Source organism: Parambassis ranga, chromosome 2 (genome assembly GCF_900634625.1).
Source record: "Parambassis ranga chromosome 2, fParRan2.1, whole genome shotgun sequence".
Taxonomy (NCBI): domain Eukaryota; kingdom Metazoa; phylum Chordata; class Actinopteri; family Ambassidae; genus Parambassis; species Parambassis ranga.
In genome coordinates, this window is record NC_041023.1 from 31967330 (window position 1) to 32038480 (window position 71151).

At 41.8% G+C, this 71151-nt stretch overlaps 4 protein-coding genes and 2 non-coding genes across 8 annotated transcripts; 3 read left to right on the forward strand and 3 right to left on the reverse strand.

Moving 5' to 3' along the window:
- Nucleotides 1-15840: 15840 nt before the first annotated feature.
- creld2 (CRELD disulfide isomerase 2) lies at nucleotides 15841-19210 on the reverse strand. Its single transcript, XM_028399146.1, has 10 exons — nucleotides 18835-19210; nucleotides 18596-18678; nucleotides 18125-18235; nucleotides 17868-17959; nucleotides 17579-17755; nucleotides 17374-17472; nucleotides 17178-17261; nucleotides 16919-17014; nucleotides 16295-16435; nucleotides 15841-16198 (listed from the first exon to the last, which is right to left on the reverse strand). Exons 1-10 carry the CDS (start codon nucleotides 18976-18978, stop codon nucleotides 16149-16151), a joined length of 1077 nt encoding a protein of 358 aa, XP_028254947.1. The 5' UTR covers nucleotides 18979-19210; the 3' UTR covers nucleotides 15841-16148.
- Nucleotides 19211-19494: 284 nt separating this feature from the next.
- alg12 (ALG12 alpha-1,6-mannosyltransferase) lies at nucleotides 19495-22814 on the forward strand. The gene is made up of 9 exons (XM_028393818.1): nucleotides 19495-19668; nucleotides 20416-20548; nucleotides 20630-20803; nucleotides 20881-21075; nucleotides 21161-21264; nucleotides 21350-21573; nucleotides 21674-21843; nucleotides 22098-22173; nucleotides 22257-22814. Exons 1-9 carry the CDS (start codon nucleotides 19510-19512, stop codon nucleotides 22477-22479), a joined length of 1458 nt encoding a protein of 485 aa, XP_028249619.1. The 5' UTR covers nucleotides 19495-19509; the 3' UTR covers nucleotides 22480-22814.
- On the reverse strand, nucleotides 19902-19973 carry trnaw-cca (transfer RNA tryptophan (anticodon CCA)). Its single transcript has one exon. It is a non-coding gene; the product is annotated as a tRNA-Trp (tRNA).
- zbed4 (zinc finger, BED-type containing 4) lies at nucleotides 22764-30667 on the reverse strand. 2 transcript variants are annotated; one of them, XM_028393798.1, is made up of 2 exons: nucleotides 30497-30667; nucleotides 22764-27614 (listed from the first exon to the last, which is right to left on the reverse strand). In XM_028393798.1, the coding sequence occupies exon 2, from the start codon at nucleotides 27419-27421 to the stop codon at nucleotides 23657-23659; it is 3765 nt and encodes a 1254-aa protein (XP_028249599.1). In that variant the 5' UTR covers nucleotides 27422-27614; nucleotides 30497-30667; the 3' UTR covers nucleotides 22764-23656. The 2 variants fall into 2 exon arrangements, with proteins under 2 accessions (XP_028249599.1, XP_028249607.1); XM_028393806.1 differs by having other exon boundaries at nucleotides 30437-30667.
- A 551-nt stretch (nucleotides 30668-31218) lies between these two features.
- brd1a (bromodomain containing 1a) lies at nucleotides 31219-44257 on the forward strand. 2 transcript variants are annotated; one of them, XM_028433817.1, is made up of 13 exons: nucleotides 31219-31879; nucleotides 33066-34473; nucleotides 34593-34761; nucleotides 34924-35055; nucleotides 35181-35309; nucleotides 36325-36637; nucleotides 36722-37030; nucleotides 37905-38489; nucleotides 38904-39045; nucleotides 39225-39358; nucleotides 40688-40797; nucleotides 41143-41297; nucleotides 42656-44257. In XM_028433817.1, the coding sequence occupies exons 2-13, from the start codon at nucleotides 33083-33085 to the stop codon at nucleotides 42837-42839; spliced, it is 3753 nt and encodes a 1250-aa protein (XP_028289618.1). In that variant the 5' UTR covers nucleotides 31219-31879; nucleotides 33066-33082; the 3' UTR covers nucleotides 42840-44257. The 2 variants fall into 2 exon arrangements, with proteins under 2 accessions (XP_028289618.1, XP_028289627.1); XM_028433826.1 differs by having other exon boundaries at nucleotides 34593-34749.
- Nucleotides 35805-35877, forward strand: trnak-cuu (transfer RNA lysine (anticodon CUU)). Its single transcript has one exon. It is a non-coding gene; the product is annotated as a tRNA-Lys (tRNA).
- Nucleotides 44258-71151: the final 26894 nt, after the last annotated feature.

Below are 71151 nucleotides of genomic sequence, written 5' to 3' on the forward strand. Positions count from 1 at the left end.
GTATTTTCCTGGGTTTCCTGTTTTATTTTGAAAGTGGTGTTTCCTTGTGTCTCTCTGCGTGTTGTACTTCCCCCTGTGTTTCCCGCCACTATGATTGCAGTAACATTGTGCATTAACACCGTCCTGCCCTTTGAGTCCACAAACAGCATCACATACCAGCCTCACGATTGTTCATCAGTGTCACAGTTGTGTTGGCGGCGCTCGATGTGCGCACCTGTGCGTCATGTCCACCCCCACAGAAAACACCCTTTATTCCCTGGCATGTAAGTCAAAGTTATTTTTTTCCACCTCTGGTGGGTGGTAAAGTGGCTGGTGCACTGAGTTTGTGATGGAGAACAGAGAGAGGGAAGGGTTGGTGGGTGGGGAAGGTGGGGCAGAGCAGGGAAAGAGTTCAGCTTCCTGACAGCCTCAGGCAGCTGGTCCTGGCCTGGAGGCTTCACAGTCTCTTTCCTGAAGAAGCGGTGTGAAGGGTGGGTGGGGTCTCCTGTGATGCGGAGGGCCTTTCAAGTAAGATGGTTGTTGTCGAGGTCTTGGAGGGAGGCGAGAGGGACGCTGATGATCCTGTCAGCTGCTCTTCTCACTATGCGATTAAGCGTCTTTCTGCAGGTGGTAGTGCAGGCTGATGCTGAAGCAGCATACACATTAATGTAGCTCTTAGCGTAAGTTCAATCAGGAAGACTCTGTTTCCCATCATTCACCATTTATCCCTATCCGCTTCCTAATCTTTCTCCCTCCATCCCTGACTCCTCTGCTCCCCCTCCCTTCCGCTCTCTTAGTCAGGTGCTTAATAGAAAGCACCTCCCTCACCAATCAGCTGTCAATTTCCATCCCTCTCCTGACCAATCACAGCTTAGCACGAAATTTAAAAGTCTTCATCTCCTCTCCAGCTTTCTTCTGATCGAAGATCAGGAGCAACCCTCCTCCACCCCAAGCACCACCAGATCCACGCCAGTTCAGGCCTCCTATCTCCTGCCCTCCAGCTCTCCACCACCACCAGGTCTAGACCCCGGGGTATCTTCTGATCCATCGGCCTATCCTCTTGCGTTTTCCCCCCTTTTCGGATGTGGTCTTCACAACGGGGTCTAGGACGCCAATACACATTCAAACTTTGTACTTAATAAATCTTTTTCATTCAGTTCGCTGAGTCTCTCATGATTGAAATAAGAGTAGCTGCATTGACATTTAAAGTGAGTGTTGACGAAGAACAAATACATACATCAACCCATAAACCAGGCCATGTACAGCTACAGGGCACCTTTTGTCAGACCAGTTCTGCCACTAGCAAGAGTGTGAGAAGCTGTCAAGTGATCCAACAGATGCACTTTGAAGCATGAACACAATGCATTCCCTTCCTCCATTTTGCTCAACCAATCTCAGGATTCTCTATAGACACTGTACAGTCAAAGAGTTCACCCAGGACATTCGCTGGCAGCGTCCAAACAGCCTGTTTGCCCCCAGTCACACACAAACGCATGAACCCCCCTGAACCCCCTGAACCCCCCTGAACCCCATAGCCATATAAACAGGCAGGCATGTCAGGAATGCTCACGTGCATTTACAGACATGTTTTGTGCCACCGGTGGCATTTGTTTGGTTAATCGGTCGGAGCAGGCAGCGGGGTCTTTTGTTATTGGCTGGGGCGCAGGGCGGAGCCTGCTGGCTGAAAGAACCTATAAGCATCAGCAACATCCTGCTTCTTTCATCAGGGAATACAGGATGCATTCTTGTAGCATGGAAGCATTGTGGTCTAATATAATACCAGAGAGAGCAGAGAGGAGAAGGAAGAGAGGGCTGTCATCTTTCACTGTCACTAAGCAGGCCTCTGTGCTCCATCAGAGAGGGAATGTAAGAAAAAAAATCACATTATTATCTGGACATAAATTTAGATTTACAAGGCCAGGAGAAAAGACAAAGGACATCATATGTGTGTGAACAGTAAGTTACTGTCAAAAAATATATTTATATATATATATATACATGAACATGTAATAGGAAAGCACACAATATATACACACACAATTGTGTGCTTTCCTATTACATGTTCAAAATAAATAAATAAACATACTAAATAAAAAAGGCATCTTCAAAATCAAAATCGTAAATGATTGATTTATTTTTTTCAACATTTGTATTCCACATTTTGTAAGAAAAAAAAAACATCGACTTGAAATAAATAACCTGGATCTGACTGTGTGTCCAGCCTGTGTTACCTGATTGGCATCAGCTGTTTCATTCATGCTTCACAATCAGTGACTCATTCACGGCTGTGCTGGATGACTGCTAGCATCCAATCATGTTCACACAGGTGGGCCGCACGGCTGTTATAAATGTGACATTGGAAACCTGTGCTGTTTTGCTGCAGCTCCTTCTGTCACTCAAGCCTCCTATTTTATATTTATTTTGATAGAAATACACTAATAAATACCCAATATCCACTACAATTGCTAGCTAGTGCAGAGGTGCATTGTGCCACAGGCAGTGTCATCATCATAACATAGTCTATGTTGCGTTAAAAAAAAGTGTTCATACGTAGGAATACGCTTGTGTTGACAAAGTTTGTGTAATTACCCTCACTGCCAGAAGGGGGAGACAAAAGCTCTGCAATCTACCTTTAATTTTGTGGCTATAATAAATGGAAACAAAAGATTACTGAGTATAAATCTGCATTGGAAATCTAGCTGAGCGACATGCACGCACACTTTTACTCTCACTTTTTGCACAAATGACAGTTTTCCTAATCCCATTATAATCCCTCTTTATTGGCATCTCCTCATTCTGGATTACCATACATTTAAAGGAAATCATTAGGGGATAGTGGCAGGACTTGCACTTTTGTCCCTCGTGTTTCCGGCACCAACTGTAACAAAATCTCAGGCATTTTAACCTCTGTGGGTCATCAACACTTTGATGTCACATGAGAGCCATTGAGGTCAGATGGCACTCATGTGAGATTCATCAGGGTGGGCAAATTATCATGAAAAACAGCCAAACACAGAGCTCTGAAGACTTAATGTTATCAAACTTACGCATGGTATGAGAGGAGGTTGATGTCTTAAATTTCAGCTGACTTGACATGCAACGCTAAGATGCATAAAGGAAGGACTGTTCAGACTGCAGTTGATTGTAAAACATTCACAGACAAGGTGTGGGGGAGGGAACAACAACAACAACCTTGTATTCCCCCTTCTGAGCAATAGTGCCAGCACAATAAGGCTATTGTTTGTGTGGTGTGGCCAGGTGATGGGGGGTTGTGGAGGGGAGGAGACGGGACAAGCAGGGAAAATCCACTTCAAACAACACCTTACAGTGTCACGGCTTCAACATCATGCACGTTGCTGCAGACAGGTGTTTGAGTGAAGAAGAGTAGTAAGAGGAAGACAGGCTAAGCTCGCATTGGGCCACCCAGGTCATGGTGATGCTGGGTGAGAGGAGAGTCGCCCTCCCCCCTTTTTTGGCCCTCCTGCACAGAGTGCCCTGTGTGTCCAGTGGAGGAGCAAGGTGACGCCAGCGGGCCACACTGACCCTGTTGTTGGAACCTGCACATGGAGAGCAGGGGGGAGGGGGGGGGAGCTAAAAGTGAAAGGAATGTTTAAGTGCTAAAGAATAAAGGACGAAAATGGGGAGATGATATGTACAACATGATCTGTGGGGAGGACACGAGTCAGGATTAAGAAGCGAGGTGTGCTGTGTGTGTGTGTAGTACGTGGCAGAAGTTACATCTGTTCCCAGTTATTACCCCCCCCCCTCCCTTTTTCCCCACAGCTTGTAAATGGTAGCATTCTGCCAGCCATGTGGGGCCGTGAGGGACTGGGGGCTTCGCTGCTTGGCGGGAGATGAGACGAGATGCACGCCATTAACAGTCAGATCTTGTTCACTCACAGTGTCTCATTATGTAACCACCTCCCTGACAGGAGGAAAGTTCACTTGAAAATGAAGACAGATTTTAACATTTGAAATGATGCGGTATGGCTTCACCTTGTGAAGCAGCTGGATTCTCATATGATTCATATTGCCAGGCTTCAGTCAGTGTGTGGTTTGGACCAATCATCCTGCTAAGGTAGTACTTATAGGTCAATAATAGACAATTGGTGATTTAATTAGCATTAGCTTAGCTTAGCTTAGCTTTGTGCACACTTTACAATACTCAAGTGTTGACTGTATATAATAAAGGATGATGTGACAGCTCCCCTACAGTTTGGCCAAAACATCTGGATTGCCCCCTGGTGGCTGAGTGCAGAATGGGTCACAAGCTCCATTTCCTCCATGTTAATGGCAGAACACCAACTAAAAACTAGTACTCTTTAAATGTTTTTATTTTTTGATGCATTTTGATATGTTTATTTGGTTATTGACTAAAAAAGGAGGACATATTAAGCGACTGGCTCTACACAAGAGTGGGTGGGTGTATGGGCAGAATAGTGATTCATGGTTCCAAGATGGTGTTTTTTCCAATATGGCAGCACCTGTAAATTACATATTTTGCCTCAATGTGTGTAATAGATGGAGACAGAAAATCAGGTTGTGTACTAATGGAAGTATCTGAACTGAGACTCAGTCCTGTGCTCGTCTTACACCTCAATGATCCTTTATGGCTCCATGCTATAACATACACTGGATGTTATAAACAGTTTCCGCTCTCTGCTGCACTCTTTAAGTTTCAAGTTAATAGTTTGAAACAGGTCTTTGTTACATAATTCCTGCTCTGGTAGTAGTCCATCTGGGAGTACAGTATTGGCACATACAAACGTGTGTGAGAGTGTGTCAGTGTGTGGGCGAGAGCAAGATGGAAAGAGTCAAGTGAGTGAGTGAGTGTGTGTTTGAGTGTCGTGGGCGTGTGTATCATCCTTTTCTGCTTTTAGCCCAATCCATTAAATCTGATTCATTCCAGAATTTTATTTTGTAATATCAAATTTTTACACCTGAAGATTTGAATGACTATGAAACGTGTTTAGTGCCAATATGTAAACGCTGCTTTATAATGTGAATGTATTTATGCGTGTGTGTGTGTGCGTCTGTGTGCGGGGGCAGCGGCAGTCTGGTGAGTGGGCTGTTCCCCTGCCTTCCATTCTATCTGCAGTCAGAGACACTTCCTTGCAGTTTGCTACAACAGCCATTCACAGCCATCACTAAATAGCCCCAGAAACAGGATGTAGGCCAAGCCGGAGCTGCTATTGCTTGGCCACAGGAACCTGACTAGCTTCCAGCGTTATGTAAACCTGCCAGATCAAGCTGTGTAGTCATTTGGTCACACACTTAATTTACATTTTTCAGTGATGGCATGAAGCACCGGAAGCTCTTCTGTTCCTTTATCTACTCTCAACTTTAACAGTTATCAGTGTATGATGCCATCATTGAAACCTGAAATCCACATGCACAGATGTAATTGAAGCTCCTTATTCTGAACAAACAAGGCTTATCTGACTCAACATCATCAGCCCGAGGGCCTGTTCTAGCACCAGAGAACATAATAGGAAGTCATGGTGTTGTTTACGTAACCGCAGTAAGGATCAATGTCTTTTTACCGACCCCCTCGTAAACTAAAAGATGCAGGTCCCCCAGGCAAAGACGGCCACGCAAGGCACCGACTGGGAACAGTAAAACAGGAGAGAGGCTGCCTGAAGGCGAACACTCTGCTGGATGATTCCTGTCTACAGCTGTGTCCAGCCTTTGAATCGCACATGTCAAGATGTTTCTGGCTATTAACTCGTGTTGGCCACAGTGGGACAACTGACGCATCACCGCTCACACCCAGGATGCCACCTAGTGGACAGGAAGGAGTATAACCTGGCCTTTAAAGGGCCATTCCACCAATTTTAGACATGAAATTTAGTATAGTAAATATTTACATTTAGAGGCAAATGGATAGATGAAGGAACAAGCAAAATGGTGGATTAATACATATTTTTGAAAACATTTTTTGCTAATATTACACAATTTTTGCACCAATATACAAGATTTATTTACAGATTAAAAAAAGTAAAAAATCAATAAGAATATAAAAAGTAAAGTGATCAAAATTATAAAATAGATTAATAAAAAGAAAGTTAGAAAACACTATATGAAATGGTTAAATAAAATGTAATACTGGTAAAATAAATTAAATATAACAATATGTGATGAATAATTAATCATATCAGTTAAAAGTAATATTTAATAATTATTAGGGTATTTAAAAGCAGTTTAGGATACATTAATAATTGTATTAAATAAAAGTACATTACAGCTATTCATCATGGCATACCTTTATTTTGAAGTGAATAATACACCCTTTCACAATATTAACCACAGAAAGCAGCATTTTTTTGGGTTGCCATGGTTACAAGTCCCATCTCCCCCCTAAAATGTCAGCATTTATTGTGAATAGGGATGTGACTATATTAAAATCCCAGGCAGTAAGTTTAATTACTGGGATATTTTTTAATGAGAATAAATAAGAATATTCTACATGGATGTGTCATGTGGTCATGTTTCGAAATAAAAGTTGTTGGGCATGTATGTTTGTGACTGAAATGTGGATGAATGGATGTAAGAGGTTTAACAGAGCAGGCTTTAGTGGGGAATGATTGGCATGTCACTGGACCAGCAGCTCTTCATGGCAGATATATGTCCAAAAGTGCTGAGCTGACAGAGGGGTGACAGGCAAGGCTTAGCTGACCCAGCAGTGCTTCTCTCTCTCTGTCTGTCTCTCTCTCTCTTTCTCCCCCACTCACTCTGTCTGACTGCAGACTCATCAGCATCAATACTAAATGCTCCCTCTTTCCTGGAAACCTGACTGTCTGAGCTGCACTAAAAAGAAAACAAAAAACAAAAGCAGGTGCAATTTTCAAACTCGGCCTTTCTGAGAGCTGCGATCAGGATGCAGGGATTTTGTTTTTACCCTGAGGTTGTTGAACTGAACGTGAATCAACCCTTTGTGCTGACCGAAAGTAGCCCTGTCAGTTGCATAACTGCCATCAGTGGGGTGGTCAGCATGGCTAAGCTGCTGAACCCTCCTGTGATTGCAGCTTTCTCTTTTCTAGGGTCCCCGTCCAGAAAAAACAAAGCCATATGAAGCGATAACAGCCAGGAAATGAGTTCCACACAGAGTGACACAGAAGCACAGGCCTGTTTCATATCCAGTCCATTATAATAAGGGGAGGAAAAAAGGAATTGATGCCTGTTGTTGTTGCTGCGATAGGCTGCTCTTTGCTTTCATGTGGGCCATGTGGCTTTGAAGGTTCATAAGAGACTCATGTCCTCTCTTATTATGTTGCAATGAAACACATCCACCAAACTACACCAATAAAATGTGGATCAGACCCAGTCACGTTTCGGAAGCTGGACAGAGATGTGACAGTGTTTCGGTGACCCAGCAGTAGTATAGGCTGACTGTGCAGCTTGACTGTCTTTTAAAGCTAGCAAATTGAGCTCATTTAAAACAACAAAACAAATACCACAAATTAGACATGGAGAGTGAAGTTATATACGCATATGTAGTTATTTAGCAACCCATTCATCAGCCAGGAGACAGGCTTCTACTTCTGCCTCCACAACAGCATGCAAGTCTGTCACAGTCTGCAACTAAGAGACAGGGTTGCTGTCTCTTCGAATGCACTCGACACTTTGCACACACAGCCTTCCACTTTGGACAAGATTCATTTTGTAGGTGGTCACACATTTTTGTATTTTATCACTTAAAAGGCTATATTATGTGATGACCTTACTACACTTGCCCCTTTTTTCCCCCAAAAATCCCCAAATCTTCTATTCTTTTGTCCAGATTTGAACTATAATGTTTTGTGACACAAAATCAACAGAATCATGTGTTAAGCTGTACCTCTGTGCAAATGTTTCAAACTATCTACGTACAAGACATATTGATAAACCTGTGAGGGCTACAGCTACAGTGTTTTTGCAGTATTATAGCCTATTTCAGCTTTTTGTTTTAAAAAATGTCAGCGTTAGTTGTGGATGTTGAAATCTCAGGTACCATAATTATTCATTATTATGCTTATTATTAGTATTTAAAAGCTGGAAATGGTTAAAATCTTCATATCTCTTTCTAATATGAACATGCTCTGCTCTTTCTCTTTTCCTTCAGTTTCTGGTGTATTGATGTAGAATCTACCTGCATTAGGTGATTGGTGGGTGTTGATTTTGGACTACGTCCCTAGTGCATCCCTAATTTCATTTTGTACTGTGGATCAGTGCAGTAATATGCATAGTTCTTGTGAGGCTGAAAAGGTTAAACTAGCATTTAGCAACTAAACATACAGATATTTCCCTAAGTAGCATGGTGGTGTTGTAAAAGTTGGACTTTTGGTCATTTGTCACATTTGGTCATGTGACTAGAAACATGACTCCAAATGGGTGCCAACGCTGGAAAATAACTGAACATTATGAACTCTTATGTGCAAAATCACCATAGAGTAATGTTTGGAATGCTCAAGCTCAGATGGAGACAGTGTTAATCCTTATTCTGTGGAGTTTGGAGTTAGGTGTCTGTGCAAAGAGTTTGAGGCTTTATTTATTTATTTTTTTTATTTGAGTTTGAATTTAGCTTTGTACACTGAGGGAATCGAACCTGTGACCTTCCACTCTCGCCCCGGTCTGTACTGTCAGTTTGAGCCTGTGTGTGACCTCCTCACTGTACCCCCTGTACACATTGACACCTTGTTCCTTCTCCTCCTGTTTACACCCTGCAGTGTCAACACCGCCTGAGTGCCATGGCAACACACACTCTGCTACGAGGAGCAACCAGCAGCGGCCTCCACCTCCATCGGGGGTTTTACAGCTGTTTTTTTTTGGAGGAAAAGGTTTAGAAAATACTTTGAAGTTGGATCCGACTGTGAGAGAGAAATATGCCTTTGATGTGGGAAAGCTGCAAGTGCTTTATGTTACTGCAGGTGTTGAAATAGGTTAACAATACAAAATACTGCCTATTCATAGCAAAAAAGTTTTACAACCCCAGTGTGAGGTGTGAAGTAGGTCATTCTGACACCTACACACCAACCTATTTTAGGTGTTGGTGGTTAGGGTTAAATTTCTAATTGAGATAAAACTGAAAGTGGACCATAAAAAAAACTTAAAAAAATTACTGACACAGTACCGCACTTTCAGCCATGAGTGGACGCCTGACTTTGTCTAACCAGGTGCTGAACATCTGCTGGGAGCTGTCAGGGTCGCTCTGTGAGGTGCTGTGGAGATCATTGTCAGCATCTGTTCAAAATATATAAAAGCTTTATTGCTTTAAATCATATTATCTTTTGAGCATATATATCAGATTAGTTATTATGTGACAGGCTCCAGTTGATACTATAACAGATAGATGTAGAAATTGTCCTTTAGGTCTTCAACAAAGTAGTAGGTTCATACAGAAAAATATATGCAAAAGGTATGGCAGCCAAAAGAAACCAAAATTCACCAGATGCAACATGGTCATAAAATAATACTGCTAGGATTCCAGTAGTCTCCTGGCTTTTATTTTGAAGGTTTGGCCATTTCCTGTTTTATTTTGTAGTTCCCTTCCTGGCTTCCTGGTTTCTTGTAGTTCTGCTTCCTTGTCCCTTGTCTGTCCCTTTTCCAAGCGGCAACCTTCGGTGCTCAAAGTGGAAGCCCATGCGGAAGTGTCAAAACTTGTAATTCACGCTGCAACAGCTGGGGGTTGGCTCCAAAAGCGAGTAATTTCCCATAGACTCCCATGTTAAAATGGCCAATTTCACAGCAGAAAAGAACATGTTTACAGCCTGGTACAAAAAATCGCCAACATGGCGGCGGTCATCACGTCCCGGAACCTCCCACTGAGACTCAAAACGGCTCTTCAGAAACAAACGGGTGATGTCACGGAAGCTCTGTCCATAGTTTTTACTGTCAATGCCCTTTTCCCCCTTTTACCTGATTACCCTCATGTGTCTCACCTGTGTCCAATGGTCTCCTCCCTACTGAGTATTTAGCTGTGCGCCTCCTTCTCCTCTCTGCCAATTTGTCTTGTGTTCTTTTTATCTGAGTGTTCCAGCCTTCTGATTTGTTTGATCAGTTCGTGCATGACTTAGATTCGCCTGTGCTTCTGGTCTGGATTGCTTTCTGTTTATTGATCACTCGGACTGTTTTTTTTAACCACTACCTTTGCCTGATTCCTGTGATCTTTGTCTGAGAGTCTCTCCCTCAGTCAGTCTTAACATTGTTGTGTTCCATTTAACAGTGCTTAATTTACGCCATGAAAGCTAACACATCACATGGTGCACTTCCTACTTTTGTTGACTTACTTACTTTGTCCAACTGATTTAAATTGGTTTGTTTTGCAGCTTTAGCTCACCTTGAGCTAACTGTTGGTTAGATTTAGGCATAAAAAACACTAGTTTAGGTGATTATAAATTGTGTTTTAGTTACCACGGTAACTAATTTTACCCAGATGCTGTAGTGGAGTGACATTATCTATGTTTAAAATAAAGCGATTCATCATGATTTTAAGCAAACTTCTCTTAAGCCAGACCTACACTGTTCGTTTTTGGTCCTATTTTGACCCGAATTTTGAGTCGTACATTTTTTTGGGGGGTCAGGCCGAATTTCGGCTTTGTCATGCGTCTTTGATCGCGCAGTGTACATAAGCTCATGAGAGGCGATAATCGGTTGAATTTCTGACATGTGTGATATTTTTGCTTCCTCGTGAGAGTATCCCACAGTTTAAGTAGAGATATGGCCCGAAGTCTGCGTTTTCACTGTGCATGCGTTTGCAGATGACGATGAGCTGAGGCAGCACAGTGTATTGGAGGCTTTATCTCCAATCACCTTCTTCACCATTGTTGTGGTTACCATGGTGACAAACTATGGTGGGATTTGCCCATGCACTACATTCACACAACCACAGGAGGGCGCATAGCTACATTAACAATGTTTCAATTGCCTTTAAAGTAAATAAGATGCAGGACGTATGCAGAGATGCACCGATTCAGCTTTTTAGTCCTGGCCTTCTGTCAGTTCTGTGTTGTAAACAAACCAACTAGTTTGTGAGGCTGGTGTGGATAGATAGGTGTTCAAAAGAAAGAAAAGAGCACACATTTCAGGAAGCGGCGTAAATATCACCATGACAACCTTTTCCAGAAGGTGGTTGGAGGAATGAAAGAGAGAGGTTGTGTTTGAAACAAGTCAGCCACAGTTGGAAAAGAACAGCTGAATGTAAACAGGAATATTAGCGGAGTTCATTTTCATTAGCCATGTAAACATGGTAGTATGCATGTTCAATTGTCTTTGTTGTTATTTGGAATTTTTTTATGATGACTCTGCTATAAAAAAATGTTTTTACCTGCATCTGAAAAGCAAAAATTTTAGGAAGGAGTGCTGCAGCGTCTCCTCCCTGTCTGATCAAAGTAGCCTTTCTGTCTCCTCTCATTCCTGATGTGTGTAAGAGATCAGAGGCCAGACGGCGCAGTCACACTGTAGTGTGGCACACACACACACACACACACACACAAGACAAATCTCATCATACTGTTATGCAGGCACACACACAGATGCCTGCACGTGCAGACAGACACACACACAGGCAGACATGGGCGCTGGCTTTAAGATCAAACAAAGGTGGCTAACATCAATCCATCCTACCTGTCTGAGAAATCTCTGCACAGCACAGAGCGTGCCAGCTAGCGCCGCACCACTCCCTGTCTCCTACCGCCCTCCTCCTCCTATTCCTCTTCTTCTTCTTCCACCTGCTTCTCCTCCTACTGCTGCTCCCCTGAGAAATACACCTCTGAATTACTGTTTGGTCATTGTTTCATGGAAGGCAGTGAAAAAGTATGGGGAGACTTGTAGCAAAGGGATTATTTTCCTTCCAACTTTTCATTACCAGCACAATGAACCAACCTGGCAACATAACATGCTGAATAATTAAAGGTGTTTGGATTGGTTCTCCCCTTCTTATTGGGCAGAATACTCCCAGCAGGTAGAATATCATTTTTACACATGAAGGGGAAACCACTGGTGTTATTGAATGTTTTGCTGATCCATTATTTCTCTGCTGCTCCGGGCACAGCCGCCGCATGTTGTTGAGCAGCCTCCTGATGTAAATAATTCAGTTTTACATTATGTTTTCCTGTTTGTTCCCATCAAAAGTCAAGTGAATATACCACAGACAAACATGTGCATCAATCCCAAACACGTGGAGTCTGCACTGATGCCTGGTTCGGGCAAATTTACAACCCCAGCTGACCAAATAAAAGCACAGTCAACTTGTGGTTTATTGAATTTAACACTGTTGTAGAGGGGATTATTATATTGGCTTAAATGAGTTTGCAGTGTGTCTTTCAGTGTGTTGTTTTGGTTTTAGAGACCACACACTAAGTTCACACTGGAGAAAGTAATCCTGCTAGAGTGGGATTGAATCCGGATCGCCTTTATGCTGGAAACGTTCAGACCTATTTTCAAATCTGGCTATCACACACGTGTTGTTTGTTGTCCGCCAAACCATTAGGTGGCACCTCATAAAATACAGAATCTGTTCAGACCGCAGTAGGGCCGTTAGGAAGCAGTTTATTCTTTTGTGGCCCTGTCGAAAATAAACTCAGGGCAAAGCTGTCATAGTTTGGCGGTTGTCTATACGCGGCGTTTGTACGCTTTTGAACCGGAAGTATCATGTTGCTAGTGGGATTGGATGGCTGCATTTGCAGACCTGAGCCACATTTAAGCCAAACCACCACCTCAATCCACTGATACACCTCCGAGAGGTGGATTGAAATCAATCCAGATATATCTGGATTGATTTAAATCCAGATATATCTGGATTCACGTTGTTCAAACTCAGATAAAAACTATCCGGATATAACCAGATACGACGTGAATCCCGCTCTATCCAGATTGATTTCCCCAGTGTGAAAGGGGCAATCCTCGCAGTTCTCAAGATGTTTTTATGCTAACAGCTAAGCTAAGCAAAAAGAATTTAGAAAGATGGTGGAGACCAGAAATTAAGGTTCTTTTTAACATGCTCAAATGTCACATTTAAAGTCCTCAGTACTGTTTTTTGTTTCACATCTTTATGACAAACTGTCTTCCTTCCTGACAAACATTGAACATTTTTCAAACTAAGATCCTGTGTGGTCCCTCCAAACAGCCCTTAGGACTTCGCCTCCATATTGCTCAGATATACCAGCTGGTCATATATACATATCATATAACTATCCTGCCACTCTGGATGATGATAAGTCTTTATTCAAGTGCATATGACCCTGTGTTTTGTATCCTCACATACAAGTAGCATTCTGACTCTGATGAAATCTTGTGTTTGGGGTCATTTGTGTTCCCGAGGTCACGTACGCTGCAGGTCTCTGTGGTATATCTTTTTTGCACACAGCACAAATTTTCCAATTTCCCCTTCTTAACCTCAGGCAAAGCAGCTCCAGCTCCTGCCCCAGCTGCTCCTCTGTCCTCCATCTAATGCTTTCACTTCCCGCCAAAAGTCTGTGTTTTATAAAGCATCTCAGAGTAGCAGCAGCACCAGTGTCAGTGAGGCATTTTTTTTTCTGCAGTGCTCCGAGAGGGAGGATTCCCAAACAGAACCAAAAGATCTGCAGCTGGGTCTGCCCTCTGCAGTTTCCAATTTGTCTGGTGGTTGTGCGTCCAGCTGGTGGTGGAAGGGGGGGGGGGGGCAGCAAGTTTAAGGAGTGCCTGACATCAGAGGCAGTGCAGACCACTGACAGACAACAAAAGCACATGGTGCCACATCTGGCTTCTACTTTAGCATGCAGTTTCCCTCAGTGTACCTCAGCACTGTGATTATCTCTGTCCCACTGTCTTACAATGGAACAATAAGGATTGTTGTCTAAGGACAGCTTTGGGAAACTGCGGCCCTGAGATTTAACCGCTGATGAATGAGGAGGAAGAGGAAGGATCAGAGCCACAATGTGATGCCAGGGAAGAGAAGAGAGGGCAGGGTGTCTTGGCCAGCGAAAATCAAAGAAAGATTTTCTCAATGGAGGAGATTATGGTGCTATCAGCTCACTGTTGGTGCATTCTCTCGTGCTGCGTGTGATGCTAGGCTTTCTCAGTGTCCTCGCAGTCACCCCGCTACAGCTGGACCATGTGCTTCACAGCCGGGCTTTACTGGCAGAAGAAAACCACCACAAAGTTGAGGAAAGAGAAAAAAAAAAAGAAAGAAAGAGCGGGGTGCCCCTGCGACTGCAGAGCATTCGTGCATGTGCAGACACACACAAACACGGACAGGGATTCACTACGCTGCACGAAAAGAGAGGCCCGGCATCCGGGATAAACAAAACTCTAATTTGACAGTGGTCAGGGGAGCTGGCTTAGAAAGGTCACAAGTTCAAAACACCGAGAAGTATAAGCAAGGTCAGAAAGACACCTGACCACTCGATGAGTGTATCCACATCCCATATTTGAGAATAAACTGCTGAAATGCTTGAAAAGACTCAAAAATCGTAAAAGTGGTTAATGTTTGTAAAGATTGAAATAGACATGTAGGTATCATAAACCTTTTTTTCTCCCACAGAGCTTATTTTCTACATTAATCCAATGGAAATAGCTCATTATTATGACATGCTAACCGATATGCTAGCCTAAAACAAAGTTTAAACCACCTGAATTAGCAGTAAAACAAGGCTAACTTGCTACATTTGCTCTTTCCCTTTGAACACTGTATACTAGGCTAAGCTAAAAACATAGGAACCTGTGGCAACATTAGCAGAAATTCTAACAAATGCTAACAAACACAAAGACACAAAAACAAACAAACAGAGTGGATGTGCATAACCATTTCCTGCAGCATGCACTTTGTGTGTCAGTCTGATAAGATGGGTGTTGTAAAATGCCTCCAGATTGAATCACACACTCTCTGCTGCTGCTGCACCGCCTCAATGTTCAACCAATAAGACAAGCCAGGTGAATCTATAGTCATTAGTCATGATGTATCCAGTCACTCAGCATCAGATCCATAATCCTTCCTGCACGTGCTGCTGCTGTGAGGTGGTGGGAGCAGAGGGTATCTTGTTTCCAAGGGTTGAGGCCTCATAACATTTATATATATCTAATAAAGGCTGAATTCACCTAGGTGGGGTGTTGCAGCATCAATACACTGACTCATGCATTAGTCAGTGTGCTGACTCATGCTGATGCTCTCTCGTGTGTTCTCTGATATGGGCCTCACCTTGCCTAACCCTCCTGAAGAAAAACACTTTCTCCCTCGAGCCTCTGATAAGATTACTGATCTGTCAGTTATCATCCTGTTACTTTAGTTCCTCTAATAAAAGTCCAAACTTGGTTAAGATCTGTTGCAGCAATTGTTTTATCAGTTGACCGCTTTTTGGGAAAGCGTCTTCTTAAAGTGGTGCTGGGTGGAAAGTGGTGGTGGGGGCGGGGGTCTGACTGTGGTGTTATTGCATCTCTGCTGCCTCATGACCAGCTCAGGCAGGTCTCGACTGGTCGTTCTTTCCACCTTAAGCAGGCCTGTCAAGTCAAAACAGCTGACATCATCCCACAGGAAGCCTGATTGCAAGGTGAGAGCTGGGTCAGAAAAATATGCTTTGATCCACACGGGGCCGGGAGGAAGGTCTTTTCCCAAACAGCAACCAAACTGTGGAGGTGCACAGTAAAAGCAGGACTTACAGTAAAATCTGTGTGCAGAAGGATTGTAGATTTATGAGATGTAGAATTTACTCTTATAAACACATGCAGGCTGTGCATCAAAGCACAGATAAAAGGTGGGAAAGCAGTGAGACACATACAATCCCTCCCAGCTGATCATCATCATCAGACTGTTTCTCAAGGCAACAGTGCCATCTTGTGGTCATACGTGATCACTGCAACACAACCTCTACCTGCTTCATTGTACAAGAAAATATCCACATTTACACAGTATAGTTTTCTGATAAATGTGACATCATCTTTATTGAAACATTTTGAATTTTTTTTTAAAACCTTACGACACATAAAGAGTGGTGCACACCAGAGAAAAGCAACAACAAGCAGCACACAGCACAGAATGTCTCTTTTTTTCTGTCCTGTAATCCATTATAATCCACTGCAGGAACACTGTCATGGTGTCTTTTTGTTGGTTCTAAGTGCAGCTTGTATATTAAGTGCATGGAGTCAACGATTTTAAAACCAGGAGGTTTCCGGCGTGCCGAGTCTTCAGCAGTTTGCTCCTACTGGTCCCAGTTTTGTGGTCAAAGCTCGCCGTGTGCAGATGTGGTCATTTCAGACGCTTCAGTTTTATCTAACAGAGATGGAAGAACATTATATATAATATGAATATTAATGTGTTACAAAGTTTTCTTTCAATTCTTGCTAAAAACGTCAGAGCGATCCTCACCTTTTTGTGGTGTTTTGATACACTGGCCATCTTGCTCCTCATAGCCACTGGAGCAGACGCACATGTAGCTGCCTTTATTATTGACACACTCCTGGTGCTCCTTCGTGCAAACTGACTCTGACTGAGAACACTCATCGATATCTGGAAAACACAACACGGATAAACAAATCAATGTAAGTGTATTGATCTGAGGTATCAGAGGTGGTGTTTTCTTTATGCTCTTAAATAACATAACTCTCTTTATGATAGCTTTTATCAAAGTTACAGCATCCTGCACCACCTGCATCTCTTTTCACATCACCATCTGCATACACTATCTGTGAACCCTCCCCTCATATTCCCTCTGCTCCTGGATGCAGGTCCATGTATGCCAAAAACCTGTGCAGGGAATCTGCTGTGTTCTCATGCCTGCCTATAATTTAATGTGACTGATTAGACATAAAACAGCAGGAAATGAGCGGAAATGAGAGGAAAAGAGTGTCTCCATATATATATATATATATATATATATATATATATATATATATATAGTGTCAAAATGTCTGTGTTTCCCCACAGAGCTCATTTTAGCTTGTTTACATGTAAACATCCGACTCAGCCTGTAGGGAATGACTTCAGCTGTACCTGTGCAGGCGCCCTCTGTGTCCTGGTACCCGCTGGCACAGGCTTTGCATTTATCAGGGCCGGATCCAGTGCAGCTAGAACACACTTTGTCACAGGCTGTACACAAAAACACACGTAATTCTATCAGATAAATATCACAGCTAAATGTCACCTCTGTTTACATTTCAGGATACTTCACAAGACTCAAAACATATTAAATACACATATATTTTTACAACACTAAAGCTGAACAGGTTAAAATGCACAACCATTTTCTTACTTCTGCAGGAGAAGGATCCCTCTGTGTTCAGGCAGTATTGATCTTCTTTACACGGAGAAGGGTCTTTGGAGCACTCATTCACATCTGCAACATATTGGATAGACCGGGCTAATGTGCAATGCATTCTGGTACATGGAGGCATTGCGCCAATACAGCACAAGCAGAGGAACTTAATGCTTCATACTGCTGCCCTCACCGACACAAGCCTCTTGGTCGTCTTCCTCCCAGCCTTCCTTGCACTCATTGCAGTCCTGATTGGTTGCCCCTGTGCAGGTCTCGCAAGATGAGTGACATTCTACAAGAGGATGTGCAGCCCAAATTCAGACAAGTCACTTCTCTCTTTTTGTTTTGCAGAAACGTTGGTGACATGTCTGTGGTGCAAGAGCGGCCCTTTGTTTTACCTGTGCACAGGGAGAAGGTGTCGTTCCTCACTTCACTGAAGTAGCCATCAGTGCAGTCGAGACAGAACTCCCCGCTGTAACCAGTGTCACAGCTGCACTTCCCGTTCCCGCCACGGGTCCCGTCACCGTCACACACTCCATTTCCGTGACAAGGTCTTTCCGAGCCCCCCACACAGGCTATGCGACACAATGACAGAGAAGCACAGCTCAAGACTCACTCTACGTATCACTTGGGTTCACAGATTCTATCCACATATAGTCTGTCTACAAACATAGAGGCTTTTTTTACCATTGCAGTCCAGTCCAAATGTCCCTTTTGGACAGCACACCTTGATCGTTTCAATGCAGAACCATTTATGCAGATCAGGATGTTTTGTTTTCCTGCATTGCAACAGGAAAAAAACAGACAGGAAGCCATGAGGTTTACCACATTTTAGTACCTAAGTGAAAATAAATTTTCTACTTGTTCTGTGCAAATTATGGTACAAAACATGCAGCCTAAATCCAACCAATCACTAGATGTGTCACATATTTGCATTGTCCAACCTCTTAAACCACCATGTTTCAAAATGCTCTTCATGTTCTTCTACCATGCGGTTGCACTCAAAGCTGCTGCTCTCACACAGCCCCTCCAGGATCTCCATCAGACGGATCTCACTGTAAGAGACAGACAGACGCTCATAAACAGGACTGAAAGGGAACTAACCGTCACAAAAGAAGGAAGCAATGGAGTCTAAAATTGAGCATGTGTAAATATTCTACTACATTAATGCTAAACTTTGAATATTAATGTGAACACACTAACACCCTCACAACTTTACTATTTAGATTCAGGCACTTGACACATCCCCATTATTCTTATATTTCTTGTAAATACTTATATGTATATATCTACACCAAGTGCTAGGACAAATTCTTTCTATGTGAAACAAGGGTGGCAACAAATCTGTTTGTGATTCTAAATACAAACACCAGCTGTGATGACCTGTGACAGGCTGACCTGCAGTTTGGACTCACCTCGTCTCATATTTAGACAGTTTCCTCTCCTCCCAGGCTGTGTTGCCGCCTCCAAAGTTCTGCTTTGCTGTTCTGTCAAATCCCTAAAAAACAGAACCAGTTATATTTATAAAGAAAAGCAGACATGTAGATGTACTGGTGACATTAAAGGAAGCAGAAGGCAAAGAGTTTAAGGCTAAGGAGTTCATGCTTCTTAGTGAAATTATAAAAACAAAGGAGAGGTTTTAAAGCTCTCTGACCTTGTTGAAGTTATCAGTGATTTGCCGACAAGTGCTACAAGCGCCTTTTAAGTCCCTCTTAGAGTCGTTGACTTGAAAAAGTAAAACAAGAGTTACACAAGACAATAGCCGCAGCAGTCGCAGCTCTGGACCGGTGGACAGCATCTCAGCCGATCAGTTCAGACACAGTTTCATATCAGGACACACGCCTCAGCCACTAACGAGCAGGCTTTCTGCTAATATCAAAGTGCCACACGGGTCGGGTACATCTAAGTGATGTGTACTTAACATTAAATGAAAGCTAGCGTTATCTATGCAAAGCGCGACAAAATACTATTTACATGCCGGGTTGTAGAAAAAAACAGTGCCGTTCTAGTTTTCCGCGTCAGCCTCCTGCCCGACTTGTGGCTTGTAGTAATTGGCTGCGCTGGCCTGTCAATCAAACGTACAACCAATCATAGGCCGCCACGCGCGGGACAATAAAACCCATCCCCACGTGGAAAATTCACGAAGCCTTGCAGTTGTATAATAAATAATTTTATTTTTATCTTTAGGATGAAGTATATGATAACATTCTAACCCACATATCTATCTGATTATTGGTAAAAAATAATCTTACCAAAACAGCCGTATGAAAACAAAACGTGTAGTTCACTTCCGGTGTTGACCGGAAGTGAAAATGAGCTTTCAGCTGTCATGGCTGAAAAAAGGACTGTTTTAGGGCTGCCACTGTTGTTTCTCTTAATTTCTGTGGCTCTGTTACATTTATTTATTTGTCCATTCACAAAAGTTGAAGAGAGCTTCAATTTACAAGCGACACACGACATTCTGTATCACAGACTTGACTTTGACAAGGTAAGCAGCCATTTATTGTGCTAAGAAGCTAACTGGACATAGCACAAGTGAATTTAATCAAACATTTGGAAAAGTGCGAATGTTTACTTGTCTACTTGCAGCAATAATGGCTAAAGAGAATGTAAGTTAGATAATGTAAAAATGCGTATTGCCCTAAGGAGAATATTAGAAAAATGTTACATTTAGAATAGAAATACTTTATTTATGCCAAGCTGGGAAATTTGGCTAAATACTGACCCTGACGTGATTTGAACACGCAACCTTCTGATCTGGAGTCAGACGCGCTACCGTTGCGCCACAGAGTCACCTAAATGAGTATTGAGCCTTGGAAAGTAAGGCAACTATTTAAGGCAGGATTTTGGCTGTCACAAAGCTCAAAACTGAAAGATTTCAGTATTAGTTTGTTGTGTTGTTGTGGACTTTAAAAAATACAATGCAAGCAAAAACGGTTTAATAAAAAGCAAAATAATAATATTTTATATATGTAAGCTGTATTTGTACAAAGTTAGACTGTAGTTATGTCCATAATGTCGAAAGAATTTAAACAGCACATATATTTATTAGTGATTTTAGGGATCATTCATTGTTTGGAGATTTGTGAGGAGAGTAGAAGATTTGCTTTAAAGCAGCTAAATAGGATAATTTTAGATTAGATTTTTTAAAACTTGTATACACGTCTTTAAAATCTATGTGAAAAAAATGATGATCAATGAAAGAATGATCAATGCTGCTGCTCCTGTCTTTTAGTATGACCATCATGAATTTCCAGGTGTGGTGCCACGCACTTTCCTTGGCCCCCTCTTCCTCTCCATGCTCTCCTCCCCTTTTGTTTTTTTCTCCTCTCTCCTGGAAGTACCAAAATTCTACACACAGCTTATAGGTAAAATGACTAGCATGATATTTTTTTGCAAAATTTTCTCTGCTGTAAACAGTCGTTAAATGTGATGTGTGGTCTGTGCAGTGCGGGCTTCCCTGGGAGTCTGTGTCATCAGTGCACTGTGGCACATGCAGAGAGAGGTGAGGAGGCAGTTTGGCTCCACAGTTGCAGGCCTTTTCTCTCTGACCTGTGCTTCACAGTTTCATCTCATGTTCTACAGCACAAGGACACTCCCAAATGTATTTGCACTGCCAATAGGTGAAAGATAAATTTTCTTAAATGTTATTTTTGGCTGCTAAAAAAGTGTCATTTTAACAGCAAAATTCTCCTCCAAGTTCTCATAGCATTCACATCTTGGATGGCTCAGAAATTTGGCCGGTTCATCAGCCTTTCTGCTTTGGTCATCATCATATTCCGATCGGAGCTCTGTATCTTCATGGGCCTCATGTTGCTGATGTCACTACTGACCAAGAAGCTAGGACTGCTGCGGATGCTTTACTACGCTGCTCCAGCCGGGATCTTGTCACTGGGTTAGTGGGAAATGTATTGCCATGCTGACATGACTGACCAACAGATCTGTGTAATATAGTGGTTTTAATTTCCTGTCTGCTGCAGCTCTGACGGTGGCTGTCGACACCTTCTTTTGGAGGAAGATTCTGTGGCCTGAAGGCCAGGTGTTGTGGTACAACACTATTCTTAACAAAAGTTCTAACTGGGGAATATCCTTTACTTTACTTGAGTACACTTGCTTTTGATTGAAATGTATCTGCTTGTAAAGTTCACCTTAACTCCTCTCCCCAGTAAACCTCACCCTTTCTCTGGTACTTTTACTCTGCCATACCTCGTGCACTGGGCTGCACGCTGCTCTTTGTCCCCCTCGGCCTCTTTGACAGGCGGATGAGGCTGTTGTTGCTGCCTACTGTGGGCTTCATTCTCCTCTACTCCCTGCTGCCACACAAGGAGCTGCGCTTCATCATATACACCTTCCCTGTTCTCAGTTTGGTGGCTGCTCGTGGCTGTTCATTTATGTAAGTTAAAACATAAATACATTTTTTAAGTAGCTGTCACTTATGTCACCAACATGCACTAGAAGATGAAAGTTTCTCTTTTTTTATCTGTGTGATTTAGTTTGTGCAACTACCAGAAATCTTGGATATATAAAGTGGGCTCTGCAGTGGTGGTTGGCCAGCTGTTGACCAACACAGCATACACTGGCATTTGCCTCTATGTTTCTCACTACAACTACCCTGGAGGCAGAGGGATGCAGGAACTACACAGACTGTTGCCAGCTACAGCAGGTTGGAATCATTTCTATTTCATTTGCACTGGTAGTAAGTCAGAATCTCACCTATAAATCATTCAATTCATGATTCATGATTGAGAATGCAGCTGAAAACACTTTTATTTTGAATAGCTTTTATTGTGTTTACTCTTGTTTTTATTTCATTTTAATATGTTCTTTCAGTTATTGCACATTGTAAAGCTACATAACTATTAAAAAACATGTGTAAGATGCTCCGAGTACATGTCACATGCTTTGTTTTTGCTTCAGATGTCTTTGTTCACATCGACACCTATGTTGCTGAAACAGGAGTGTCACGCTTCTTAGAGGAAAACAGAAACTGGAGGTTGGTGTAGTTTACATTTGTTATAACCCAAAGTGTGCACAGTCATATCCTTTAAGATTTTGTAATGTTTTATTTTCCTACAGGTATGACAAAAGAGAAGACTTGACCCCCACAGATCCTGAGATAAAAATGTACTCACACCTTCTGATGGAGGCTAATGTTACCAAGATACAGCTACTCCAGGATACCCATCAGCCACTGGCCTTCATAGAAGGTTACAGCAACCTCGCCTTCAACACGTTTGAGTTTCCTCTCATCAGTGTGCGATTAGCAAGAAAAACTGTGCTCATGCAGAGAAAGACCTGAGCAGGAATATTGGACGTCCCAAACTATAAGACCAAAGGTGACACTGTTATGCGTTTTCAGATGTGATAATAATGGCATTCCACAAAAAAAGATCCAAATACTGTATTAACACATTTGTGGCACTTGATTGTTCCAAAAAAGATATTCTTTTCAGTAGTAGTTGATTTCATCCTTTGAAAACACCTTTGCATTTTTTACCTCAGAATATTAGATGTTCATAGGAACAAAGTCGACTTATGCAGTGGGGTATATACTTATATTTGAGTGGAAACATCTGGATATCTGGAATAACTCAATGTTTTGTACAATAAAATACATATTGTGTAACAAAACAACCTCTGCAATATTCTATAAGGAAAACCTTTATTTACAGATGACCACAAAATTTGCATGTTTCCAGTCTCAATGCTAAAACATTTATGAAATTAGGTTCAGAAGTCATTTAATATAAAAATGTACAGTACATTGTTTTTACTCAATAATAAACCCATAATTTAATCCCCTGGACATAAACTTAAATTGTGCTTAAGAGACAAATTGTATATTCCAAACAACCCCCTTATTCTGAAAATACAGCAATATTATACAAGATCTTATTAAAAACATTTCAGCAAGTAAAAAAAAAGGTCTATTTCTAAATGACAGTACCATGAGCCACAAATTCACAATGAAAATTAAATAACATTAACTTAAAATATCTTTCAGTCACAGCATTTATTTTTGGGCCTCGCTTTCATTCTGAAAACGACTGCATCTATCTTTAAATCAATAGGAATAAAAAAAAGCATCCTGAAGTGATCTGCGCAAATTTAACAATATTTACAGCATTTTGACCTGAAGTAGTTTTGGATAAGGCACAAGGAGAGAGTAGACAGAACAAAAAGAACATCAATTTTACAAGCAAACACATATCATCAACCCCTACAGCTAGAAAAAAACCCTCCCTCCCTGATACACTTCTGACTGAGACTTTTCATCACAACAACTCCAAGCTCCAGAGTGTTAAACAGTAGTACACAGAATACAATAAAACCTCGATCTGGCCTTTGCATTGAGAATCAATCAGTGTATAAATTGATATATTTTACATTTTTGCCCAACAGAACCCATCCCCCCATTTCACAGCTATGCAACTTGGTCCTTGATAAAGGGTTTTCAAGTTAATGCACAATAATGATCAGTACTGAAAATAAATCAAAGGGAGGTTGACCTTGAGGAACAGCAGACCCTCCATGTTGTCCAGCAAAGGCCTGGGCTGATTTAGAGCACAGTTGACACTAGCTGTGCTGAACAATGTCTCTGCTGGGATGATGCTGGGAGGGCAGCCCACATAACGGGCAGCTACTTTGGCAAGATCAGGCCACAGGAACTTTTTTAGGTTCCAATAGTCTAGGGGGTCACAGCTTTGATCAAGTATGTCTTCCTCAAGGTACTCCAGCACTGCCAGCTCTGAGGACTTTGGCTTCTCCTCGTTTTTTATCTTTTGCCTGATGTCAGCCATTAAGGACCAGAGGTTGTCCTTGTTTGAATTGGGGGTTCCGGATGAAACAGAGGCGGCTTCGCTGCAGCCATTGGGCAACAGAGGTTTGTCAGGGAGTGAGGTAGAAGAGGACAAGTCCAGCTCCCGGATCAGATCTAGTTTACAGCGCTCAGCTTCTTCCTCTGTGAACAGTGAAGTTTTGTATCGCGGGTCCAGCATGGTTGCCCAGGTATATCGTGGGTCATGCAGTGTTGCAGACATTTTGCTCACCATGGCTTCCTTTAGAGACTTGAGCATGTTGTCTATGCCCACAGTCTCATCAAACAGCAGGTCTATTTTTCTACTGAGGATGTGAAAGAGTGGTATCACTTGTCCTAGAGTGGCAGTGCGGTTGCTCATCTCCCTGCAGGCGACTTCGAAAGGTTTCAGTGCATTGCAGACGGACAGCATCACTTCCCACTGGTCGCAGCTGATCATTTCCCTGAAATTGCACTCAATCGACATCTCGTCGATGGCTTTCTTCTGTTCCACCAGCCGCTCCAGCATGAAAAAGGATGTTCTCCACTTGGAAGGAACGTCCTGTATCAGCTGGTTCTCTGGCAGTTGGTGGACCCTCTGGAGCTCAGCCAGCTTTTCCTTGGCCTTTGCTGAGCGGTGCACACGCTCACAGATCTTTCGTGCAATACTCAGAAGGTTCTGAACCATTCTCTGGCTCTTTATGGCTTCGCTTACAATGAGGTCTATAGTGTGTCCAAAACACTGCAAGGTGGTGTGGCCATGGTCTTCTAAGGTGTTTCTGATGGTGTTGTTATCAGTTACAGTGAACCCCCTTTTCAGCCCTGATGAGGTGATCCAAGAATCCCACAGATACTCCAGCTGCTTTGGGATGTCATGCATATCATGATCACAGTCTATTTGTGAGACACTTAGGAGAGCAGAACAGTGAAAGTCTTGACCCTGGGGTCTGACACTTGACTCGTATGTTGCCCAGTGGGCAGTAAGGGTCAGGTATTCCCTTGTCTGGCTGCTGACCCAAATACTTGTTGTGAAGTGGACAACGCCACCTTCAGCCTCTTTCAGGTGGGTCAACACAACATCCTTCACCCGTTCATACATGTCTGGTATGGCAGTGCTGGTAAAGTAAGAAGAAGGTGGTAGAGAATACTGAGGCTGGAGGTACTCTAGTAGTCTGTTCAGTCCAGCATTCTCCACCATAGCTGATGGCTGAAGATCCAGTGCGAGCATTTCTGCAATAAGTTTGGTGATTTTTTTGGCAACCGGGTGGTGTTCATCAAATTGCTCACGGTTCTGTTCCGTTTCATAAACAGAAGTATCCATGAGCTCTTGTTTAACGTGAGCTTCAGCAGACGGCACATCACCTGAGATAGTATTGTTACTTTCAAGAACATGTCCGTGAAACCTCTGCATGTGCCTAAAGAGGCAGCTCGTGCCGAGGTTCGTAGTCTTTTTGCCTCTGCTAATTGTGCGGCTACAGTGCAAACAAACCACCTTTGTAGGGTCAGCAGGTGAAATAGAGAAATGGTTCCACAGTTTTGACGTCTTTTTACTGAAAACAGGCAGGGTTTGTGGCTTTTTCTCGCTAGGGGGGCTCTCAGTTTCTTTGGCTGAAACTGTGTCTGTTGTGGTGACATTGCTGTAGGAATGAGGGGAGGAATCATCTGTGCTTTTTTGGTTTTTGAGGACATCTGGGTGACGTCTCATAAGATGCCGCATCAGGCAGCTTGTACCAAAGTCACCCCGCTTCCCACGACTAATGACACATGGACAGTAACGGCACAGTGCTTTTAACTGGTCAACTGGTGACACTATGAAATGGTGCCACACTTCAGATTTCACCCGTTTCATGATCTTTTTGTTTTGCTGGAAAACTAAATGATCCTGACTGAGGCTGGGGCCTTCAGAGAGGTCGCACGGTGAGGAGGTCAGGGGTGTGTCCTCCTCCTGTGTTTTGATGGTGAGGTTGAGGGAGGTTTCCTGCCCTGAGAGATTCATGACCTCATCAGGTTCCTCTGTCATATCCATGCTCTCCTCCATGCTTTGGGGTAGTTCATCTGATATGGTTTCTGGTGAGGATGGAAGAAGGGGTGATTCTTTTTTAATGTCCAGTGGATCCTTGAGTGATGTGCGGGACAGCAGTGAAGGCGGGTTTGTGTAGGGTGGGGGAATGTGGTTGCCCTGCCCATTTTCCTCAATTACAACCTCTTTGTGGGCCCTCCACATGTGACGAATCAGACAGCTTGTCCCTAAATCCTTTCCATTTTTACCTCTACTGAATTCGTTCATGCAATGGATACATACTGCTTTGGAATTGTCAGCAGGTGACAGGTAAAAATGTTTCCATACAGCAGACCTGCGACGAGAACTAGAGCTCTTTAGGGTCCCCTGAAGGCGGTCGGGCCCTCCGTCTGATGTGTCTTCGAGGTTGTTGTCACTGGAATGTGAGGACGAGAGTGCGTTGCAAGCAGAGTCGGCATATGGTTCGAGTTTTGGTTCAACTTTGGGTAACACTTCTTTGGATAACAGGTCTGAATTTTCAACTGAGGTGGACGGTGAAGTGTTCTTTGAGGCAGAGGCGACTATGTTATTTGTCAAGTCTCCGTTTTTTGGTGAGTTTGGGGAGGGAGGTATCAAAGATGGTGCAAGAGTCAGATTATTTGAGGATGTGTCTGCTCCATCTTGTAAAAGCACAGTGGGGTGAGCCCTTCTTACATGCCTCATTAAACAACTTGTGCTGAGGTCTTTTTCGTTCTTGCCCCGGCTGAACTCCTTCATGCAGTATAAACAGATTGCTTTGGTACTGTCTCGTGGCGATATGCAGAAATGATTCCATGCAGGAGATTTTTTTCTCGGGTTGGTGTGACTTCTCACAGAGGATAAAAGGCTCTGAGTGACAGCGTCCATGGCAACATCATAAAGGGTGCTTGTGTATCCACTCAGTAAGTTAGTGTAGTCGTCTCCATCTCTTGTCACAAAGGGGCCAATTGAACTACCAAATGCAAGCCCTTCATCATATTGTGTTTCCTCCTCCATTCCATTTGCATCTCCAGGCTCATCCTTGACATGTTTGCTCGATTCACTGCCGTTTTCATAGTTTTCATCATGTGCGTTTTCCCCAGCATCAGCGTTTTGGCATTTGTCTGAAAGAGCAGGGGAAGCTGGATCAGTCTTGCTTGCCTCATCCAAATCCATCTGTTTGTCATCCTGAGAAGATAAATGGAAAGAAAGCGGGGAGTCTTTATCCAGTGTTATTGAGGAGCAAGCCGGTGACTTTGCATCCACAGTGTCATGAGGGTTAATGCTGTAGGATTTGAACACATATCCATCCTGCCCCTCTATTTTCAGGCAGGTCCCTTTTGCCTCCCTTCTTTTACTTTCTATGGAGCCATTAGGTTCACCGACCACATCCTCATTCATGATAGAACCCACGTCCTCTCCATCCATGGCAGCAGGCCAAGGGTTTCTGTGGAATAGTCAGGTCTGCCTTGTCAAACGTGATCACTTTTTTTAGACGTAGTCATCGATACAGCAGCTCTCAAGCAGGAGTTGTGATATGTGTGTTGCTGTCCGGGACACAGACTGCCTGCTTGTCCCTCTCCATTTATGACTGAAGTGGTTGCACTTTTCTGTACACAACCTAGAGAGAGGGAGAGAGAAAGCAGATCAGACAACAGATAAATATTATGATTCAAAAACAGGTAATACACCTGTTATACTATACTAGAATCAACTCTGGGGATTGCACTTTATATTTTATTTCCTAAAATTAACTGTTGATACAAGGTGCAGCAATGTGTTAAATATTAGGCCACAACACATGCTCTACATCTCATTTTTTACTAGTTACAGACGATATGACTAGCATTTGAAAGCTTTGTGGAATAAATACGTTAGGTTTGGTCTGTGTGAGGTCACACTGTCTCATATACAGATGCAGGTTCAGCCAGGCCTCCCAGTACTCTGAAAGAAGCACCTTTATAAGCCTTTATAAGCCTAGTGTCCGGGCTCACCGGTTGTATCATAGCTTTCAAATGCAAGCAGCCACCATGGAAATGGTAATTAACTGCAACAGAATGCTGCCCAACATGCCTTCCATGGAACTCCGTTCAGTCAGCTTGCTTCTCTAATATTTGATAAAACAAATCACAAATCTGGATCTACAGTCAAACTGATTTTGGCCTTTTGCAGATGATGATATACATCCACATATTGTTTTGACCTTTTTGCAGAGAACATCAAGACTCTGTCATAGCTGAAATACGTTAATAATGAGGATAATTAAATTTGCAGTGTTGAAATAACGAGATTTGTCTTCTCCTCTCATGAGAGACACTGAGTAGTCATCACAAAAAGCCCCTGTTATCAGTTTTTAAAAACTGAACCTGATCTTTAAAAACATCCACACATTTTGGTTCACTGAAGTAATGTCATCACTTTTAATATGCACACTCTCACACCAGGGACACAGTAAGCATTAGTCAGCATACACTTATCTGCCTGTCCATGTTCATTTTGGGCAGATGATAATATTGCGCATCTACTCTCACAATACCACAATTTTTATACTGTAATACTGCATTTTGTTTTGTCTTACTCATATGCCACTGAATGATTATTTCAAAACACAAGCAACACAGTCTACTGGCACAGCTTAAATTTTTCATGTTCTCAAACTATATTCTTCTTTATAAATGTTGCATTACATCTATTATGCTTTAGCAGGATGTATACCTCTTGTGGAAATAATCCCGTAAATCAGGAACAAATATTCAATTCCCATATATATGAGGCTAGTGTTTCAGACTATGTCACAATTTCATGATCTTACCAGCACTATAAAATTATCTGATCTAAGCTCAAAGCAACACATTACCTAGTTATAGAGTTTGCCTGTAATAAAAACAAACAAAAAAACAAAACAAAGGGATCAAGTTATTTTGAAGAATTACTGGCACTCTCCCCAAACAGCTGGCTGTACAGGCAAAACGGTTTGGTGTTCAGTTTTAAGAGTGACACCGCCAGAAAGCTAACGAGTGTTCCTTCGAACCGATGTAAAAATGATTCCAGTTAGATGGAAGGTGCAGGCCTGAGCGCAGGTTAGAGACATTTTTTTAGGCATCCCCTCAGCCTCTCTCCACTCTGCTGAAGATTCCGCCCACTCTGGCTCTCAACATTCCACCCAATACACACTAATGTTAAACTCTTAGGCAGCCCCAAAATACTTGATTGATAAACTACTTCCAGTTCAAAAACCATTCAAGATAGCCAACATCTGAATACAAGTTCAATAGTTGAACATTTTGTGAGCAGTTTAAAAGCTGAATGGTGCCTGTCAGTTAAACTATCACTGAGGTTTAGCCTTCAGAGTTGAATGGGTTGAAAGGGCTCCTCCATTCACTTTAATGCAAAAATCAATTTAGAAATTGTTGAATCATTCGAATAGTTAAAATAGTTTAAAAATAGTTAAACAAATTGAAATGTAGTCGAATAGCTGAACAGAATGATAGTTTAACAGTTTCTGTAGCTTAAAGTATGACAAAGTAGTTTGCTTTGCAGCAATCAAACTAAACACCCATACTTAATAAAATAAAGGACACACTCGCACACGCATATTATGATGATAAAATCCAGGTATTTGTCAGAAGTACACGATAACAACCTGTGAATACCTCCAAGACACGACAGCTCTTTCGACATTTGCCTAAGTACACAATTATAACTTTCATGCAAACCAGTCTAACCAGTAGCTGTTTCTAAAAAAAAAAAAGAAAAGAAAGAAAAAGTAAAACGATTCTCTTTAATCTCAATAAATTCCTACGAAAGTAGTAGCGAACACAATCATTTATACAACTGTTTATTATTAGTACGCGATCTTGTGTCATAAGTGAACAGTGACAGCCAGTTTTCCGGGTTTGGCTTAAGTGCTAGTAGTCAGGAAGATGCGAGAGGGCAGCAAAAAATAGCCAAAGCTCACTACCTTTCAACTTCACTACACGCACCAACTTATAAATAGTTATCAACATACTGGCTTCACTCAATGAACTGAAGCTAACGCAGACCCGTCAAACATGTATGACCCCTATATAAACACATATTACTAGTTAAATTTTAATATGACTGGGACTTACGCTACATCATCAGTAAACACCACGGTGGCTATCCTGGTGCTAACTGAGTTAGCCGCAAGGCTAATAAACACACAAAAACACCACGCAGGTACAACACTTATGTAGCACAAATATTCACCATGATGTAACTTCCACAACTATCCCGTTAAGATTATAACAACTCGTGAAATTACGCTAATCTAATCCAATCTAATTTCGGACCACACCACGACTGCTAGCTGGTTAGCTGCCAGCTAGGCCACACACAGGACATACTAGCTAACCTGGCGAGGCAGAACCCAGCCGTGGCAACACACGAACCACACGGGATCCGAATCAGACCAGCACTCACCACGACGTCCTGACCGCATTAAGCCCTCTTCAGACGCATACATGAGCCCAGCGTACTTACTGTGAAGAATGACGGCGTGATCAGTGGGTTTCGGCTCCTAAACAGTTAAATATGACACATTTGATTGATCCGGAGGGGGGTTCACTTTGTTGCTTTTGTCTCCTGGTTTGCTAGCAGTTCGCGTTCGGCCGAAGCAGCTCCACACAGCGTCGGACGGAAGGAACATGTTTTAATGATGTCACCGGACTCAGGGTCTTCAGTATGGCGGAGGGGGGGGGGGGGTTAATAAAATTCAGTATTAAGTTACATAACACCGTACTTTTACTTTTTATTCTTAATAATAACATAACGCGGGAGTAACTATTTAAATGACAGCTTCAATAACCTATTATTAACGGGGTCAAACAGGAACAAATACGTATTAACACATTTACTTTTCGACCAGAATTGATAAATAAGCAATTAGTTATATTATTATAATAAGTATAAGGAAATAATTTTGTAGCATGCAATGAAAAATGGATAAATATAATATATACGGTGGTATTACTACAATATAACAAACCAATGAATAGACTTGGATAATGTTGCATTCACGGTCTGCTTGGATTTTAAACAACAGTTCACAATAAATGAGGGTTAATTACAACTTATTACAGCTATGAACCGACGGGGTTTCTTGACCTTAATGATAGCGTGTGGGGCGAACCGGACACAAGGTGGGGCGTAACAGTGTTGTTGTTGTTCTTCTTCCCGTGTCCGGACTGTCCTCTGTGGCTGCAGGAACACTGCTTATCAAATAACACACACACCGTGACAGCCAGTCGGAAACTCATATATTCGCTGTTTATGAATTAACTGCCGAGGTCCGCAGACTCAGAACAGATATGTCTCAGTACTTCGCTCTCACTGTGCCACTGTCCCCGATTCAGGCTTTGTCTGGAGCTTCGTCTGCGTGTAGCTAGCCTCGGATCGACAAAAGGGCAGCACATTGATTGTGTGACAGATGGGCTTTTGTGTGAAATCTACGACTCACCACCAACATGACCTCCAGCGTCACACGTAGAGCAGTGCGTGCGGGTGGGAGTTGTCTGGTGAAACGCATTGTTGTGTTGGGGGATGATCCGTCTGTAGTGCTGCTGCTGCCTGTTACTGCTATTTGCTTTTAGTCGACTGTGACTAGCTAGCGACTCTGTTCTAGCCTGTGAATGTCTCACAGAGCAAATAATTGTGTCGTCTCTGTGGAATTTAACTGCGAAACTCCACGACCACCAAGCAGACCCACGTCTCTGTTATTAACCAGTGAAAAGAGCCCAGTATCGCTCGTTGGATGAGAACATTGTGCACGGAAGTAAAGCCACTTAGCAGGCCGTATCGCCATTGCTTTGTACGGCTGCTGGCTAGCTACCGTCTCCAACTAGCAAAACTGTTCGTGAATCCGAGGTATGTGCTTTGCTTTTATTAGCATCTCAGTGTATTGGGTGTCGACGGCGAAGAAATATACATTGCATATGCAAAACACGTGCTTAAACTGTAGCTACATATTAAGTATGAATAAACTAACGTTGTTTTAATGAGAACCGTTGTTTTGTTTGACGCCATTTGCCCCGTTTAGATGCAGGTTAGCCCCTCTTGCTAGTTAGCTGGGTAGCTAATGTTATTGTTAGCAGCTTGGCCACTTGGACTCTTTAGTCCTTGGTTAAAAGGCATCTCTGCACCAAATGGCAAGTGGTGACTACTGCGCAGTCATGTTTAAAATGCCCTCTGTGGCCGCCTCCCACTGTATTTAAATGCCTCAGCTCATTGACAAAACTGTAACGTAGAAGTGGTTACTACAGCACAATTCACAACACAGCCAGCCCCTCTTGTTTTGAGGTGATAACTTCAATAAAAATACACATTCCCGTTTATCAGCTTACACCAATTATAGTATTCTACAGTATATTGTGTTCAGTAATAGTCAATAGTCTTGACTCATGCTGAGTTAAATATAGTTTTGATTACATTTATTTTTTGTTTTTTTATTACTTATAAATATTTTTTACGTCTTTGTTTTTCCAAGACCTTCTTTTAAAACAAAAATCACACTTCGGCTCTTGTTTGAACTTGTTTGACCTCCATAATAAGCATGCAGGAGTGGGTGCTCCATAGTCCAGAAATGTAACTCCTTGTTACATTATTGCAGACCACAGTAAATGCCATTGGTCAGCTTCATGGTGTTGCATTTCTTCCTATGCATATTGGGCTCCAAATCTAAGCAGATTGTGTTGTATTTGAATGTAATAACAGACAGCAAACTCTATCTGCCAATATCTGAAAATGTTTAAAACGCACTCCATTGATCGTGGTTCAGTCGCTGGACAAACACCTTAGCAAGTCACCCTCCTGCCTCAGTAAATTGCATCTGTTCCCTGTGTTGCAGTAATTTCAGTAAAAGTAGCTGTTCTTGAACATGATCAGCTCAGTTTTAGTTGCAAATTTCCATAGTTTGAAGTATACAAATTTATTCAGCAGATTTCCAAAAACATCCTACCTTGTGCAGGTCACAGAGACCTTCTAGCACGAGTATATGTGTTGATTTTGAGCAGCACTATAAATCTGGCTTCCTCCTCTCTGTCTGTTTCCATAGCAACACGGAGCGTCAAGATGAAGAAGAAAGCTCGGCAGCACCGGGTTGCGGTGCCGCAGAGGCCACCATCACCCATCAAGCCCTCTCCCAACAAGCAAATCTTGACTTATGCCCAGGCACAACGCATGGTAGAGTTCGAGATGGACGGCCGCATCCATCGGCTCAGCATATATGACAGGCTGGATGTGATCTCGGATGATGATCCAATGGTACAGGAGATGATGGAGTGCACCAGCAATAAGGAGAACGCAGAGAAACCACAGCAGCAGGTCCTACTGAGGTCAGTCAGGCTCAAAAACAACCAGGAGAAGAGGAATGCTGCACTGGGCATCACTGGCCATGGAAACGGAGGTGGACATCATGCCAGTGGTAATGCTGGTCCGAAGCTTCCAGAGCCTAAATTTCGCACTGTGGAATATAACCTTCCAGCAGTTCCCAAGCGCCCAGCTGCCTTTTATAAATTCACTGAGAAGACAGAGGAAGAGCTAGATGAGGAAACAGAATATGACATGGATGAGGAAGATTACGCCTGGCTGGACTTAGTGAATGAAAAACGGCGAAGTGAAGGGGTTAGCCAGGTGTCTTACAATGTGTTTGAGTTCCTCATTGACCGCTTCGAGAAAGAATTGTATCTAGAGAGTCTAGATCAAGGAAGTGAAAAGCAGGTTGCCGTCGACGAGGATGCTGTTTGCTGCATCTGCATGGATGGAGATTGCCACAACAGCAATGCAATCCTCTTTTGTGATATGTGCAACGTTGCTGTGCACCAAGAGTGTTACGGCGTGCCCTACATTCCAGAGGGCCAGTGGCATTGCAGACACTGCCTCCAGTCACCAACCCAGCCAGCAGACTGCATCCTTTGTCCCAACAAAGGTGGAGCTGTGAAAAAGACAGACGATGGCCGCTGGGGCCACGTTGTGTGCGCCCTCTGGGTTCCAGAGGTCGGCTTCTCCAACACCACCTTTATCGAACCCATTGATGGCATCAGCCACATTCCTCCAGCCCGGTGGAAGCTCACCTGCTACCTTTGCAAAGAGAAAGGTGTTGGGGCATGCATCCAGTGCCACAAAGCCAACTGTTACATTGCCTTCCATGTCAGTTGTGCCCAAAAGGCTGGCCTCTTCATGAAGATGGAGCCAGTAAAGGAGGTAACAGACACAGGAGAGCCCACCTTTTCTGTAAAAAAGACAGCCTACTGTGGAGCTCACACACCTAATGGGTGTGTAAGGAGGCCGCTCACCATCTATAATGATGCCAAACCCAAAAATGGACTGTGTAAGACTGCAGACAAGGGGAGAGCACAGTCAAAAGGAAAACAGAAGAAGAAAAGTAAATGCAAGAAGCCTGAGCCTGAGGTAGAAAGTGAAACCACAGCTCCTGCTACAGTTCCGACGTTTCCTGCTCACAGGTACTTGTTTTGTTACAATGAAAGTGTAGCATTAGGTCAGTTAAACAGTTAACACTGTGTGAGTTCTTTAACACTTGCAAGATCACTGATTTCCGTTCCTGTCTTCCCCTCTCTTCCAGGTTTCAAACCATTCTAAACCAGGTGTCAGTGCAGAAGAAGAAAGCATTTGTGGAGCTGGTCCTAAATTACTGGACACTAAAAAGACAATCCAGGAACGGGCTGTCCCTCATCAGACGCCTTCAGACAGGCCTGCAGTCGCAGAGGAATGCGCAACCGGTTTGTTCATCTGTCAGTCAACCACAGAAGACTTCCTCTCTTCATTTTACTCTTTTTTGTAATAGTAGCAGTAGTTTTTAGACCCGTTGATGGGCATTTTAACACATTTATACAAGTTGATCCTGTTCTGTTGTGGTCAGCTATTTTACACATGTACATTCATTTATTCTGCAGAGGCAGAATGAGGAGGAAAGCAGGGCATTAAAGGAGCAGCTAAAAGAATGGCATCGCCTCCGCCATGACCTGGAGAGAACCCGACTGCTGTTGGAGCTAATTCGCAAGAGGGAGAAGCTTAAGAGGGAAGAAGTAAGACAAAGAAAGAGAGAGAGAGATATTCAATGCATGGAGGGATTAAGTCCTGACTGTCTTTTATCTCTTACGAAGGGCATTTAGAGGGAAAAATTCTGAGTTTCTTGTGTACTCTGTTGCAGATTAAGCTTCAGGAAACTCTTCTAGAAATGCAGCTGACACCGTTTAGTATTTTGCTCAGAGCCCTCTTGGACCAGCTCCAGGCAAAAGATCAGGCCCGGATCTTCACTCAGCCAGTTGATGTCAATGAGGTGAGTGACAGCAGGTGCTATCTTAATGCTCTTTTGAAGAATTGTCAGTCAAATAGTCGTATCGCATGATTGCAGCGACTATGGATAACAACAATTATAAAATGTGACTGTAAGAGCTGGAGGACCCAAACTGCTGTACAGTAACATGCTGGTTGATGAAGCTTCCAACTGGACTGGGTTATTTTTCAGTGCCTGTCTCGTAATCCCTAATAGCCCTGATCCAACAAATGCCTTCAAAAACTGCCTTAACACGGAAGAGTAGTCAAAGCTTGTCCTTCTTGTTGTGTCTCCATACATCTGTTAAAAATCAGAAGTCGACTGCTCACCTTTTGATCACAGTAACTGAAGTTATAAATCATCCCCTGCTCCTCTTGTGTAGTCAGGTAGTCAGTGTTGATCAATGTGGCTTTCTGTTTGTGGAATGTGTAATCTGAGAGCAAGGTCCACTGGTGGATGGTGGATCTGTGAAAGGTGAAGGGATCTCACTCCTCACAAGCCCGGCTAGCTCAGTCGGTAGATCATGAGAGTCTTAATCTCAGGGTCGTGGGTTCGAGCCCCACGTTGGGCGTAGCCTTTTAAGATTGTTGACTCCCGTATATGTTTTTGAATAAACAAGGTCATATTTGAAGTTGACTCCCTGAGTTTAAAAGCTTCAAGTACTTTGCACTTCTGTTTTACTTTTTATTTTTGTTAGTTTGAAATGCTGGCTAAAAAACAAGTAATTATTTTAAAACTTACTATATGGTGGGATTGCGGTGCGAATGGCTGACACATACAGGAAGTGTGAACAGGACTCTCTGTGCTGTCTAGACCAGAGTCTCTGAATACAATATGCCAGTTTTAAAACATCCTGCTTATTTCAAGCTGTTCACAAAATTTAATCCTTTCTTTAGATTTGAAACTTTGGAAAGACTATTTTAGTAGTGTTTAAATGTTTACAGATTTATGCTCCATTCTTTCTAACACTCTTTTAAATGATTTTTAGTGTAATTGATTATATTGATGCTTACTGCAGGTCCCTGACTACCTCGACCACATTGAGCGCCCAATGGACTTCTCCACCATGCGACAGCGGATTGATGCCCAAAACTACAACAACTTCGACCAGTTTGAGGCTGACTTCAACCTCATTGTTGATAATTGTATGAAATATAACTCAAAGGACACCTATTTCTACCGGGCTGCTGTTCGACTTAGAGACCAGGGGGGAGCTTTGCTCAGAAAGGCCCGGCGAGATGTGGAGAAAATCGGCTTTGACAGGGAAAGTGGCATGCATTTAGCAGAGGCTCCTGACATTAAAGCAGCCCCATCATTTACTTGGGAAGATGGTAAGAGAAAGAGCAAAACCACCTCAAATGAGTACAGAGAGCAATTAAATGAATCGACTAATTGTTTTAAATCTTTCTCCTTAGTGGATCGTTTACTAGTGCCAGCCAATCGGGGCCATCTGTCTTTGGATAAACAGCTGCAGCAGCTTCTGGAGAAGTTTGATCTGACCTGTGCCATGAAATCCAGTCCCTCCCGCAGCAAGCGCCTCAAGTTGCTCAAAAAGACCATCAACGATGTGCGCAGTGAAATGAGTCTGAAGAGAGTCCTGCCCTCCCACCATCACTCTTCTTTCTCTGCAACTTCATCATCTTCATCATCTTCCTCCCTCCCAGAGCTGGATAAAAGTAAAGAAGAGCGGTTAAAGCCTAACGGGCACTTTGCTGATGATGAGGGTATGTGTGGTTTTCTGGCTTTATTAGGAAGTTGCAAACAGTCTTTTGAATTGTGAAGTCACGTCTTTTAGTACAGTGAGGTACAGGCCAGAGGACACACATTAGCCTTACTTTAACCCCACCAACCTAGACCAATTTGTCTCTGTTTCATTAGCCTGTGAATCGCCTCCCACATCTCATGAATTTTCTGATTCCCTGAGTTGTAACTGTGGGAAAAAACTAAGTGATATAAGAAAGGCATTTCTGTGTTTATGGTGTAACAGATAACAGTTTCATTTTTATTCAGGAAAACCTTCACTGGTGAACCATAGAAACAGACTGGAGGTGTAAAAATACAAAGATCTATATGCTGCAAAGGATGGCTAACCTTCAAAACCAGAATTACTTAAAGGTCTTACTGATACACAACCGTTTTATTCCAAATCACTGAGCCATATCGTAACACTGTAACATCGTAAAACTGTAAACATTGCCATAACACAGGCATACTGTGAACCTCCTCATGTAGTCACTCTTGCTGAGTCACATAAAATCTGGTGAACATTGCATTATCATGCAGGAAGGAAAAAGGGAAAAGTCATTTTGCTCTCATTTTTTATTTATAAAATTGCCCCAGTGAATGCTAAATACTGCTTTGTTTTACTCATATGATAAACACCAAACTTATGTGCCGTGTCAGCATTTATGCAAACACAAGGCTGGGTAGTGGATTATTGTTAGCAATGGCTGCAGGTTGTATCTTTTTGTTTTTTGCTGTGACTGGATTTGTTTACTCAAACTCTTTTTAAATGAATAACATCTAATTACATAAAAAGCTATACAAATTTGATGGAGAAATTAATAATATGTAAAAACTGCCTTTTGTGTCTACCAGGAGACAAGTCTCTTCCTCCTAAACTGGAACCATCGGATGCCATACCTCCCCTCATCCACTCTGACGCAGATCCTGAGCCCCCCACCCTCAAACCAATCGACGACACACCAGACTGTGAGGACAAGTCTCACTGCAAGCGTGTCAAGCTTGATAGGGAAATACCAGATCTGCTGTCCTCTACTCCACGCCTCAACGGCCACTGCCACGACAGCCTCCAGAACTCCTTGCTAGACGGAGATGTGAGCGTGGTCGCCACTTCGACCCTCGCAGAACCCACAGGCTCTGTTAACCGCCGGACTGCTGTTCTCTTCCGCAAATCAAAGACTACCAGTCCACACAAGCCCCCAACGACTGGTGAAGAAGGGTCAGATGGAGTTAAAGAAGGAGAAGTAGAGGAAGAGGAGGAAGATGAAGATGAGACACAGCTGGGTTCCAAATCCTTCCTGTCAGTGGTCATACCCAGACTAGAGACGCTGCTTCACGGCAAGAAGAGGAAGCGCAGCGGCAGCAGAGTCAGCAAGGAGGAGGAACAAGGAGGAGAGTGTGAAACAGAGGGCGAGTCTCCTGTTAAACGACTTGACACTGGTAAGAAGTGTGAACAGAAAAAAAAAGAGTAGCACGTGATTTATTAATGTGTAACATTTCACGGATGTTCATAATGTTCTGCATGGTTAAACATTGCTTTTATGTTCTTATTTTTGAGTAAATGAATGGCATTTTCTGATTAAATTATTACAGTACTATTTAGCTGTACTGCCAACTCTTTAAGATGGCAATTAGTTGTTGCACAGCTTTCAAGTCATCACAGACACGTTCCAGAGAACACAGCCGTGAGTAACAGCGCAGTCTTGTTTGTTCTTTGCATCTGTTTCCTTAATAAATTAGATTAGAGATTGGCTGAACAAGCTGTCCCTGCCTCATCATCATTGACAGTGGCTCAGGTTCAGATTGTAGCTTTTGGATGTATTTTTGTAATTGGGCTTGTGGCTTTTTTTTCAGGACTGTCAAGTGATTTCCTGGGGGTGGAGGAGGAGAAGGAACTAGAAGAAACCAGTAGAACCAGTAGACCTGTAGAGCCACGGAGACGCTGTGCCTCTGAGTCCTCCATCTCTTCATGTAGCAGTCTACCAGGAAACACCAGGTAATCCAGTAGATAAAAATGTACCCTTGCTACATTTTTTTGAAGCAACGGAGCTAAATATATATGAAAAATAAATACATTCTAGCCTTCTGTCACTTACAAAGATGACTTTCTTAATATTGGATATTTTGATACTTAAGTTGGCTTTGTTGTGTGTTTGTCTTCGGTTCTGCTTTCAGCACCATTCTCAGTCTTCCAAAATGTGGTAAGGGGAAACCCGCCTTGGTCCGGAGAAACACTGTGGACGATAAGAGCGAATTAATCGCCTGCATCGAAACCAGGAATTTTGCAAAAGCTGCACGAATCGCTGCAGGTAATTCACATTCTCAAAACGATGCACATTTATTTTAATTGGTTAATTAAAGTATTTTAGGTAAACTGCATATACAATATAATATGTATCACATAATTAATCTTTCGTTCTTGTATAGATTAGGCTAGTCAGACTAAGGAGGCATAATATAAAAAGTGGAATTGCATAAACATGCATTAACAATACATGATGTGTTGTGGTCGGTCTCATTCAGCATAATTATGATATTGAACAATAAGAAGAAAGTTGTGTATATTCCCAGATGCTTGCATGTCCTGTAAATGTGTAATTTGAATACATATCCATAAAAGATGAATGTCAGCCAAACTAAATATATAATAACCGTAAACACAAAAAAATCTAGCCACACAGTAACATATTTTGGCTTTTGACTGCAAGGTAGTTGATGTTCTTAGAGAACCTTTAGCTTTGTGTTGTAGCACGAATTGCACAATTTCTTAGATCCACTGAGTGTGTGGATGTTGTCTTATTAGTCCAAATGAAAGCCAGAAGAATGTATTTGATATTTTGAAAGGTTAACTTCTTCCTCTGAGTGGAGACCAATAGAGAGGGATCTCAACCTCTAAACCTCTAAATATATATTGGCTGGCATTTAAGAAGCCAGCATGAAGTCCCTGTCCCTTTCTCTCAAAATAGGATAAATCTTTGCTAATGACTCTTTCGTGAGAAATACTTCAGTCATCTTCACCTTCAATTACAGATACATATTTTTAGTAACAACAGCTTTAACAAGTTGTTTTAAACAAGGACATTATTCTAACATGGGACCATCTTTTGGACTGTTGCATAATTTAAGTTTCAGATCTGTGAATGCATAGCAATCTGTCAAAAGTACTGTGCCTCCAAAGGATTGAAAACTTTTTGTCTCAAATCACATCATCTTGTACTTCTTCCTGTTAAAGTGGTTTCAAAGTTTTAACTTAATACAACTTGCAGACACCTGGTATTCATACATACATCAAAAGCAGGGTTGGAAATTAACTGCAGCTACCAGCCAAGTTCTTGTGAGTTTTGGCAACGACGGGTGAGTCTTTGTATTCTTCCTGCCACTATGGCATGTAACCAGTCAGAAGAGACTGGAGACTCATCTGAAATTCAGTTTTGGCTAATGAAATCTTAAAAGTGGCTGCTAAATTTTAATATCTGTCATTCACCATAGCTCCTAAAGTTAATTTCCTACCCTGATCCGCTGTGTGCTCCCTTTACAGCACTTACAGCTTGGCTTTTAAAATGTGATTCTCTGTGTGCGTGTGTGTGTGTGTTTAAACCCGCACATAACTTGTTTGGTGTTGTTCCCCGCTTCCATAGAGGTTGGCAACAGCAATATTTGGATGCCCGCTAGTGCTGCAACAGTTGCATTGGAACCCCTAAAGCTAGTTTGGGCCAAATGTAGTGGATACCCTTCCTACCCTGCCTTGGTGAGTGTTTGTGGGAGAGAAAGCATGACAGTGGCATGAGAGTTTGGTAACCTAATTATGACACTGTTGTCCCACAGGATGAAGCAACTACAGCTGTTCTTTTAGGTGGCAAGTGCATAAACTGCCCAGAATTTTGTCCTCTAGGTGGCAGCTTTTCACTGTAAACTGCTGCATGAAGTAATGAGGGAAAAAAACTGCCACATGCGGATAGTTTGCATGCATGAGCGTGTGTGTATACAGTATAGACATATTTGCTCTGTGCTTCATTGATTCCATGTGTAAATGTATGATACCCTTGCAAGCATATGCGTGAAACTCCCCTCTCACCTCCCCTGCTGTTTGCAGATCATCGACCCCCACATGCCGCGCATGGGCTGCCAGCACAACGGGGTGTCCATACCCATGCCCCCCATGGACGTGCTCCGCATTGGAGAGCAGATGCAGTACAAAGCCGAAGAGAAACTCTACCTCGTCCTCTTCTTCGACAACAAGCGCAGCTGGTGAGTGTCGCTATCTGTGGGAGTGATTTAAGTGCTGCTATCAATGGGAGTGATCTGAGCTGACACAGGCTGCTACGAGGGTAAACCTGTCAACCTGCCTGTCAGCTGATCATTATTCTCTTGAGGCTGCATGACATCAATTGTCAAGAGGCAACAAATGGCTGTTTCCCTCAAGAGGCGTTTCACCTGGACTTCCATCGCTGCAGCCATATGTTTTACTCTTCATGAGTGAAGCTGTAACTGTGGTCTTCATGTGCCACACAGGCAGCCGAGTTTCTGCTATTAGGAAGTAATTCTGCACATCTTGTGAGTAATGTGATTCTGGGAACTGATGTAATAAAAGGATGTCAGACAAGTCAAACATACCTCAATAAATAATATGGGTAATTAAATAATTTAAACAAAGAACTTTTATATTGCAATACTTCACCAAGTAACTCTGTCACAGTTTCCTTGGTGCAACTCTGTCACTGCCGAAAAACAGATTTACAGCATAGTTCAAGTCATTAAAAACATAGCTAATCAATTACATTATATGAGATTACATGTTTGCTATTATCACTGCCTCCCCCTGTTGTCAAGCTGCTTATTCGGGTCAGGCCACCACAGTTTACCCTCTTTAAAGCTACCAGATTCCATTGACATAAACATTAAGGTCATCTTACCTTACCGAATGCAGAGGTTGCCAGTCTAGTGCTGGGAAACGTTGGCTTTTCAACAGGCTAGTTTAGAACACAACCAATAACACAAACAAACTGAGGAATGGAGCCTCCAGTAGATCAACAATTTCCATGCTCTGTAATATAAAATTACTGTCATTATTAGTGGAGTCTGGTGGCTTTTAGAGAGCATGAATTAATGTGCTTAATTGTTTTTGTGGCCAAAATAAATAAAAAAAATAATAAATTATTGCTGAGCCTGTATACAGCAGATGAGTGCCTTTAACAACTCAGGCTTCTGATTTCCAACAAACCTTTCTGTAATTCACTTTTTTCTGCCATTTTATAGGCTGAACATTTAACAGTTTTCCAATACACACTATTATTAATTCAGGTAGAACCTTATTTACTCTGGCAGCTTCAGATAAATAAGTCAGACCTTAAAACTAATATGTCAGCTGCAACTTTTCATGCTTAGAAATTGGAGTTCAAAAACTTGCGAGATTGTCATGATGATACAGCGGATGGCTGGCATTGTACTTTTTGACTGAATGCCATTTTTTGATCTGATTGTGGCAGTGATTCCCATTTTTTGTCTGTCATCAATGTGGCATTTTTATGGAAAGAAGCAAAGGAAAACATTCAAACCAAGCTACTCCAATCCAATAATGTAACACCAGTGTTGCTTTTCCCCTTCAGGCAATGGCTTCCTAGATCCAAGATGGTTCCCCTGGGGATGGACAAGACCATAGACAAGATCAAAATGATGGAAGGACGCACATCCAGCATTCGCAAGGCTGTCCAGATCGCCTTCAGCCGCGCCATGAACCACCTGAGCATAGTGCAGGATGAGCCAGTCAGCGACCTCAGTGATGTGGACTGATGACTACTTTGCCCTCACAAACACACACACACATTTGTACCTCTCCTCTACCAAATAGCCTCTCGCATCCCGCATCCACCCCCCCACCCCCTGTCTCTCCAGGAGACTGAAATGTTTACTGGGCACCTGCTGTAACAGGTGGTGTCTCCTCCTCATCAATTCCTGTTCGTACTCACTCCTACCATGTGCCGATGGGATATGGCTGCTGCTGAAATGAATGTGTCTATGTGTCCTCTCCACCTCCAGGCTGGTGACTGTGCTTAAAAGACTGCTTTTATTGTCACCGCCCCACATGCACTCACCATGACTGCTGATTTAATTTAACATTTCAAGGCAAAAATCTTTCGCTACAAGTCTGTCTGGTGTCATGTGCCGAGAATTGGGAACTTTTGACTGCAGCTGATCTTTTTTTCAACTTCCAAATGTGTTATTTTGGCAGCTAGCTAGTCATCATTTCTGTTACAAGCTGTTCAAGATTAACCTCTAACATTGACAAAATCATACATTTCCTGTCTGAATGAAGGCTTTTCAGTGGCATTTGTTTCACATTACATACAAATTACCTTCCTCTGTATTTAAACTGTAAATAATCTGTACAGTTGCCCAACACTAACTTATTTTGTAGTTTTGACATAATTATGTACTGTACAGGTGTTTTCTTAGTATTTATACTTGATACATTCTTGGCACTAAGGTGTGAGTGCCATTTTCACCAGTGCTGTATGATCAAGACGAGTAAAATGCAAAAGCCTTAGTATTAAGGAGATTAGGGCTACAATGTTACATTTCTGAAAGTATTCCCTTTTTCCATTTTTTAAGTTATTGAAGTTTATATTGTAAGCTTCCATTTGGCATTAATCCTTTTTGTATGAAAAAATAGTTTTAGTATATTTTTGTTCACATATATTTATATTATTTGAATACATGGTATATTACATGTCTGAGGCTCATACAGACAGTGTGTTGTTGTGGACACAGAACGTATATTGTTCTTAAGAAACCAAAAATGTTGCTACCCAGATTTTTTTCTTTTCTTTTAATTTCCCTTCTGATTTTCCTGTGTGGTGTGTGAAATTGTTGCCAAACAAAGAAAAGAAAAAAAGCTAAAGTGTATTTTTATGTGATACATTTTGACTGTTACTCGGTTTTGCTGTAGTCGTAGGGAGACGTGCCTGCGTTAACTTATTGTAAAGTATTTGCATTACTTTATATTCAAGGAAAACTGATTGTGGTAAAGTGGCACATGTTGTGGTGGATACTTGCCTTCTTTTTAAGTAACCTTTTCTAACCTTTTTTGTAGTTGTAGACATTTCATTTTATACTTTTTCTTTTTCTGGGTAGCATTGGGTAGGTTTGCTATATTTCATTTTGTACACGACTGTAGTAGTTTTTTTTTTATTCAGGCCATACAAAATATTGCTGGGACTGTTTTTTTGTAGCAAAATAAAATATATAAATAGAAAACTTTGCCTGTATTATTTTGGACCACGCTAGTACAGTGGTTGGGACTCTCCCATTGATCAGAAGATTTTTATTGTTCTTTCATGTCTTGTTGGAAATAATGGTTACATGGTTACAAATTTATATAGACTTTATCTCAACATATATCTTGACATGCATCATAAGGCCCAAAGTGTTTCAGAAACCAACATGCAGATGTCTTGGAGTTTGTTGTAGATGCATGATCTAAATGGATTGGCAATCCAGGACTGGGGTCATCTTCCAGGCCGTAACAGAAGAACCTGTTATGTCCTTGTGCTCCTTCTTTGAGTATAAGACCTTCAGATTCAGGTTATGCCTCAAAGGCTAAATGACTGGCTTCTTTTGCAACTTTTTGCACAATCACTAAAGAAGCTGCATATGCATGTATTAGAGCTGTATGACTCATCCTTTACCTTAAAACCAATACATTTCATTAGCCCACTGAAATGTGCAAAACAAAAGTATAAACAAGTAAATAAAAAGGAAATGCAGCCAAATAACTAAGACTGAACCAAAATCAAATAAAAAAAAATAAATAAATAAAAAAAAATTAAATAAAACTTGAGCACAAAACACACTGATCCTGTACCTAAATCTTATAAAAAATATTTTATTTTACAGAAATAATGACTAACTGGCCTTCTCAAAGAGTAATATATTTTACTTTAAATATTACGTTTGACAATTTTATTTTCTTAAAACTTAAAAAAAATGAATAAATACACTTATCAAAACATTTTAAAATTAATAATTACACTCTGGATCCACGTTGGGAATTACACTGAATTGAAAAGGAAGCTAAATAGGAGACTACACCTTTAACAAAATAAAAAACTAATTAAAAACATTTGCAGTCTCCACTGCTAAATAGGCGGCCATTTTGAATCTGCCCACAAAGAGGCGCTGTGGCTCCATATTAAAACATCCTCTCCGTTTTACCTCGGTTACAAACCTGAGTGTCCACCTGCTCTCTCCACCTCGAGTCATCCTCCCGTGCAGGTAAGGCATCAGTGTTCAACAAATAAAACTTTTTTAAACTATCACTGTGTTCAAAATGTCAATTAATGCTAAATCAGTCTGAAGATATGGCTGCTGCTGCTGCTGCTGCTGGTCGTTGTGTGTTGTGGTGCCTCTCTTCTCCACCTCAGCCACACGTCTGCTAATACTAATCACGGGTTATCTCCACCTCTGTTTCCTTTTTTTTCCCACAGAGTGGGCAGGTAAAGTGTTTTATTTGTTTATATGCTAATACTGAATGAACGTTAGCTAACAAAGATGGAGTTGTAGTAAAGTGAAGCTGTGTGTGGGCAGGAGTTGAACCTGCACCGCCATAGCAGAGTAGTGGAGTTTGCACTGTGGGTTCATTCACAAGTGCATCTTAAAAGGCCAAAAGCGAGGCACGTCTCAGATGCAAATTTGGCAGAAAACTGTTGAAATATGCATCTTTACTTAAGCCAATACAGCCTTTGTTATTTCAAGCTACTGACATTCAGAGAGGTAAAGGAGTTTTATGGGGATTAAATGAGCTGGTAATGGCACTGTGATATAGAAAGCCACCTTCAAGCCACTGTTGAAAGACATCTCCCATCTTTATAAACAATTGGAGCTAATGTAGTCGCGCACAAACACACATCAGAGTCTGACTCCATCCCTCTCTCCTCTCTTCGTCTGTCTGTCTTCACCAGATACTAATTGTGTGGGGAGGTAAACACAGCAGTCAAGTGGAGAGGACGGCGAGTCAAGCGTGAATATCAATCTCCCCACATCAGTGTCATCAGATGACTTTGACAGAGTTTAGGCGGGCTCATTAGAGTGGTGGAGCAGGGTGCCGCGGGCGGCAATAACATCCAGGTGGAGGGCTCTGAAGTTACGGAAGCCTGCTGAGAGCTCACCCGGTAACAGGTGAGTGTGTGTGCGAGTGTGACAGGCCCGTGTATGTGTAATCCAAACCCCCCTACACAGATGTGTCGCCAAGGTTCAGGGAGGAAATGTCACGTTGCCCCCCCTTTCTCTACACACACACACACCAACACGCATACATATATACACACATACACTGCTCTGCATGAGCCACACAGGTAGCTGTAAATGTGTGTATTTCATATTCATGCATCTGATTATTATGAAGTTGTGCCACCACTGCTTCTTCAGCTCCATGTCAGCAGGTGACAGCAAGAATTGCCTGTGTTGCACACTGGTGTCAGGCCTGGCAACTAATTTCTAATTCCTCTTCCTTCTAAGATTTTGGTTATAAACTTGCAAAAATAAAATTTTTAACATTGGCATTTTTGACTGTTCTAACCAGATTAAGTCAGACTGAAGTGACAATGTGTTTTACAACTGATGTGATGTGGAAGTTATTGCAAGTGGAGCAGACACAGCTCATCATGTCAGTCAGTTTTCAGGCAAAATCTCTTGATTCAGCTTCTAGAATCCAAAGATTTGCTTTTTCTGTGTCCTGTTGCTGATCACAGAACACATGCTCTGTTTGGACATTTAAATGAAAAGTCAACAAATCCTTCATCATCATAGCAATAGCCTTCACTCCCTTGATGGAAGCAGGGGTGATAATAGCTGTGAGAGGCCACTGTTGATTCAAACACATTTCTCGTGTGCTTATATATATTTTTTTGTGGTATTAGTAAAGGTGTGATTTATCTGTTTGAACCTGCTTGCTAGCTTGTTGATTTCTTCTTCTTTGGTGGCTTCACATGGCTTGTGATGAACATATTTCATCTCTTTTTAAGCTTTATAAATTTTTTGTTGGTTTTGGTAAAGTTAAAAATGTTTTCACATCGAATTTTAAACAATTTCTGACAATAACAAAAACTCCTTAAAATACCACTGAGACTGATCTTATGTGTGACGGAAACTTTGGAGGTGTGTGAGGTGACTCGTAAAGGAAACACACTCTGAACCGTGCCCTGATCCTCCTGCATTAAACATCTCACAAGCCATCCACTTTCCATTTTGGAACACACACAAAAATATTATCCTCCGCTTCCTTCCAGCTCTTTTTTTCTCCTCCCTATCTTTTGCTCTCTCTCTCTCTCTGTCTCCCTTTCTCTCTCATGGCAGGTCCCTGATAGGCCCAATCTCCAGTGGCTATGTTCAAAACACTGGGCCAGAATAGCACGGGCCCTAGGTAGATAAATATTTATGGGGTGCGTTTACTTCTTACCACAGAGGAGAAGTAGAAATAGTGTGTTTCCAAGGTGAGCAAAACAAACAACTTCAAAGGAATTTAAATGCAGTTCATGTAAATTTCCTCCTACAGTCACATGTTTCTGCAGAGATTATTGTGATATTGTTAATGAAGGATTCGTGCCTGATGCCAGATGACCTGATTATTGTGTGTTTGCAGAAACAGGAGCCCAGAGGCATTGGAGGATGAAGTAGATGAAGTGAATAAAAGCACAAGTTCTATATTCCCAGTCAGGAGGTTCTGTCATTAAGTTGTGGCTTTTGGGTAGCAATCAAACCAGCAGCTACATTATTCATTGATCAGAGTGCCCTGTGATCAGAAACGACACCACTAATGGATGAGATGAAAGAGCTGCTCAGCATGGAGGAAGAAAAAAAAATCATCAACGGTCCCATGGGATGTCATTTATTTACTGCTAATCTGTAAAATGCTATGCAGGCTTTCACTGAGGCTGCAGCTTAACACCTGAGATCTAATAGCTGCTGTTAAATCTAGGCATAACATCTCTCTGGATTCTCGCTCAGGATCTCAGCTCACAGGCGGCTGCTCGTCACATGTGCCCCCATCAAACGCAGTCAGGCAACTGCCTAATTATCTGCTAATGTTATGATTCAGCTGGCTCCGGAAACGTGGCGATGGTGGTGTGTGTCGGGGGCTGGCTGGCTGTCTGGTTGGTTGGTTGGTTGGGGGGGGGGATCAGCAGGGCTCAGAGCATGGCCCTTTGATGTGAAAGATAATTACTTGTGTAGTTAAGATAATTAGCACAAGTCCAGAATAAAAGTAAATAGGCTAACTGTCGCTTCCACTGTAGCCTGAATGAACTCAAGCTGCGAGCCAAACAGTGTGTGATTTTCATCTCTGCTGAAAGTGAAATTAGATTTAGGATTTGCATTTGGGTTATGTGTGCCGATTTGTGGTGTGTCTGAAAATGTTTACATTTTGGATGCATGTTTTGATGCTGTTAAAGGGGTTGTATAGTTATATACAAAAGTGATGGCACTAAAGTCTGACTATAAATCTGAAAATTAAACAAAGTCTGTGGGTTGTGGAGAAAGAAAGATGTTATCAGGAATCGGCCTAATTCTCATCTCAGTCAGCAGTTGAGCTGCATTGTGCACATTTATTGAATGCTTTCATCAGGTTTTTATTTATCACTCCTGTAGACTGGCCGGTAGGTCCTGTTCATTACAGGAGGCAGCACCATCCATAGGGGATTAACTGATTTTCAACACTCTTTAGTAGGCTGGAGGGATTGGCTTTTACCCAGGACACTTGTGGTTTATGTTCTGTCGGTGACCATTTGATTTAGCTCCTGTATGATTTACTTTTTATTTTTGGTCGCTGTTTAGTTGTTGGCTACCTAATCTGGATTACTTTGTCAGTTTTGCATCAGAACTGAGGATAGTGCACGCTCTGATCAGCTTGTAGATGGAGGAAAAGGTACTAGCCATAATGTCAGAATGGTCCATGGTCCTTTGGGATAAAACACAGTAACAGCCAGAAAATTGGAGCCAGGTCTTGATAAGGAATGTGAAGGTGTGAAAAAAAAAAACAGTGTTAGTGGCTGTACACACAAATATTGCAAAATCAACAGTAAAACATGACAGTTTATGCTTGAGTGGGGTAAAACGTACTATATATATTTTTTTATTTGATTTTTTTTGGCAATCAGAAATAATACTTTTTAAAAACCATTTTTCTTCCTCTTTTCAACTTTTCACTGTTATATCATTGATTGGGTTAAGTATTTACAGACAGCATTTGGTTTCCCAATCAGTTTTTCAGATATGAATCACTCAAAAAGATCTCCATATACCAAAGAATAAAGAAAAAAAAACATCTTTACACAGCCTGAATACTTAAAAAGGCAGGCTATATTCTCCTGCATTGAGATGTGCATGTGCAGACTATATTATAGAGTTGTGTATACGCTTCAGTGGAGTGGAATATGGAGACCCCACATGGTGATGGGAGTTTTTGCATGTGCTTGCACAGATTTAAGTGGGTTCATCCCGGCTCTCGTGAAAAAGGCACTCCCCTGCCGCTCTCATCTCCATTCTGGCGCATTCCAAGGACACTGTTGTGATTGACAAGGCTTAATGTGTATCTTGCCAGAATTGGATTTGATCCTGGAGGCTTTGCCACGGGGCCTCTATGTTAGATTTACGCCCCCAACTCCACCACTCCTCACCCCCACTACTTCTATCTTCCCCTCCCTTTTCTCTGTCGAACAAACAGAAACAGAATTACCTCTTCTGGAGCAGCTCCTGCCTGCTCGCTTGCTGCATTGTGGTGAGATCATGTGCGGATCTGTGTCACTGAGTGATTGTGCTGCTTGTGTTTCCAAGGATGGTGGGAGAGGAGGATTTGTGCATGTAAAATACAGACTGAAAGAGAGCAAGTGTGCCTGTGTGAGCTTGTTTTGATGCATTTGTATGTGTTTTATGTACAGGTGTGTGCTGTGGCATATGTGTCTCCCTGTCCACGTTGTGCCTGTTTATGCCTGAGGACTGGAGGGGGGTAATTGTAGATGCACCTGCTGCCACAGAGCTGTAATTTCCCTTGCAGAATTTAGCTGAATAATCGCACTTCCCCGCTGGCGCCTCATGCTTCAAAGCACTGATGAGATGAAACACAACAATGATTTGTGGCGGACATGTCAGGAACGCCACACCCCTGTTCTGTCTGAGGGTGAGGTGGCATGGCAACTTCTGGTTGCATAATAGGCGAAACTTTTCCCACACTGTACACATCAAGGCCTAATCACATCCGTAAATGGCAGCGTGGTGCCGGAAATAAAACTGGGCTGGAGTCTGAGGCATTTGAACAGTCTCCACAGTCAGCATCTCCATACCAAGCAACCATCAGTCTGGGAGACAGCCAGAATAAAGATAGCTTGAGCTTGTTGTTAGTGTGATACCATTCAGATCTACAATTGTAGAATCAGTCCACCAATCCCAGTGTTTTGGAGCTGTGGGCTTACCAGCAAGGCCCCATTTTCCCTGGCTTTTAGATAGCTGACTCTTGTCTTCTACAGATCTGTGGCGGTAACATCCTTATCGCCAGCAAAAAGCTTACCATCCAGGTTTATCCATTTGGCTGAAGACTGACATTACTGCAATTGCGTCCCTCCTTATCTCTATCTGTTTCTGAGGCTGGGGAAGTGAATGCAGACCAAGACAGATTACTATTGCAGCTGAGGAGGAAACAATGGCTTTCTATCTTGGTTTTTGTGAGGAGGCACTGCAGAAGTGGCATCCTTTATCCGTTCATATGTGATCACAAACAATCAACGGGATGTGCTGTGTTTCATGTGCAGAAGGCACCGATCTGTGTCTTACAAGATTCACTTCTTTACACTGGGTGTGCATTAGTTCATCCACGCCTTGTGCAAGTTTGCAATGTTTTTGCTTCATTAAATACATGACTGACTATTACTTTTTTATTATTTTATTTATTATTGCCACATGTATCTGTCTGTAGATAAAACACCTCTGTCAGTCAGAAAGACCCAAAAATGTCTTAATAAATTACATTTAATAATTCCAAATCTGGCATTAACCTGACGTTTTACACAAACTTCAAGCCTTGCAGCTTTTTTTGACCTGTCGGGGAAAATCCTCTTAATTTACACAACTTCTAAAACAAAAGGTCAAGAGAAAATGAAGTTTTGATCGCCAAATAGAGCTTATTTTAAAAAGAACAGAACAGACTGTTTTTGTTTCCTCAGAATGTCTGCTGAGAATGCACTTGCCCGAGGCTATGGACAGCTCCAGAAGACCTACTTGATCTTTAAAGCTAACAAAAAGCAAACAATTTCTGATCCAATAATATGACCTGAAGCTTATACAATTAGTTGATTGAAAGAAGAGAATTTAGTTGTGGGTTGTAATGGTTGTTTGGTATCTAGTGGTAAAACTATTTTCTGTAGTGGATGTGATATTACCTTTTTCCAGTAATGAAAATCCACTGTAGCTCTATAATCAACCTTTAAGAAGACCCCAAATAACCTTAGATATTCTGATCAGGGAAAAAAATACAAACATTTTATTATAATATTTTATTTAATTATTTAGTGTTAGGAGAAATTGCATCATTATCAGTATGTTCAAGGGACTGATGCTTAGTATACTGCATGGATTTTTCTCTTAAAGGGGCTGAACAGATAGCCTCTTCTTTTGGGAAGGTGAAAAGTCTGTCTAACTCCCAATGGTGGTTGATGCTTCGAGTGCAGCTGCAGGGGAATGCAGTGCTCAGGTCTGAGATTGTTAAAAAATAAAGGATGGTCTGTCTAACAGGTTAGAGGAAGAACAGTCTTTCCTGCTCTGCTTCTTTTTTTATTACTGAATCTGGCACCATTCTCCTGTCAAATAAACTCACTAAGTTATCTTGCTAGATGGTAACAATAAAGTCAGTGCAGTTTCTCTCCCCACAGATTGCTGGATTAAGTCAATGTGATTCTTTCACTCTCTTCAGCTCCTTTATTGTACCCCATCCTCTAACCAATCCATTTGCAGAGTATAGTCTCCTGCTTTTCCTGTAGGGGCCTGTTAATGCCAACAGATATTTCCCTGTTGCACCTGACTACTTAAGTCTTTGTGTTGTACTGTGTTTTTGTGCTCCCACCTGCCCACACTCATGCTGTTAAATGATTAATGCTGAATATAAGGTCCCAACAAGTTTCTAGTTCTGTCTCTTCCTCTCTGTCCCTCCTCCTCACTCTCACCACCTCCTTCGAGGCTATTGATTATAGAACAAAGGGGAGGGACTCAGGCTGACCCCCAGATTACAAGTGTGTGGAGTATAATTACCTGCAGAGCACTCTCTCCAGTCTCTCCTCGCATCCCATCACTGACTACACCCCCTAAATGAAACATGTCAGTTTTTTAATGGAGTTTATTTACTTTGGAGTGTTTACCTATTAATGTCAGCTATGATTTCATCTGCATATTGGCCCTGTGTCCTGTGTGCATGTGTAGTTGAGTGTGCAGGATTGCCTGGAGGCTTAGCCCTGCTTTATATAATGCATTGGAAGCTCTGGTCACTAAAGGCCACAGACAGCAGGTAGTGCTGTCCAGTTAAGAAATACATGTTTGGGGATAACACAGGCTTCACTGACAATATCATTTTTAAATTCGTTCTAAGAAAAAAAAAGCCAAGCTGTTCAATGAAAAGTCTTCAGTGCAAATATTGTTTCCTGAAGGAGAAAAAAGGTAGTAGTTTTGCATGTTATAGCTCATTAAGTCAAATTACTTGCATAAAAGGAATTAAGGTTGATTAAACAACTGCAGGTACTGTGCACACAAATGAATAAGGGCACCCTTGGCTTAGAGGTATCTTTGCTTAAGGATTGATGGTGTTATGTATAGCTGTTTTTTTAGGTGGTATGGATTTAGAACCAAGCACAAACCTCTGGGGCTGAGAAATGAAGCCCATGCAAGTGTCAAAAACTGCATCAACAGCCAACTCGTGACTTCTGGGGGCTGACACCAAAATGATTTAATCATATATTGAAAAAGACCAACTGTACAGCAGAAATTCGGAGTTTAAGTGGACTTTGACACAGTTGTAGCCTCTCACCTGTAATGAGAACGGCTCCTCAGCATTCTCTAAGTGTCTCATTTTTATCAGCAAACAAACGTCGTTAACGAAAACTATGACAAAAATGATTCGTCAACAAAATTAACACTGGTTATATACAGTCTATTGTTGGAATTTGGAACATTCCTACTATGAAACATGAAACTCATTATAACCTGCAATTTCCATTTGATTTACCAAAACATCGAGATTGACTCAGTGCAGAGTTATAAGGATTTTTTTTTTATTCCAGAAGTACTTGCAGTATAAAATGAGGATTTTGTCATGGAGCACATGAATCCAAATTTGTCTCCTCTTTCCCTCTTACATGCACAGAAAGAGATTTGTCTGAATTTATAATACAGCCAAGGGTACTTATACTCCATGGGGGTGCCTCTGTAGTTGCCAGAGGGTATGTGGAAATATAGCGAGTCGCCCAGTAGATGAAGAAAAAGAAATGGGATAGGATTTGATTCAACATATATGCGGGTCTGATCTGTATGTTTATGTTCAATAACCAGTAAACTGCCACTTACCCATTTAGCTGTAATATGCAGGGCCAAATATATTAATCTGTTTATTTTGCAAAATTAAAGCATAAGTAATCTCATGCAATACTAATGAGAACTCCCATCATGGATCAGAAACTTCTTCAGCTAGCTTCCTTTAACTTCATCACTCCCTTGGCTATTACAGTAACAAATCCCACCCTTAAAGGATTTTACATGCACTACATTCACATCGCCACATGAGGGCTCAAACTACATAAACATCCAGTGATTTAAGCTAGAATAAATAATTCTATTCTGCCAATTTCAATGTTGTTACTCTTGTGTTTGAATGAACAAATTAGTGAGTGCTATTGTAATGTTTGCAGGTGCTATAGGTAAGGGTACTTATGGCTGCATGTTACCTTGTTTTGCCACTTTAAATGAGTTGTGTAGACACAATCTGTCTTCACTCTGAATCAAATCCCTACACTTGGCTTAAATCGGTCTTTTAATCCTGGCTCAAAAGTAAACTCATTCCTCTGTCAGCATTTTTGAGGCAAGTGAGGCAGGGAGAGAAACATATGAATCTCAAGCAAATTAATTAAAACTCACAGCTTACTGGGAAAATGTGGCCATATTCACAACTAATCTGTCAACCATATCACTGATATCAGTAGCAGATGGAGGGTGTGTCCTTTTTTTCCCCCTCTTACATAACACACAGATGCATCATGGGTTCATTTGTGGTCAAGACAGGCTGAGTGCTTGTAGAGAACACTCTGCATACAGTTAGTATGAGGATGCTGTGGTGCCTAGAAGTATCCATGATTGATGTAAGCAGGTATTTGAGATAGTGATACTGGATGAAATGAGATTGTATGTAAGATGCCCTTTAAAAAGGTGCCAGTGTCACTAATGTTTAGTTCTGGGCTTAGGAAATATGTAAAGAATCCAAGTAGTTGCCACCCACAAAACATTTCAGTGGTGCATTTGTTTGTTGATAAGAAGGTGACATTTGGTGGCTGCCCTGTTAAAGGAAGAGAGCAGCAGGCAACTTAAAAGGCAAGACTTGAGACCTCTGAGTATAAAAAGTAGTAATACAGAGCCTGTTACCTTCATCATATGACATCTACTCCTTTTTTTATTTTACAAAACTATAACAAACTGTCGCCAGTCTGCTTTGATATCTGATCCAACACGCACATCTACTGTGTCATGCACTTTTGAAAATCCGCCGCTTGTCACATTGTGAAAAACCTGTGAAAGTCATCACAGCCACAGACAGTTCTATTGTTCCGTTTGTAATTTTATAACCACCACTTGTTAAAAAAAAGAAAACAATCCATTTAGCAGCCTCTCAAAGCAATCACAATAACAGAAAGGTTTTCCCTCCCCCCCCTTTATCAGTGCCTCTCACAAATAACAGCATGGGATTTAGCACAGTAGTTAGCACAATATAACACCACACATGTCACCACTGATGAAATATATTTAGAAACGCAATGAGAGCTGCGTAATATTAAGACTACATTCCAGTTATTGAGCTGCACCGTCCAATTTCAACAAATGATGTCTCAGTTGTCTCTGAGACTAAAAAGTTCTTTTTCTGTCCTCTGTTTTATTCTTGTGCATAAAAAGGCGAGATTGAAAAAAGCTTTTTCATGAATCTTATTAGTCTGTTTTAACAATTTCCACTCTCTTTATACCAGATTGATTTTTGTTTTGCATTCCTCAAAAAGTCAAAGATTTGAGGCTCTGTAAATTCTCTAGATTGCATCCTGAAATGCTTATTCATGTATTTGTTAATGCTTATTCATGGCTTATTAATTAATGCACAACGCTGAGTATTCCCAACCCACACAAAGGTGCACATTTCTTCCTGCTGTGGAGTCAAGTAATTACCAGGGATTTTAATCTTCTACTATTAGCATTTCGATTTAGTCCAAGTCCTTTTTGCCCCACTTAGCCTTGCTGTTGCTCCCAAATAGGCCAGGCCAGTATAGTCCAGTTTAGGCCACAGTGGGCCAGGCCACTGTGTGTGTGTGTGTGCAGCCAATGGGTACATCCATCTACTGTTTGACAGCACCTGGCTTGCTCCCAAGCCTTTAGCACAGCCATTACAGCACCAGCCACCAAAGTGGTGCCACATGTATGCCTCCTCAAGATACCAAGGGGAACAAACTGCAAGCCTGTGGGTATATGCATGTGTGTGTGGCAAGGGCGCAAGCCCAAGTGTAATAGGTTGATAAATCACCCACTAGCTGTAAATTAATGAACAGCATATGGGAGCGAGTGCAAATGCGCCGCCAAACTGAAACAATTGCACCAGATTACTTTATCTTACAAAACAAAAATCAATTAAAGCCCTGATATATATCTCACATTGCCACGGTGCTCATGTTGCACAGGAAAAACAGGGCGGTGGGAAAGTGCAAAGCCTGTGGTTTTCAAGTGGTTATTTGCATTAGATAGTGAGAGAGGAGGTCTGCTGAAGGTTAGTGTAAATGGAGAAAGGCGCAAAACAAATCTCTGACGCGTCTGCCTAAAAAACAAGTTAAATCAACAAGCTGGAGTTGATGGAAATTGGATAAAACCATCAGGGCCTCACAATATGAATTCCATATTACATTTGAACATTGCTGTAATTTTGTTACACCCTTTACCACCCCCACTTAAAAAAAGGAATCAGTGTGATGGTTTCTTATTTTTTTAACAGAGGACACCTTCAGTGTGACAGCAGTACAGCGTGGTGAGATGAGAAGGGACAGGCAAAGGGAGACGGGATAAAAAGAATTAAGTGAAAAGAGTTTGTTAGGTGGTCAAGTCGCCACCTGTGATCTGCAGTAAAACTAAACCTTCTCATTCCCCATCCTCTCCTCCTTTCCTCATCCCTTTGTTTTTTAAGGTCCTTGGAGGATATTGCCGCCATATTCTTTCAGTGGTAAAATGTCCCCAGGCACAAAGCTATTTCAGATGCTTTACCGGCGGGCCCATAGTGATAGAAAAGGCGTAATTTGTTTTGACTTTGCCTCTCACACAAACCAATCTCCCTGTGTTATTTAAGTCCCCACTCTTCTCTCGCTCTCAGCAGCATGTGACGGAAAACAACAAATCTCAGGTTGCCATGGATCTCTGCTATTTATAGGTTGCCTGTGTGCCTTTTGTGTGAATGTGTGTGTGTGTGGGGGGGGGGGGGGGGGGTTTGTTGCTTGTGCACCTGCGTGTGTGCGTTTAATTGTTGGAACTTGTGTGTGTTTACATATAAGCTTTTTTTCTCCCTTTTGTTTGTTTCCCATCATGCAGTTGAAATACTGTCACAGCCAAACTATCGCATTGCGGATTTAGTCGCAACCCATTGTTGCCAGACAAAAAAAAAAAAGCTTTGTAACTTTGAATTAGACTTAAAAAAGTATTCATGCTGTATTCCCAGTGCACTCATATCTGGGCTGGTATGATCCGAGGATAAAGAGATGAAGCAAGAGAGCCTAGGTATAGCGACAAGAAACCTAAAAAAACACCTGATAGTCCTGAAATAGAGAGCTTCATTATGCCAGAGCAGGGAAGGATCCTGTTGATAATCAATTCCCTCTGGTGACTTCTGAACCGCACTCTTCAGCCATGATGCAGAAAAAGAGGGGATAGTTAAAACAGGCTCTCTCAACTTTTGCAAGCAAGCTGCTCGTTTTGCATAAACAGACGTCAAATTGATAACACGTTTTAGTTTGTTTTTTTTATCCCTCTTCTAACTGTGCTTCAGTTCAGAAATGCAGTCTTGTCAGGAAGTAATTTGGTATCCGCCCTAAAACAAATAGAGAAAGAGAAAGGGAAGACGTTTGATTTGATGCAGCTTCCCACACAACTGCCTCCTTGTCACACTCGCGGTTTTCCAACCACTACAAACAACTCACACCAGTTTCCACTGCATCAAGTCAACCGTGGGTCCCCACACTTTTCATGTGATGTTTGTTCACAGCATTATCAGACAGGCATCTGACTGATAGTCTGATAGTGTCTCCTCATCCACCACCAGAATCACACTGTGCCATGATCCAAACTGGGGTAGCAGCGTTGATGGAGACACACAAAACTCCCTGTAGGTTGTGATTCTATAAAATTCCTGTCCCCATTCTTTCATCTCATCATTAATTTTCTTATATTGTAATAACTATTTCATCTAATACCTTACCAATGCACTGTTGTCTGATGATAAGTAAAGCACTTAGTGGATATTGTGTTGTTATCGCTGGGTGCATGGGTGCATGAGCTGTCTGCTGCTTTGTGGTGCTGAAGTCATGTGAAAAGTTTTTGTTGTTGCATTGTGGTTACTTGTATAAGGATTGTGACTATTTTGTTAGTATTGTTAGAATAATTCCAGGATACCTGATGCATTCCTGCATGAAACTGTGAATGTATTCAGAAACTGTGCTGCTGTGCAGTGGTGGATGAGGCTACAGAAAAGGTGCTGACTCTGTTAATGAGACTGGAGCTGAGGTTATGGTTATATCATGGCTTATTAGTTTGGCATACTGTTGTTTTCACAGGTGTTTTCACATTTTCATATTGTACTAATTTGTGATTCTTTTAAATAATAATATGCTTTATTATTAAATCAGATGACGATTTAGAAGGTTGAGACATGCACTCCCTGGTACTCACACTTATTTTAAGATCTATGGCTGCTGCTGTCCTATCTCAACATGCATTCTAGGAAATGAGGTGCTGCAGAGAAAATGGGAGGTGGTACTGCACATGAAACCTATCATATATCCAGGGCTCTAATTACTTCCATGCTTCTCCCTTGTGTCTTAGATGGATTCTCAGGAGCCTAAAGTGGAGGATCAGCACTTTCCATCCCTCCTACCTACTCTATGTTCTTACTCTCCTTTGTCACAGCAGGGCTTGTGTTATTAACCTTCTGTCTGCTCATGCAAATAGGATGCTATGGTCCTTTCTCTCTGGCTGTAAGCTTGTTTTAGACAGTCGAGCTTGTTTTTGTAAATGTCTTTGTCTTGTGTCCTGCAGCATTCAGCAGGGATACAGAATAGGAGAAAGGGCAGAAGGAAAGAGACAGGTTGAGTGTGTGTTGTCACTTAAAAATAAGGCAACTTCACTTAAAAATGTGGAGAGGCGTTTATGATGAAGTTCCAGTTTGACAGTGTTTTGTTGTTTTCTGTGTTGGTGTTTGTCTGAAAATGCACTTCTACAGAACACAGGGGTCAGGGGTGTACTTGGTTTTGATGATAGTTCCCTATCCCCTCAATGCGCCACTCTCAGTCTCATCGTTAAAGCTGCTAAGCACCTCTCAAGGTGGTTATTGTAGCTCTCATCAGCACAGTGTGCCAGTTGAGGGGGCAACAGCAGATGAAAGCCATGCAGGGACAGCAATAATAATTAGATGTGTATCATGTGTGAACTGACATGGGGCCCTCCCAGCTGATAAACACCCAGCCCTCCCTTCCCCTTCCCTCCACCAGTAGCCCAAACCCCACCTCTATGCTGCTGACCAATGATGAGGGCTCGTGGTGTTGCACATAAAAGCTGTATTCATGCTCTGCTCTCTAAGAGCACATAAAATTGACAGCTGCACTTTAAAGTGTTACTGTGCAGCTTTTAACTGCAGATGCAATGAGATACACTGTTGTTAAAGGCCTCTAATCTGGCAATTATGGGAATAGAAATGCTGCATAAGTAGGACATAAATTTGTCTGCTGATCCTCTGACCAAATGTCAGTGCCTTTTTAGTCTGTTCGTCTGTCTGCACATCTTCTTCATATTTCCTGTGAATTATTAAATCACCTAATGTGTCAGTCATTTCTGCAATCCATCCTCTCTGCTAGTCACTGTAGTGGCACACTTTTAATGTGTTGCACTGCTAAATGACCATGACAGTGGTTTTTCATGCTTTAACCCATTTATTACAAAGCATGTTTATATAATCACAATCATGTTACAGTCTATGACAGGGGTCGGCAACCTTCAGCATTAAATGAGCCATTTGGGCCGGTTTCCCACTGAATAGGTTTATATGTTATTTTGATTTCAGTGTGCCATCATTAATTTCCTCCATGCCGTAGGCTACAGTAGTCAACCTGAATATGAAACACGTTAGTTCAGGGTCCGATATAAAAAAATGTATTTTCAAAATAATAGCGCTTGTATATTTTATTTATTTCGCCCGGTTAATGTGATTTCTGCTCTTGAACTTCACTGCACAGCGTATCGTATCCATTTCAGGGCTGTAAAACGTCGCTTTGATATTTTACAAAGGATTGCAAGCTCTAATCTGGATCTAGCAATGTTTACTTTTAATGTAGTTCATGATGGAAAACACCAGCTCGCACAAGTATGAGGATCCAAAGATCGACAGGACTCCAAATGCAAACTTTTCCATGTTCATATAAGTGTCAGGAATGTCATTCCATGTAGGCTATCGAGAACAAGTTTGTCCAGTGTCACAGGTGCTGCGTACAGGACACGACCATGACGCATAATTTGACAAAATATTAAAAATAGTTTTATTTCAGTATCACAAGATCATATCAGTCTCCAAAGAAATAACTATTACTATGAAACTATTACTGAATAAAATAAAATACATTTAAATTAAGCAGTAATTATTTATTTACATTACTATTTTTTTCCAACAATGAGCTTGCCGCCTGGGAGCCACAACAGAGGGATAAAAGAGCCCAATGCGGCTCAGGAGCCGCATGTTGCCGACCCCTGGTCTACAGTGGGGAAAAAAAGTATTTAGTCAGCCACCAATTGTGCAAGTTCTCCTATTTAAAAAGATGAGAGAGCCCTGTAATTTTCATCACAGGTATACCTCAACTATGAGAGACAAAATGAGAAACAAAAATCCAGAAAATCACATTGTAGGATTTTTAAAGAATTTATTTGCAAATTATGGTGGAAAATAGGTATTTGGTCAATAACAAAATGTCATCTCAATACTTTGTTATATACCCTTTGTTGGCAATGACAGAGGTCAAACGTTTTCTGTAAGTCTTCACAAGGTTTTCACACACTTTTGCTGGTATTTTGGCCCATTCCTCCATGCAGATCTCCTCTAGAGCAGTAATGTTTTGGGGCTGACGCTGGGTAACACGGACTTTCAACTCCCTCCAAAGATTTTCTATGGGGTTGAGATCTGGAGACTGGCTAGGCCACTCCAGGACCTTGAAATGCTTCTTACGAAGCCACTCCTTTGTTGCCCAGGCGGTGTGTTTGGGATCATTGTCATGTTGAAAGACCCAGCCACGTTTCATCTTCAATGCCCTTGCTGATGGAAGGAGGTTTTCACTCAAAATCTCACGATACATGGCCCCATTCATTCTTTCATTTACACGGATCAGTCGTCCAGGTCCCTTTGCAGAAAAACAGCCCCAAAGCATGATGTTTCCACCCCCATGCTTCACAGTAGGTATGGTGTTCTTCGGATGCAACTCAGCATTCTTTCTCCTCCAAACACGACAAGTTGAGTTTTTACCAAAAAGTTCTATTTTGGTTTCATCTGACCATATGACATTCTCCCAATCCTCTTCTGGATCATCCAAATGCTCTCTAGCAAACTTCAAACGGGCCTGGATATGTACTGGTTTAAGCAGGGGGACACGTCTGGCACTGCAGGATTTGAGTCCCTGGCGGCGCAGTGTGTTACTGATGGTAGCTTTTGTTACTTTGGTCCCAGCTCTCCGGAGGTCATTCACTAGGTCCCCCCGTGTGGTTCTGGGATTTTTGCTCACAGTTCTGGTGATCATTTTGACCCCACGGGGTGAGATCTTGCGTGGAGCCCCAGATCGAGGGAGATTATCAGTGGTCTTGTATGTCTTCCATTTTCTAATAATTGCTCCCACAGTTGATTTCTTCACACCAAGCTGCTTACCTATTGCAGATTCAGTCTTCCCAGCCTGGTGCAGGTCTACAATTTTGTTTCTGGTGTCCTTTGACAGCTCTTTGGTCTTGGCCATAGTGGAGTTTGGAGTGTGACTGTTTGAGGTTGTGGACAGGTGTCTTTTATACTGATAATGACTCCAAACAGATGCCATTAATACAGGTAACGAGTGGAGGACAGAGGAGCCTCTTAAAGAAAAAGTTACAGGTCTGTGAGAGCCAGAAATCTTGCTTGTTTGTAGGTGACCAAATACTTCTTTTACTGAGGAATTTACCAATTAATTCATTAAAAATCCTACAATGTGATTTTCTACATTTTCTTTTCTTATTTTGTCTCTCATAGTTCAGGTATACATATGATGAAAATTACAGGCCTCTCTCATCTTTTTAAGTGGGAGAACTTGCACAATTGGTGGCTGACTAAATACTTTTTTTCCCCACTGTATGAGGATTAACTTGCTTTTGGAGCCACTCCAATTTAAGGAACTGCAGGAGGTTCCCCTTCCATTTAAAGTTCTGCTTGATGACGCAGTGAAGTGGTTACAATATCACAGGTGGATGAGCTCTACAGTTCTGAGACATGCACGGGCACAGTCAAAATATGTATTGTTCTGTAGTGTTGATATGGTGGTATCTTTTTGTTTTGAATTGTGTGTTTATCCCACAGGATTTCATGATATGCTTTACATATAAGTAGTTCTTCTCTAGAGCTTTGATTAAAAAAAAATGCATAAACCCCATAGCTCAGCTTCACTAAGTATCAGTCAGAGTATTCTTTTCTAGAGAAAATCTGAACTAATAAGAAACATATAAAAATATCTAGACCTGAAGAAGGCAAATCACTTTGGGAAGGACACCCTACGATTGGTGAGGGAACATGAAACGACCTCTGGGAAACCACATGTAAACCCTGTTTCCCCACTAATGAGTTAGAACTAATGAAACGTCTTCAAGAAAACTACAAGTCCAGGTGCCTTGCTTCAACCTTTTGAATGAAAAGGACCTGGATGACTGAAAATTTTCATCAACCCGAAGAAGGAAGTATATGTCTATGTTTCTTTACACAAGATGAAAACAAAGCAAACTCAGGGCAGCGGTTATCTCAGTCACCAGACCTCCACTCATTTTAACAGGAGTTGGTGTATTTGAGTGTTTTTTTGTGTGTGTGTGTAATCAACAAAGCAAAAAATAATGGAATTTCTACCTAATCTTATCCCTTTTCCCTCTCATACACATTTTCTGTCCCACACACTCACAGGTGACTTTAGCAGCTTTTGCAGAAGCCAAATGTGTCACATGTCCAATCAAATTGCCCTTGACGGAGACACTGAAACCTCACCTCCTCCTGCGCTCTTATCAGTCGGGATAGTAGTATTGCTGAAAAACAAAACACTAAATAATGGATTTTTTTTAGAGTGCTACAGTATCTCACCCCCTCTAAAACAAGTCCACATTTTTATAAGCTTCAATAAAATAGCTTCAGCACTATATGAGGGAGTCTTCCATAATAATTTACACTAAAGACTCATAAGTAATGAGTCCCAATCCTCATTTAGACACTCTAAACTCTTATCACAAAAGTGTTTTTATTCATCAAAGGTTCAGTTGGTCTGTTCTTATTTATAAATGATAGAAGTTTATCTATCAAATAGTCTTCTAAACCAGTCAGTTGGTGAAAGTAATGCCGAGGAATATATAACATATCAACAGAATAAACCTCTGAGAGTTTGTATTAAGACACTTGGTATCAGCAGTCTGTTTAATTTAGAGGCTACTTACATCAGAAAATGAGCTGCTTGCTTTGGTAAACATGGCTTTTTGTCTTTGAAATTTTGCTAGAAAGAAACGGAAAGCAGCTTAATGGAGCCTGACAGCTGTAGTTGTGACTATACACTAAAAACACATTTAGACATTGCATCTGCTTTTTCAAACCATGCTACTGGAGATTTTAAAAATGTTTTTGGAAACATGCTTTGTCATTTTCACCTAAACCTAAATGAAAAGATATTCCTTTAACATGAGCTGGATTTAAAAAGCATAAAGACTGAAAACAGCTATACATATTGTAGCACACTGATCGCAGTTATATATCTGCAGGCACTGCTGGGTCATAAAAGTTAACATTCTGATTAATGGCAGATGGGTAAAATTATTATTATTTTTAATGGGAAAAAATATGAATTCTTTTTTGTTAGGTATAAATAATCAGAAATTCAGGGTTTCAGGAGTTAGGGGCATTAAAAGAGCAGAGGCAGTCAATGGGTGGATAATTTATGCATGCATGCACATTCTGTGCACCGCTAATGCTGTGCACACAAACTAATGCATTTTACAATTCAAAACAATGAGCTTGGTTTGTTAGAAGTTTTCTTTGTGAAAGTTGATATGCAAAATCATCCAGTCTTGGCAGAATTTGTCACCATGTTAGCGAACTTATTCTCTTGTTAATGTATAGTAATGCATTTATACACAAATACGGTCACAGTTCTGTTGACAGTTTTATACCCTGTATGTCCTTTTTGCTTTTTCTTGAAGTGATGAGGGGAATACTGTATGCTGCTTATTGGCCTTCCAGTGATGTGAAGCTAACCACTGTCTTTTTGGTGTTTGGCAGGTAATACACACCAGAGAATGGTTCTCTATTGGGTCTTGAGAAAATTAGCTTAACACTAAAACTCTGTGGGTAGTTCTTTTTGGGTATAACAAATGATGTCTCATTTGATTCCATGTTAATTGTTCCACCTTAAAAGTTAATGATGGAACTGGATACTTCATACAGTAACGTTTTCATCACTAACCAATTAAGTGAATTGTGTATCTCAGAGTTGAACTTATTTGGCTGTCACTTGTTCTGCTTTGCTGCAGACACACACAGGATCTGTTTTTGTTTTGTAGCAGAGAAAATTGAAAAGCCTGAAGCTACCCAAATATGAAATGCAGAATCAAATCAAACTCACTTTTTATTTTTCTTTCGGAGAGTGAGTGGTCCTGTAATCATACTTCTATTGTTTTCCCTGTTTAGAGGCATTTTTCTGGACGTGTACAGGGAGACGGGTTTAGGTGGGCTAGAACATTTTCATGCAGAGAATAACTGTGCTTTTGTTTCCTTCTTTGCTAAAGCATTGTTGCTATGGTTTCAGTCCTGACTTGTGTTTTAAAATACATGCCAGTGAATATTACAGCAAAGCTCTTCTGCTCCCGATTAGCCAACATATCTTGCTTGTAGTTGGCTCCAGCTCACATAGAGTGGATGTTCTTTTTTTTCCACTGTCTGGCACTTATTTTTTTTTGACATGCTGGTTAAGATGATCAAATTCAGGACATTGCGAACGGTACACATGTGCAGAGCAAGCAGGCACGTGTGGAGTAGATGGGTGCGCGCGCGCACACACACACACACACACACACACTGTGGATTACAGTTAGCCCCAAGGGCTGAATATAGAGATGAATACACACAACTGGAGCAAAGGATACTGAGCTCTTCCTTTTGTCCTTTCACAGGATATAGTACAGTATTTTACAGTGCATGTCTGCTATAGAATCCCTTATAGTTCACGCAGAGTCTTTTTATTTAAACACCCTGAGGTGCTGTCAGCCCTGCTCCCAATGGGTGATTTGATGGGTTGTCATAGGAACATACACTGTTGAATGTCACAGCGCTGTTGAATGTAGAGTGTGTGTGTGTGTGTTTAAAGGGCTATAGTAGAAAAAAAGCAAGGCAGAGAGACATAGAGAATGTTAACCACTCGATAAAGTAAGTGAGGCACTTCATGGTTAAATACAACCTTTTTTTCTCCTCTTACCCCTCAAAGTGATCAATATCCCATTTGTGGGTTTTAGGGCCTGTGTGTTCCCTAGGCTTCAGCTTCTCGGTCCCACACTGCATCAATAAATTACACTGGGTTTCTGTGTCCAATTGCTCTCCAAGCTTTGGCAACCATAACAGAGGATTTCTCTATTTCTTGTACTCAGATAGCATTGATGCGTTCTCGGTGACATCTTCTTGTTAAGAACATCGTTTCCTTTCATCATTGGTAATGGTTACTGCTAAATTTAGTGATGCAGCGATTCATTTTGAGCCTTTATGTCAGTTTTTACATCATCGTTGTACTGTAGCAGTACTCAGGATAGCTTACATTTCCAGTTTAAAGATATTACCAAGTAAGATGACATGGTAGTACAATTTTAAAGTTATGGCAGTGAATAGACCTGCTTTTATGTTCTCCCTGCAGACTCCGGTGCACACCTATCAGAGGGTAAATAATGTCCCTCTCCGCAGCACATAAAAGCACATCTAAGCAGGTGGTAACTGGCGGTGGTGGGTGAACCAAAGCAGCAGAATGGTTGTATCATGCAGCAAAGGCAAGAGCAGATCGCACAGCAGTAGACTGAGTGGGCAACAAATAAATAGTTTGCTCTGTTCAGGGGAAAGTGTGTGTGGTTGGTGGTATATAGTAATCGTGCCGCAGAGTGGCCTAATGGACTGCAGCCTGCTAGAGGTTCCTGGCTGAACTTTCATGGCTCATTATAGATACGCGCAGCAACGTGTGATTGCCATGAGCAGTGGGATTAGCAGGAAAGCTGCATTTCAACCCACAGATGGGCCTGTCATGGCTGTTTTATGAGCAAGATGGTTGACTAGAACATGTTTGTAAGGACCATATGTATGTGTTTCTTTTTCTTCGTGTTCGTTTTTGACCTGACACAGACCCACATGCTGTAATTCTCTTCCTCTCAGTAGCCTCCCTGTCTCTCTCAATTTCGGCGACAGCAGTCGAGATGTATCAGATATCATTTGGATCAGCCGGTGTATCTATTTCCACTGTGGCCATCCGGAGCAACCAGCCTGCCTCCTCATCACCAAACAAACAGCCCTGCCTGCCAAACTCACCCCTACCCGTGATTACCAAAAAGATGCAGCGTTGAGCCCAGCCTATTATTTCCAATTTCTAGTGGAGAAAGTTAATCTAATGAGCATTATCGGCAGCTAATGGGAATTATAATTAGTCAGATGCAGCAGATTATCTGCGCATAATTAGCTGTGTCTGTCATCTCCAATTAGCATGACAGGAATTAGGAGACTTTGGAGTTTGTAGCAGGAGAGGAGAGGGAGAGAAGAGGGCAAGGAGACAGTGAGATAGAGAAGGTGGAGGAGAGATAGAAGAAGTTTGGGGAGGAAAGGAGGGAGATGAGAACAGCGGGAGGAGGGGGAGGTTGTGGGTGGATGGGAGAGGCAGGTTTTTGGCTCGGAACTCAGCTGTGTGCTGAAGAGAGGGGATGTGCATGGAAAGTAGGACGGGCACAAATGATTTTTGGCGTGCACAAAGGAATAGTGTCAATGGGTTTTAAAGAGGGAAGAGACTTATGGCAACGGCATGAAGAGGTGTGGACGTGGCAGGTTGTAAAGTTAGTTAATGACACATTCGAGATTATTTTTTTGTGCTCTCCCAGCATGTTTCCCTCAGCAGCCATGAATCCTGTCCAAGTGCCTTTGAGCAAGACAATGATCCTCAACTGTAAGTCCCTTAGGGTGACTGCGACAGCTAAATGATGTAGGTGTAAATGGTAACTAAAAATGTGACATGTGATGAGAGCTAAACTGAATCACACCAGTTGTTTTTCATTTGGCAGGCCACACTTAGAACAGCTCAGCAAGGGAGTGTGCTCACCTGTATGTGTGCACACATGTCTCTGTTTGTGTGTTTGTGTGTATGTGCACGTGTGTGTGTGCATCAGGCCAGCAACGGTGAATTGTCTGTGTGTGTAGCGACAGAAATGACATGCCGCCGTGCATATAAGATAGATAACATAAGGCTATTTTGTTTGTTTAAGGAAAACGAAAGGGGGGGTGGGTGGATGGAGGGTGCTGTTTGGGGTGGGGGGGTTGGGTGTAAATAGCATGGCGGACCTTTACTCAGGAGTCTTGGGTTTATGTCCTAATGACACTGGAGAGCTATTGATCAGAATCCTTCCCTCTCCTCCTGGGAACCCATTCGTTTGCATTTATTTTTTGCATATTCCATGTCCAACACGAAGAAACACGTTTCTGACATCCTTGTGATATTGCATTCATTGTACATTAAAAGAATACAGATTTGCCTGGTGTTCTTGCAGCTAAACAAACCACTTTGTTATGTTTTTAATCAGTCTCATATCACCAAACCAGCTCTACCGGAAGCCCCTCTGGGATCTGTCTCAATGAACACGTACAGGAAGATACACAGGCAGTTAAATAGCTTTTGATTGAGAAAACACTGTGTTACATTTGCATAGATTATCTCCATTTATTTGACCAGGCTGTATGTGTCAGTAAAGCACAGTCTGTAAATAGCAGTAGTCAACAAGCGGGATATGAACAAAAACCTGAGCCATATACAACCTGACCCCTGACGTATGTTGAACAGTGTAAACACTGGTGCACACAAACACAGTAAAGCCAACATGCCTAGCCTGTAAACAAACATGCCTGCTCACATCCTCACATGGACATGTTGTGTATGCAAGCACACACAGTGGAACGCAGGGGATGCATGGGGACAATGGATTTTGACATTTTAGAGTTAATGTGATAAAGCCTTAAGCTTTTCTTTACTTGAGACTATTGATCAGGCTCAGCTCATATTTACTGAGAGATACACATCCCTGTGATGTGTGTCCTCACACAGATTACTATATACACATCACAGTCGGTCAGGCACACACAGGTTTGAAGCTACATGAATGCATGCAGACACACTCTTTAATACACAAGCACACCCGCTTCTCCAGTAGTTGCTCAAGGCTACTTCCCTCCCCAATCGACTCATGCTATGTCAGTGTGCTTCCTGTCGTCCCCGTCTGGCTGTGTTGATGTCTTGCTTCTTTGACAGGCGCGCTGAAACTGACAGCGTGATTTGTACTCCAGCACAAACATGCCTGGCAACATCAATTCCCGTGGTATGACTGGGAAACGCCTGGGAATCTCTGTGACTGTGTGTTTTACATTTTTAGGTTGAAGTGCAGAGCAGCTGCTGTGAGTTCAATGCTTAACTCAAGAGCACTTTGTTTAGCCTTGATAGTGATTGTTAGTTAATCCATGTTTCTGTGTATGAGATAAACTTTGGGATCTTTGTAGGTCTTTTTTGTGTGTCTAGATAACAGTCGTGTGCACAATTTCGCTGTTGAGATGATTTGTCTTCATTTGAAAATGAGGTGTGAAGCTTGTATATTCTTACTGGTAATCAACAGAACAGATGCTTTTGCAAGAAACACTTGTAAACAGTAGTTTACTACAGTGGTTTCCTGCAGTTTTTGTCTTGACATACGCCTGTAGGCCAAGATGAGCTCCAACATCCCACATCAATGCCATCTGTTTATTTGAACTGATTTTACAATGTGTGATAGTTAGCCTGATTATAGTGGATATTGATTACAGTCTTAATTATTATGATGTTTATTAACAGACATGCCTTTTTCTAGTTTTGTTTAGAAATAATTAATCCCAGGGGGAAATTGCTTAAAACCTTCAACTTTTATATCTCTTTTCACTTGTTTTAATCTTTATATCTATATCTGTATCTGTTTATACCTGTATCTATTTCAAGTATTTAACATTTTGTCTGCTGTCTCCAATGTCCATCACTTTTATTGTGCAAACCAATAATTTACCTTCAGCTGTCAATTATCACTATTAAATAAATATTTCTTCTTTGTATGCAGTTGTCTCACAGACAACTGTCTTTACAGCCTGACTCTAACAGGTGGTACTTGTTTTCCTCTTTAAACAAAGTCGGACTGTTTTTTTTTTATGTCTGACCTGCTAAAGAAATCTTTACATTATCATAAGTACATCTAGTTTACCTGTTGCTTTACAAGACCTTCTTGCAATGAGCACACCTCAGAAAAACACCACAAATTTAAAGATTCTAAAGTGAATGCAAATAAGCAGCTTTGTTCCCAATTGTCTTCCCATTATTGAATTTTTCTGGCCAAATACGTTAAAAAATTACATAGACAAATAATGAGACAGAATCTTGTCTAACGTATAGATTTAGAGTTTAGTGAATGTCTAAAAAACTGTCTTCACTAATGTATTTTTAAAATGCCTCATCATTAGCCTGTTAGTCTCTTGGTACTGGTAGCAAATTGTCAAAATGAGTCTCCAGATACTAGAATGGTGGAATTTACATCACCAGTTACAATGTTTAGGCATTTTGATTGGAAGGCGGGGGAGAACTCGTTGCAAATCGATTTAAGCCTGCAAGGGTGGGCATGGTTCAAGCTGCAGTGAGCCTCCTAGAGTCGAGTGTGTGTCTTCTGGGCGAAATCTGTGGATTAAGGGAGGCCTGAACTTGAAACAGGAAAGGACAGAGCAGTCAATAACACACTGATTAATGATAATGGCATGCAAGCCAGGGGGATAATCTTTCTAAGCTCTTTTTATCTAAGGACCGATTGACTGAAAGCATGGAGGACAGAAGGAAAATGCACCAATCCCTAAGCAAACCAGGGACTTCCAAATAGGATAAATGTTTGTTTATGTCTTCAGTTTTTATAAAAAGTGATCAGAAATGCATCCGCTGCCAGTGAAAAAAGCCACCGTTGTGAGTTGACTTGACTTGGACTTGAAGCTTAACTTATTTCCTTTAGGGAATATCAAAACAAAAACAATAGTTGCACTACCACCTCTTGGCATCACATATTCATTGATGAATGTATTCATGCAGAACTTTTTCGAGTTATCTATTTTGATAACCTCCAGTATTTTCTTCCGCCAACTGTCCACATTATTCCGCATCCATCTGTGCATTCATCAGTGCAATTTTCTCTCATCTTGCTACAAAAATATGATCATAAAAGCCTCGCTTATTATAATAACAAATTTCCTGCTCCTTTTTTATCCCCCATTATCAGGCGCATATTGACAGGGATGAAATGGAAATTATGGTTTATCCTGGCCTTTGCCCATCATTCTGGCCCATCTGAGACTCGGAAGCTCTGCTCAGAAACTTGAGAGGTGCTGATCCTTGTGCTCAGGCCTCATCCACTTGCCTATGGATTTGCCACAACTGCTGGCTAATTTATGCAGCCTCATGGATGCAATTATTCCCTATGTCCACAGTCATGAAGAACGGCAAGGACACTGACAGTCTCAAGACAGATTGGATGCTGCTTCTAGTGTTTATCTGAGGAGCTTGTCATCAGTGTGTAGATTGAAGATGGATGTTCTGCTCTCTGAGCTTTGTGAACTCAGTTCCTGTGGGGGGTGCCACCAACCATCCCATCATGTCTTACCCCACATTTCTTCATTTTCAGTCCTTTTAAGTGTCATTTGTATGATCTCGCTGAGAGAGAAGCTGATACCTGAGCCAGTTGGCTACCCTCATCCTCTTTTTTCCTCCCGCCTCACACCTTCTTTTCCATCCTGCCTCATCCCTCCAGTCTCTCCCTATCTCACCATTCAAGAGCCAAGCAGTGGCCCTTCTGGCCCCACGCTTCCTGTTCGATTGGCCCAATAGTTTATTCACTTCACCCAGACACAAAAGACATCAAGCTGACTGATCAGTGGGCAGAAGCCAGGGCACAGCTGATCAATGAGGCCTTGGGTAGAGAGGGAGAGGAGCAGGGTGGGAGGATGGATGGAGGGGGTGAGGCATGTGGGGAGAAGGTGGAAGGGAGG

Coding starts and splice junctions, on each gene's coding strand:
- creld2 (XM_028399146.1), bottom strand. CDS start 18,978: ATGCTGTCCACCGGTCCAGAGCTGCGACTGCTGCGGCTATTGTCTTGT. Junction 17,262..17,373: donor CGACCAAGAGGCTTGTGTCG/GTGAGGGCAGCA, acceptor AATATGTTGCAG/ATGTGAATGAGTGCTCCAAA. Junction 16,199..16,294: donor TATCAAAACACCACAAAAAG/GTGAGGATCGCT, acceptor CATCTCTGTTAG/ATAAAACTGAAGCGTCTGAA.
- zbed4 (XM_028393798.1), bottom strand. CDS start 27,421: ATGGATGGAGAGGACGTGGGTTCTATCATGAATGAGGATGTGGTCGGT.
- brd1a (XM_028433817.1), top strand. CDS start 33,083: ATGAAGAAGAAAGCTCGGCAGCACCGGGTTGCGGTGCCGCAGAGGCCA. Junction 37,031..37,904: donor GCACTTTGCTGATGATGAGG/GTATGTGTGGTT, acceptor TGTGTCTACCAG/GAGACAAGTCTCTTCCTCCT. Junction 39,046..39,224: donor AGTCTACCAGGAAACACCAG/GTAATCCAGTAG, acceptor TTCTGCTTTCAG/CACCATTCTCAGTCTTCCAA.
- alg12 (XM_028393818.1), top strand. CDS start 19,510: ATGGCTGAAAAAAGGACTGTTTTAGGGCTGCCACTGTTGTTTCTCTTA. Junction 19,669..20,415: donor ACAGACTTGACTTTGACAAG/GTAAGCAGCCAT, acceptor CCTGTCTTTTAG/TATGACCATCATGAATTTCC. Junction 21,844..22,097: donor ACTGTTGCCAGCTACAGCAG/GTTGGAATCATT, acceptor TTTTTGCTTCAG/ATGTCTTTGTTCACATCGAC.